At 45.6% G+C, this 63,631-nt stretch overlaps 2 protein-coding genes across 3 annotated transcripts in view; both read right to left on the bottom strand.

Moving 5' to 3' along the window:
• Positions 1-3,344: 3,344 nt before the first annotated feature.
• crip1 (cysteine-rich protein 1) lies at positions 3,345-12,269 on the bottom strand. Its single transcript, XM_059952546.1, has 5 exons — positions 12,111-12,269; positions 7,900-7,994; positions 6,092-6,149; positions 5,426-5,472; positions 3,345-3,672 (listed from the first exon to the last, which is right to left on the bottom strand). Exons 1-4 carry the CDS (start codon positions 12,148-12,150, stop codon positions 5,432-5,434), a joined length of 234 nt encoding a protein of 77 aa, XP_059808529.1. The 5' UTR covers positions 12,151-12,269; the 3' UTR covers positions 3,345-3,672; positions 5,426-5,431.
• Positions 12,270-57,202: 44,933 nt separating this feature from the next.
• The window catches only part of LOC132382342 (cysteine-rich protein 2-like), a 123,284-nt gene continuing 116,855 nt past the window's right edge, over positions 57,203-63,631 (bottom strand). For both annotated transcript variants that reach the window (XM_059952472.1, XM_059952469.1), the window contains 2 exons: positions 59,090-59,147; positions 57,203-57,888 (listed from right to left, as the gene is read on the bottom strand). In XM_059952472.1, the coding sequence (XP_059808455.1) occupies positions 57,824-57,888; positions 59,090-59,147 (123 nt within the window). In that variant the 3' untranslated portion in view covers positions 57,203-57,823. The remainder of the gene's footprint in view (positions 57,889-59,089; positions 59,148-63,631) is intronic.

Here is a 63,631-nt window from a genome sequence, read left to right as displayed (position 1 = left end):
GACAGGAAAGTAGGTGAGACTAGAACTCAGGGACATAGCCTCAAGATACAGGGAGTAGATTTAGGATGAAGATGAGGAGGAACTGCTTTTCCCAGAGAGTGGTGAATCTGTGGAATTCTCTGCCCAATGAAGCAGTGATCTACCTCAGTAAATATATTTAAGACAAGGTTGGACAGATTTCTGCATAGTCGGGGAATTGAGGGTAATGGGGAAAAGGCAGGTAGGTGGAGATGAGTCCATGGTCAGATCAGCCATGATCTTATTGAATGGTGAAGCTGGCTCGACGGGCAGATGGCCGACTCCTGCTCCTATCTCTTGTGTTCTTATGCTGTGTGACCTGTTGAGTTCCTCCAGCATTTTGTATATGTGGCTTGGATTTCCAATATCGGCAGATTTTCTTGTGTTTGCACTAATAAGAGAATATTCCAGTGAACTAAATGGCACCTTCCCAAGAACAAGATGCACAGCCTAGACAGAAGAAAATGGAAAAGGAAGAGGATGATGTCTTAAGTGCTGTGGAATTGGAAGAGGATAAATGAGACCTACCGCAATTTCTTGAGAAATTAGCAAATTCAGAGATACTCACAAGAAACTAGAAGAAATAGGAAGGTGAGAAAGAGAAAGGCATGAAAGAGGGAAAGAACGTGAGAAAGAAAAACAGCAGCAATGGATTGCAAGTGGGATTGGGACTGTGAGCGAGATCGTGATAAGGAACATGAAAGAACCACGAATAAAGTAAAGGTCAAAGGGAGAGAAAGAAAGTGAGACTGGGGGAAAAGCAACGATTGAAGTAGATTCAGAGAGATAAGGCCTCACAAGCTGTTAGAACCACTTCCTGCAGTCTCAGAGTCAACTCCTACAACCACCACGTTGGAGGCCCCAGAACCTGAGATTGTTTCACAGCCGCATGTCTCACCTGCCAAGCAGAGTGACCTCCCTCGCCAGGGGAAGAGTAAGAAAACTTTCACAGCAATTAAATTTCTATGGTCAATTAAAAATAGGTCGATTAAAAAATTTCTATGCTGTGGGTGTCTGTATATAGAAGTTGTATTATATAGTACCCTGTGTATATAGTTGAGATACATTTTATATTGAGTTAGAATTTATAGCTAAGCAGGGAGGAGTGTTGTGTATTTAATATTTGAGTAATATTGTAAATATATTGTTTGATTAAGCATACTTTAATGTTTACATAATGTATTGAGGTTTGTATGTAAATGGCATATGTTATCATATCACCATGTAATACAAAAGAATCCTGCTTAAAATAAAATCAAAGTTAGCCTTACATTTCAGACTCTGCTTGTTCCTTTAAAATAGTTTTTATGTTGTAGAGTTGCAAAACAACCTTGACAGGGAAGAGAATCTGTGTTACTCTGAACCACAATTCCTTAGGTGCAGAGAGTGTAAGGACGAAACTGCAGACATCTCAAAGCTGGCTTCACTGAAATCAAGCCTGTCTGTCCGATCTCTCCACATAACTAATATCTTCCATCCAGGCAAATCTCTGAACGACCACATCATCCCTCCAATATGGTGACCAGAACTGTATGCAATAGCCCCAGTGTGGTCTAATCAATGTGACAAAGCCTCCGAACTCTTATAGGCCATCCCCATCCCATGAAGGTACACATGATTTATGTTTCCTTCACTGCTCTAATGACCCGTGTTGACAATTTCAGAGAACTATAGAGTTGAATCCTCCAAGTCATCATATCCCTCAGTGCCCAACAATTTACTGTACACTTTTTCCACTCTATTTTACATCCCAACATGTATCATCTTGGACCTGTCAGGTTTAAATTTCATCTGCCCTAGTTGCACCTGACTTTCCTGCTAATCTATTTCCTTTGACCACCTTATTCACTCTCCACACCACCATCTTCTGTGCCATCCACATACTCACTAATCACACCTCTTACATTCACATCCAGTCCAACAGTAAATGCATCAAACTTCAGAAATTTGTTTACATTTACATCACTTATTATTATATTGTAATTTGCCCTTTATTGTGCCTATTGTCTTGTTTATTAATTATTGTACTGTTTTGCACTGTTTTGTGCACTTTATGTAGTCCCATGTAGGTCCGAAGTCTAATGTAGTTTTGTGTTGTTTCATGTAGCACCAGGGTCCTGGAGGAACGTTGTCTTGTTTTTACTGTGTACTGTACCAGCAGTTATGGTTGAAATGACAATAAAAAGTGACTTGACTTGAAATCCTAACACCAATCACTGACATCCAATCAGAAACACCGATCCCTGGGGTACACCACTGGTCACTGACATCCAATTAGAGGGTTATGCTCTCTCCAGTACACTCTGCTTCCTATCATCAAGACAATTTCAGATCCAATTAGCTCAATTGCTATGTGGGATCTTGTCAAAACTTTTACTAGCTTTGTCTAGGATAATCCATGTGGACAATTGGTCCAGATGAAGGGTCTTGACTCTAAACACTAACTATCCAGTTCCCTCCACAGGGACTACTTGCCCCACTGAGATTGTCCAGAAATTTGTTTTTGCTCCAGATTCCAGTATCTGAAGGTGTATATCTGTGGAGGACTAGTGTTCTCTGGTCAGGCAATATTATCTGCACTCTAAGGTGGATGGAAGAGAACTAAGTAGACTGTTTTAGATACAGACAGACAACATAGAGCAGAGAGCAAGTCTGTAAGTCTGGCAGGAGCAAATGATGTTGGGAATAGCGAGAATGCATTGCCATGAGAGGGGTGTGGGAGAGGAGGAGTGTTGGGGTGGGTGCAGACACACCCAGCCCTGAGACCACAGGCAAGGCCATTTTATTCCGAACAATTGGTTTATTGATCACCATAGAACGTCTCTCTGGTGCTTCCTGCTCCCTCCACTTTCTCTTTCCCTTTTTCCAACCATAATTCCCCTCTCCTTGCCCCCTTCCCACTCTCAGCCCACAGTAGAGATCCCTATCAGAATTAGGTTTATCATCACTCGTGTGTCATGATTACTCCCTCACATTGTGGGATGGGTGTATGATTTTTAATAAATTCTACAGTGCTACAGTATGTCTTAATCACTTTTGCTATCTATGTGCTTAGACTTTTGCACAACACTAGTTCCTAAACACACTTCAAAACCAATTCCCTGTCAGAGAATCACTTCCAACTGCACTGAGGTTTTGTGAGGCACCGTAGAAACAGAAGTTATTTTCTTTTGATAATCAGTCTGAAACTTTTGACATCTTTAAAAAACACTTTGCAGCTAAGCCCAAGGAGTAGGTAGCAGAAAATAAACTGTACCTCTTAAACCTGCAGCCAGGTTAATAACATCAGGATCTGTTGATTAGAGGAATCACAGGAGTCCACCAGATTTAACCAAGAATTTATTTTTAATTTGGAAACAAAATTACAGGAAGTTTATCCTATGCTTAACATCAAGTGTTTTCAAGCTTCCCAGTTAACTCTTGAAGGGGAAGTGAGGGGTTGGGGGAAGAGGGCCAATTTCTACCAGGGTCCACTACAACTATAGCAAAATTAGCCCTTCTCTCAGGCCCTCATGGAAAGTTAAAGTGAGATTCTTTGACACTAACTGGTGCTCAGTGGGGTTGGGTTGTTGTTTACTCATCGCCAGGCCAGGGACTGGGAGACACTCAAATCACACCTCCTGCCACATCTCGATCTCAGCGAAAACCCAGAACCTGGGAAGGAGAGAACAATGAAGATTATGCAGAGAGAGTAAGGATCTCCTGAATCAGCACTGATTTAGCTGAACTGCCCGGAGAGTTTTCAAAACGGAGTGGGAGCCCCGATTAACGTATCCCCAGAGATGAAGATTGTGGAAAAAGATTCATAGCTCATCCCACTCCTTCAACCTGCCACACCCCCTCCCTGTCTCACGTCTCCCCAATTCATTCACAAACCCACCTCGCCCTCCCAAAACCAAAATCCCACAGCTGTTAGAAATCAGAAAATGCTGGTGACCTGAAATGTTAACTGTCCCTCTCCCCACAAACATTGCCCGGCCTGCTGAGTGTTTCCCACTTTAAGTTACGATCTAACAGTTTGGATTTAGAAGTGTTCCACTGAACCTCTGCACCTCCAAAGCCCCAGAGGGAGCTCTGTGAAGGCAACTGCACTGTGTGACCTGAAATGATCGTGAATCCTCCATCTATGTTGACACTACGATCTTACACAGAGCGGTTTTTCCCATTCACAACACGGGGCGTTTGCTGCCTGCCATGGAATAACCGTTGCAGCCCAAGCAGTGAAGGTACTGTCACCCTGCTGGGAGAGGGCAGAGGCGCTATTCAGCCATCGGGAATCATTGGACAAAGCCTGCACCTCTGTCACTGCGCTGTTGTGTGTTGAAATTTGTTGATAGCAGCAACAAGTCTCGACACTCCTGGAGGGAACTGCACAGACACAGATTCAACTGGACAATGCTGACCAAGATTCCTGTGTGCATACAGTTCCCAGTGGGCAATGCCAGGGCTTCATCTGGAACCTCAAGATTTTGATATTTGAGATAGATGTTTCCCAGGATAACTGATGCCAAGATTAAGGAAGGCATTTTTGTTGGTCCACAAGTCAAACAGGTCATCAGTGACAGGCAATTCGATGAATTTTTAGTGATAATTAAGAAAAATAACATGGAGGCTTTCAAGGATGTTGTTGAAAGTTTTCTTGGCAACTCCAGAGCACCAATCTATGTGCAGCTGGTCGACAACATGCTTCAAGTATACAAAACCATCAAGTGCAACGTGTCACTAAAGATTCACTTTCTGCATTCCCATTTAGACTCCCTCCCTGCAAACCTTGGCACTATCAGTGATGAGCATGGTGAAAGGTTTCACCAGGACACTGCAGTCACGGGGCATTATCGGGGCAACTGGAATCCATCGATGCTGGACGCTTAAGCAAGAAGCCTCAGGCACTGAGTACAAATGAAAATCACCAACAAAACATTTTTATCTTAGTTGAACTATTGCAAAACATCAGCACCATTATGCAATTAAATGCATTATGTTCAATAGAAGTTAATTTCTTGTTTCTCCAAATTCCTATAAGTCAAATTAGTCAAATAGTCAAATTATATTCATGTTCAAAAATTCTGAGGAAACAACACTTTCGAGAAAATTTTTTTTACACACCTCTATGAAATCACCGCTCTCCATAGAATAAAGCTATCTATACCTGCCCAACCTCTCTCTACAACTCAACCCTGGCAGCACCCTGCATTCGTTCCAGCTTAATGACATCTTTCCTGTAACAGTGTGCCCAGTACTTTTCACCGAGGTGCAAAGTCAGGTACATCTCATTTGAGTGACTTCCTCCCCCAACACTCTAATCACCTGCTGGTGACTGAGACAATGGGCCCACACTCTGTCCAGAGGGGCGGTGTGCACACGGTGAGGACTGAGGACTAGATGTGTCGTGGGAGATTCCACATACCTGGCTTTACTTGTAGGTGTGGCTCTCAATGCCACCACGTCCAAACCCTGCAACACAGAATGAGCAATTCAGGATTTGAGGTGTCTGGGATTGATAAACCCTGGGGCATATCCATCCCCCGCCCTCCAAACACAGGCAGAGCCAAGCACCCAATGACCAGGGTTGGCAGACACTTTGGAAGGAGCAAGTTCAAGATTCCTGTGTCAAGACCAGGCCTGAGGCACAGTAAGGGCCTCTTGCTGCACCCACTGGGTGAGATTCCTTCCCAGTACCCTAGAGAATATTTGTGACTTTACCCCTCTCCCCGTTCCCCCAGTGTTGGAGCTGTGCGGAATATGGCCGCTGTGATAGCCCACCTCTTGCTGTGAGGCATCATGGGTACGGAAAGGGCACGATATCAGGATATTGCTTGTTGTTCGGTCTTCACTCTCACTTGGAAGTTCCATGTGGGTCTGGGGTCTCCGGTGAGCACTGAAACTCCTCTTTAGCTAGGGAGGGAGCAATATTCGGTACCCATTCAGTCCTGGACCGAGGGATGGGTGTTCATCCCCTTGGCCATGGCTGCCACAGGTCTGTATCACTGCTATTTCAGGTCAGAACCTGCCCCACCCATTCCTGCAGTCTGGACTAGAGCTCTCCCGGATTAGGATAGAATAGAGGGTTTACCTTTGGGTCCAAAGAGGGCACCATAGCAGGGATTGGTGCAGTAGGGCATTCCGTCGTGCTGTGGAAAGAGGAGGAAAGCCAGCTGTCAGGACAGTAAGCGTGGGGGACGCGAGACTCCACACCTGCCACCGTCAAGGCCAAGATGGTCTCATCTGCACCCGGCCCACGCTTTACACTCAGGACTCGCGTGATCGGTCCAAGTCAAACTCAGGAGGGAATGGGCAATTTCCCCACGCACTCTCCTGGGGGCCTCACAGAAGCAGGCTGCTTCCCCAAGAAGTTGGTAGGGCCAGGCAGTACGGGGGAATGCAGGTGACTTCAGCCCACTGAGTCAATAGCAACAAAAACCACCCTTTAATGCTCACTGCATTCCCCCCAGTTCCTCAGGAGGAATTGGACAAGCTGGATCTGTCTTCCTCAGAGTGAAGGAGGGCCAAGAGGATGCAATAGAGGCTAAAAAAGTACGAGAGGCACAGATAGTGTCTGGTAGGGTCCAAGGTAAAGAGAGAGGGAAGATTTGAAAAGAGATCAAAGAAGTACATTTTCCACTCAAAGCAGGGTCAGTAGCTGGAAGGAGCTGCCAGAGGAGGTGGAAGCAGGAGGGGCAACAACACAAGAAACATCTGAACAGGAATAGTGGGATATGGGCTAACGAGGGGAGTGAGATTAGTACAGACAGGCATGTGAGTCAGCATGGGTAAACTGGGCCGAATGGCCTCTTCCTATGATGTATAATTCTATGACATTCCCACCAACTCCTCCAGTTCCCACCACTCACATAAAGGGGGGGGGGGCAATTTACAGTCGCTCTTTGAGTTGCTAACCCTCAGCACCACCCCCCCAAAGTCAATGGTGAGGGGTTGCTGGTGAGAGGGATCTCGTGACGGGGAAAAGCGTCGAAGCGTTGCCCTCGGCATGAGCTCTGGGCCGTCAGGAGGAAGGGAGGCTGCCCTTGGCCAGCTCTTGCCAGTCCGAAGCCTGCAAACTCCAAGGCTGTGGGTCTCACCAACAGGCCTGGCGCCTGGGTGTGGGTGACCGAGCTGCCAGCCCATCACCTCTGACGATGAGACAGAAAACAGAGTACACAAGGCTGGAACGGTGAAACAGCTGGCTCACTGGAGTCCGGTCCAGAGCTGTGTGTGTGGCGTTCACACCACCCACCCACTTTCCCCAGAAGCTCCAGCATCCTCCCACACCCAAATGTGCACATATTTTGGAGTGTTTGATGCCTGCAATGTGGGTGGAGGGGGTGGGGGTTGAAGATCTGATTGAAATCCAGTGGATACTGAAAGGCCTGAATAGAGGTCACAGAGAGAATGTTTCCATTAGTAGGAGAGTCTAGGACTAGAGGGCACGGCCTCCAAAGGACACTCCTTTAGAACAGAGAAGGGCAGAAATTTCTCTAGTCAGAGGGTGGTGGTGAATCTGCGGAACTTCTTGCCATAGACAAAGTCAAAGGAGGCAAAGTCTTTGGGTGTATTTAAGGCAGAGATTGACAGGTTCTTAATTGCTGAAGGGATTAAGGGTTACAGGGAGAAGGCAAAATGATGGGATTGGAAAAATAAATTCCCCATGCTAGGGCAGTTTCAAGGGCCAAATGGCTTCCCTGCCCTTATGGGTTGGTTGGTTAATTGCCCCTAGTGTGTGGGTGAGGGGAAGAATCAGAGAACAGTTGATGGGATTGTAGGAAGAAAGTTAGTAGTGGAATGGGACTGAAAGGCTAGCACAGATTCAATGGGCTGGATGCCACAGCAAAATATGGAAAGAAAGAAAATACAAAATATGGGAGCTAAATGAAAGCATCTGACCTCAGACATCATTCCGGCTGTCAATACTTTCATGCATTTGGTACACTTCAGACAGGGTCTGTGCCAGTCCTTGCCCAGGGCTGACACCCTCTCGGCTGCAAGAAATAACAACAATAGTTATGAAACACTCCACACAAGACCACGGCTGCCCCCCAGCCCAGCCCAACAAAATCCATACTGAATCACTGATGGCAGTTACCACCTCTCACAGTGCCTGCTACTTCTGACACCTCCCCCGGCACCAGTCTCCACAACAGAGTTCTGGGGCCCCCCAACACTGATGGTCTAGAGGTCACTCCCATTTCCCGCTGCAGGGAAACAAACGGGCATTTTGCCCATTGCCGTCAGGGAGGGTGACATCAATTCCCCCTGCCTTACCACTCGCCTCACACATCAGCTGTCTGTTCCACACTGCTCGGTATCGGTGCAGTAGCACAGTAACTAGCGGAACATCCAGCTCTGACAGAGGGACAGGGGAGCTGGTTAATGAAGTGGGCACTATCAGCAAGTGTGCTGGGGCTGTTCCAGAAAGCACCTAGAACATTTGTATGAGAAATGTTGCAGAGAAACTGACCAACATAAACACAGAGCAGCCTTTACACAGGAGACAGTCTCCGAGTGGTCACATGCAGCCTCAGCTTCCCCATCCCCTCTCACCACAGAGCAGGAGCTCTGCTCTATCACTGGGTCAGTATAGATATTCCTGCGCTTGACTGACCAGCTGAGTCGTTTGTTTAATGTTTCCTTCTCTGCTAATCCTCAGTGGTCAGAAATCACTGCTTCTGCTTCCATTTCTGGACCATGTGGAAGGAGCCACACTGTGCCCAGGCTAGTTCTCAGCAAGTTCTGGATATTGCCCAAAATTCAGGAACTGATTCTCCTCTGCCCCCCCCCCCCCCCCCGTCCATCTCACAACCCCTCTCACATAACAATTTCAGCATCGTCTTTCACAGAACCTTACTGGACACAAGCAATTTATTACGAGCCATTCAGGTTTTAGGGCAGATAAGCGAAAGTGGCAGGAATGCAGAAATGAAAACAAACATAGGAAATGCCGGCACTCGGCAGGTCAGGGAGCATTCAGTCGAGGCACAAACAACTTTGTTTTGCAGTTTGATCTACACTCCAATCTGAGTGAAGGGTCTCTGGTCCGATACAACAACTGTGTCTCCTCGGATGCTGTCCGAGGGGCGAGTCAGCAGAACAAGTGGTCAGGTGGGAGGGTAGAAGGGGCATCTTAAAGGAAAAGGGCAGAGATGCAATACCAGAGCTCAGCACCACAACTACTGAAGGCATTGTCGATGGTAGAGCAGTTAACAAAAATGGGGATAACTAGGAGAACGAGTAAGAAACACTGCCCTTACTGATGAGTTGATGTTGTCTGTACAAAAACAGTCAACAGCTTCCAGACAGCTTCCTGCACTGGGACGTCCCAATGGAGTGTGGTCTAATTTACACAGCAAGACCTCATGATTTCCAGACCCATCACTGGAACCAATTAAGTATTTAGTATTTAAACATTTTAATTTCTGTACTAATGTCTTTCGAACACTATAGTCTATATTTAAAGTTTTGTTGAGGATGCTTTGGGTATAAGCAGGAGAGCTTTAGTGCTTTGTTATTTACAGGAAGTCCTTGCCCCATCCCTTGTGGATAAGCAGGAGTCAGTGGCTGCAGGGCTAAAGAAGATTAGAGAGAAACGGGGCAGGATGAGGAATCTGTAGACAAGGATCGGAGCAGATTTCCTGGATGGTCCCCTTGAAATTCCCACAGGTATTGCTCAGTAGCACCAAGAGCTCATGCAGTCACAGACCTGCACCCAGACCATACCCCCTACCATCCACCTTCTCTTAATCATTGAAATCGAGCTCACATGCACCACTTGTGCTGGCAGTTCGTTCCACACTCTCACAACCCTCTGAGAGAAGACGTTTCCCCTCATGTTCCCTCTAAATTTGTCACCTTTCAACCTTAACCCATGACTTCTGGTTGTAGTCCCGTCCAACCTTAGTGGGGAAAAAACCTGCTTACATTTATCCTACCTATTCCTCGCATAATTCTGTACAGCTCTCTCAGATTGCCTTTCAGTCTTCTATGTTCTAAGGAATACAGTCCTAACCTATTCAATCTTTCCTTACAACTCGGTCCTCCAGACACAGCAATATCCTTGTCAATGTTCTCTGTACTCTTTCGACCTTAGTTACATCTTTGACCCACTCCCGTCAGGAAGGAGGTACAGAAGCATCAGGACAAGGACTGCCAGACTGGTGACAGCTTCTACCCCCAGGCTCTGAGACTAATGAATACCTTGCCACCGCCAAGGTCTCGTCCCTAAGGCAGCGAGCTGTTTCCCTGTGCTGCATTTTTAATTATATCAGCTCATTTACCATAATATTTTGCTTTGTGTGCTGTGTGTGATATGCTTATGGGTGCACCATGGTCCAGAGGAATGTTGTTTTGTTTGTTGTATGTAGGCATGGTCAGATAACAATAAACTAACCAATTAAGGAGTCCAGCACAGTACGGTACCACCAGAGGTCTATGATGGTGTTCCCCCCCCCCAGAAAAGTACAACATTCTGCCGACTTTCTTGACTGCTTGCTGCATCCACAGCCCGCCCTTTGCAAATTACCCAGCAAGCTGCTCACATCTTACAACTCCTGAACATTCAGACAAATTTTCCTGCCTAAATACACAATTACGTTTCCCACCGTATACTCCAGTTGCCCACTCATTTCACCTATCCATATCCCTTTGAGACCCCCTTATCGTCTCCTCACAACTTTCCCTATTACTCTGGAAATCACAATTCCAGTGGCCGCACCCCCAGAGAAATAATTCACTTCATCTCTACTCGGATTCTTTTTAAACAAACTTGCCACTCATTCTAGATCCCATTCTCCCACAAGAGAAACATCCTCCCCACTTGGTCCATTTATACAGCTGGTCAAAAGCTTACAGGCCTCTGCACCAATCCTTGTGACGTACTAGTCATTCCATGTTACCAGCCAGAAAAAGACCCATTCATGCCTGCTGTTTCCCCAAAAGCCACCCCATGATAGTTATCTCCTACACTCCAGTAATCTTTGATGTGACAACTTATCAAATGTCTTCTGGAAGTCCTAGTTCCCAAAGAACCAATAAGTTAGTTAAATACAATTTCCTTTTCACAAACACATATTCATTAAAAACTGCACTGCTAGAATGCCTTTCATTAACACCTTCCGTATGACAGACTCGCCTGTCTCCCTCCAAATCCGAGTAAAGGAGCTACATTTACTATTGTCCATTGTAATGGAATCTTTCCTGAATCTAGGGAATTCTTGGAAATTTAAACGCATAATCCGTGTCACTAGCATTCACTTTTACCATCCTCAGATGAATCGGGGCAGGGCCTGGCCGCTTGTCCACTGGTGCCTCCAGTAGCTTGTTCGGTATCATTGCCCCAGTGTTTGCAGTTCCTTCAGATTTGCCCTTTTCAAATTCAGAGCCAATTCGTAACTTGTTCATTGGTAGACTCATTTTCCGTTATTAATTCGCCAGACTAACTTCTCTACAACCAACAGTGACTTTTATTTATCTCAGTGAGATGCCGCATGGAAATAAGCCTTTCCCGCCCTTGGGGCTGCACCGCCGCTCAGCCCGATTACAACCGACGGTACAGGTTCCAGCGACCGGCCTGCCTGCCTGCCGACCCCTCACGGACAGTGTAAAACGCTGCACCAACCACTACGCGGTTTCAAAAGAAGCTCTAGGAACTGCCTTGCATTCCCTGCTGGTCTTGCGTGTTGGGCTTCACTCGCTCTAATTTTCCGCCATTCCTTCCAGCTGTTCAGTGTCATTACATTTTCAGAGTGTGCTGCCCTGACTGAAAACAGCACCGGTTCTCCCGTTCAAGCCGAAACCACTGTGAGTTGATTTTAATCAGCGGCAGTTTAACCAAAAACACGCCCCGCCGATTGAGAAACAAACTAACCGCTCTCCAAACTAGTGAATGGACGAAATAAAAAGGCAAGACTCTGGAAGTCAAGATCAGAAGCCCAAGCTGGATAAATAAATCAAAGAAGAGTGATTTCTGAAAACACAAGAATGATCGGACCGCCGGAGAGACGCAGCTACACCTGGGGCAGGCGGAGAATGTCAGAAGCTCTGCCAACTAGAGTTTGAATCTCGCCCGCGGCACAGTTGTACAGGAAACGCGGCTTGCTTACCGAAGTACACTTCTTTGTTACACCTGGGGCACTTGGGCATGCTTGGTCCAGTCAGGGCTCTGTCAAACACCAGGAACTCTGACTCGGTGGCTGGGCTCCCGCTTATATAGGAGCTCTGCACACGGCGAACAGGGCTAGTCCCAAGTGCGAGGAGAGCAGGGCCCACGCCCATGAGGCGTTGTCTGGGGGAAGTGAATTGTTCTTCCACGTGCACCTGAGTGTTGGACTTCTTTGGTAAACAAGAGAGGGTGCGGTGAGTGGGGTTGGTCTCTCTTTGAGACTCACCCAGACTTCCATAAATCATACAGGGTTCCAGGGTGGAGGTAGAGCAAGGCCGGGGTGGTCTTTGGGACTGAGATGAGGGGAATCTCCTTCTCACAGGGATGAGTGAAGCTGTGGTGTTAACACAGGCCTTGGTGAGACCTCACTTGGCGTATTGCCCAGCTACAGGAAGGATGTCACTAACCGGAGGGGCAACAGGATGCTACAGGGATTGGAGAGTCTGAAGCTGGCTGGGCTGTTATCATTTTCCTAGCGTGTAGGAGAGTGAGTGGTGACCATTGAGAGGTGTATAGTATCATAAGGGGTGTAAATAAGGTGGGTGGTCACAGTCTTTATCCTAGTCCGGGGGAGCCTAAAATTAGAGGGTGCAGGTTTAAGGTGCAAGGGGAAAGGTTTAAAGGGGATCCAAGGGGCAACTTTTTATATAGAGGTGGAACAGACAGGTACAATCCAACGTGTAAAAGCTATTTATCATTATCATTATGTGCCGTGTCATATGACGTGGGCGACCATGGTCTTTGACAATGATTGTTCTTGGCAAAAGTTTCTACGGAGGTGGTTGCCATTGCCTTCTTGGATAGGCACGTGGGCAGAAAAGGTTTAGACTCTAAAGCTCTAAACTTTATAAGTATATGGGTCAAGCAGATTGGAACTAGTTCAGGTGGGCACCTTGGATAGCATTTGTGATTTGGGCCAAATGGCCTCCTTTGCTTTGTAACATAGAACAGGGGTGCACAGCGGGGTGCTTGATTAATGTTAGGGATCCTTGGCATAAAAAAGGTTAGGACCCCTGACGTAGGATAACCGATAAAGCAATGTCTAGTCTCTGACCTCGTCAGCGACATTGCCCTGTGATATTAACACAGGAAGGTCTGTGTTTGGAGTTCTCTCTGTTTTCCTCTGTTCCGGGTAGTTTTTCCCATTACGTTGTGGTGGGGACACACAATCCATCTGCTCTGACTTGACTTCAATAAACAGTTTGATGTTTGGTAGTGATAAAGTGTTTTAAGTGGCTGGTGTTGAAGCATATTAGCTCCTGTCTGAATAGTGACTTGGATCTGGTCCAATTCACCTGCTGAAGCAACAGATCTGCAGCAGATACTATCTTGTTGGCTCTTCACACAACCTTGGAACATTTGGACAGATAAGATGCATCAACCAGGAAGCTCTTTATGGATTACAGCTCAGCATTTAACACCATCATCCCCTCAAAACTAACAGTAAACTAAAAGACCTGGGTCTCAATACTCCCTTGTGCAATTGGATCCTGGTCAGTTTGGATTGGTAAAAACATTTCCTCCACAATCTCCCATCAGTACAGGAGCACCGCAGGGATGTGTACTTAGCCCCCTGCTCTACTCGTTTTACACCTATGACAGTGTGGTTAAGTACAGCTCCAACACCATATACAAGTTTGCTGATGACAGTACTGTTGTGGGCTGGTGATGAATCAGCATACAGGAGGAAGATTGAAAATTTGGCCAAGTGGTGTAATAACAACCTCTCATTCAATGTCAGTAAGACCAAGGAACTGATAGTAGACAGTAATCATCAGAGAATCAAAGGTAGAAGGTATCAGTAACTTTAAATTCCTGTGTGTCACTCTCCCAGAGGACCCATCATATAAATATAACACAACAGCACGTTTACTACCTCAGAGTCTGCGGAGATTCGGCAGGTTATCGAAAACCTTGGCAAACTTCAGTAGAAGTGTGGTGACTGGCTGTATTACGGCCTGGTACGGGAGTACCAACACCTTAGACAATAAGAGATAGGGGCAGAATTAGGCCATTCAGCCCATCGAGTCTGCTCTGCCATTCCATCAAAGCTGATCCCAGATCCCACTCAAACCCACACATCTGCCTTCTCACCATATCCTTTGATGCCCTGACCAATCAGGAGACTATCAACTTCCACCTTAAATATATCCCGGACTTGGCCTGTGGCTTTGAACCTTTGAATGTAAAATCCTACAAAAGGTAGTGGATTCGACCCAGTACATCACGGGTAAAACACTTCCAACCATTGAACATGTCTACATGAAACGTTGCCATAGAAAAGCAGCATCCATCATCAAAGATCCTCACAAGCCAGGCTATGCTCTCTTCTCACTGCGGCCACCAGTTGGAAGGTACAGGAGTCTCAAGGCTCGCAGCACCAGATTCAAGAAGGGTTACTACCCTTCAGCCGTCAGGCTCTCGAACAAAAGGGATAGTCATTTCAGGTCTCTATTGTTATTTCATGCTCATTATTTATTGCTATTTATTTATATCTGCATTTGTACAGTTTGTTTACAGGTGCTGTTTACAGTTACTGTTCAACAAAATGGCTGAGTATGCCCACAGAAAAAAAGCCTTTCAAGGTGTTATGTGCTGACATAGATGTACTCTGATAATATATTTTCCTTTGAACTTTGAACAGCCACTCGGTAATAAAAGGCAATAACTTCTCTGAGGTCTCTCTGTGCAAGGGTTAGCAACACAATCTGCTTTCTCAATCACTCTTGTTTTCAAGAGGGAGTAGGTGAGATGATGGATTGGAGAGGGTGAAGTCACACTGGGAGAGTTTGAGAAAGAAAGAGTGGGGCATATTTGCTAGCGTGAGCTGGTTGGTGTGAGTGGCCTGTTTCTGGCCTGTTCCTTTGCTTCTAGAAACTGGATGGGGACACTTACTGCACAGTGTGCTCAAGGGCAGCAAAGAAAACTAACTGTAATCTGAAGCTCTCAGAGCCTCTGACAACTTGTTCCATTCTTCAACAACTGTACTCGACAATAAACCGAAGAGCTGGTGATTGACTTCCGGAAGTGGGGCAGTGTTGAGAGCGTCAAGTTCCCAGGAGTAAACATCACCAGGTACTTATCCTGTCCAACCACGTGGATGCATGGCCAATGCCATTGCTTCCTCAGGAGGTTAAAGGTCATTGCTGTTGCCAATTTTTATCGATGCATCCGAACCAGGTGCATGATACAGCAACTGCTATGGCTCTTCATCGGGCACAGTTAGTGCAGAGAGAATGGCTCCAGGGCAGTGTTCTGGACTCTGTGTGAGATGTGGGAAGTCTGGGAGATGTCCACTGTCCCGGATAAACACATCTGCACTAGGTGCATCGAGCAGCAGCTCCTGAGAGAACATATTAAGGAACTGGAGCTGCAGCTTGATGACCTTCGACTCCTACAGGAGACTGAGGAAGTGGTAGGTAGGAGCTACAGGGAGGTAGTCACCCCTAGGTTGAAGGAAGCAGATAACTGGGTGACTGTCAGGAAGAGGAAGGGAAACGGGCATCCAGTGCAGAGTACTGTGGCTGTTTCCTTCAATAGTATGCATAACGCTTTGGGTACTGTTGATGGGGATGACCTGCTGGGGGGAGTCACAGTGGCGCTGAGTCTGCACTGTGGCTCAGAAGAGGCGAAGAGGACTTCAGTGGTGATAGGAGTCTCCATAGTTGGAGGAAAAAAGAGAAGATTCTGTAGGCATGATAGAGACACCTGGATGATATGTTGCCTCCTGGGTGCCAGGGTCAGGAAGGTTTCAGATCAGGTCCACAGTATTCTCAAGGCAGAGGGGAAGCCAGAAGTCTTGGTACACATAGAAACCAACGACATAGGTTGGAAAGGTGAGGAGTTCCTGAAAAAAGACAACAGGATCTCCAGGGTAGTAATCTCTGGATTGCTGCCTGTGCCACGCGACAGTGAGGGCAAGAATAGGATGATTTGGCAGAAGGCTGAGGAACTGGTGCAGGGTGTAGGTCTTCATATTTAAGGATCATTGGAATCTTTTCTGGAGAAGGTATGACCTGCACAAAAGGGACAGTTTACACCTGAACTTAAAGGAGACCAATATCCTTGTGGGCGGGTTTGCCAGAGCTGTTCGGGTGGGTTTGAACTAATTTAGCAGCGGGATGGGAACTGGAACGTTAGGGCTGAGGATGAGGTATTTGGTTTATAAACAAAGGCAGCCTGTAGAGAGACTCCTTGCAAGGAGAGGCTGATGACAGGGCAAAATCGCAGTCAATAGAATGAATTACAATGTAAAAGGTGGACAAAATTGAAAAGGGTGAATACAGGACTGAATGTGTTATATTTGAATGCCTGCCGTGTATGGAATATGATAGATAAACTTGTAGCACAGTTACAGATTGGCAGGTATCGTGTTGTAGGCATCACTGAATCATGGCTGAACGAAAATTATAGCTGGAAGCTTAACGTCCAAGGATTCATATTGTATTGAAAAGCCAGAGGGAGTGGCATGGCTCTGTTGGTAAAAATTAAATCAAATCATTAGGAAGAGTTGACATAGGGTTGGAAGGTGTTGAATCATGTGCGTAGAGCTGAGGAACAACAAGGGTTATAAGACCCTGGTGGGAGTTGTATACAGACCCCCAAACAGTGGTAAGGATGTGGTCTACAAATTACAATTGAAGATGGAAAAAGCCAAAAGGGCAATGGTACAATTGTCACGGGGGATTTCAATATGCAGGCAGATTGGGAAAATCAGGTTTCTGCTGGATTACAAAAGGGGGAATTTCTAGAGTGCCTACAAGATGGCTTTTTAGAACAGCCCATGGTTGAGCTACTAGGTCAATTGGATGGGACATCATTCTTTGGAGCATTGGAGGCTGAGAGATGACCTTACAGAGATCTGTAAAATCATAAGGGGCATGACAACTCTAATGCGCAGGAGCAGTAGACTCAGCCAGCACTCCCCACCATTGAGGACACCTACAGGAGGCGATGTCTCAGGAGGGCAAAACCCTTAAGGAACTGCTCCATCCAAGCCAAGCTCTCTTCTCAATGCTGCCATCAAACAGGAGATACAGGAACTTGAAGACTGACACTTCCAGGTTCAACAACAGCTGCTTCTTCACTGCCATTGGATTCCTGAATACACCTGAAAACCCTAACCCTACTATACCTTGGATGATATTTTGCTCAACTTGCACTGATGTAGTTTTGTTAGTTTTTATTTATGTATATTATATATAATTTATGTTAATTTAAGTTTGTAATGAACTGCAATACTGCTGCAAAAAGCTAATTTTCATGGTATTTATACCATATATATCAGAGATGCTGATTATTGCTAGTCTGATTAGTTGGAAAGAATAACAGATGATCTTAATGCATTTGAGGAGGTAAATTTGTTTATTATTTTCACAGTGAAAAGCCATCATTGTATTACATCAGGACATTGAGATAGTACAAGGGAAAACTTAGTGAGAATAATGTTATAATTACAGAGAATATGCAGTGCAGACCAGACATTACGATGCAAGCTCATAAGATTGTGAAGTTAAGAGTCCATCTTATCATACTAGGTGACTGTTCAATAGGATGGCAGGTGTTCTTGAACCTTGTAATATGCACGTTCAGGATTTTGTTTCTTCTGCCCAGTGGGATAACGTCCAAAAACATTAGATTCCACAGACGTGGAAATCCAGTGCAACATACACAAAAATGCTGGAGGAACTCCGCGGGTCAGGCAGCATCTATAGAATGGAATTAATTGTTGACATTTTGGGACGAGACCCTTCATTCCGCCTGAGAGATCTGTGTGTCCAGGGTAGGTGGGGACTTTGATTATGCTGGCTCCTTTACCGACGCAGCTAGAAGGGAGGACAGAGTCCATAAAGGACAAATTGGTTTAAGAAGGCGATAAAATGTACAATAACAGTTAAGCTACTGAGAGGCAGGGGAAATTGGAACTGTATGTTAGACTGGTTAGACTGCAGTTTGAGGACTGGTCAAAGATGTGATTTCACTGGAAGGGGTGCAGGCATTCCAGGTGTTATGGGAGGGAAGGAGTTGAGTTCCTAGAAGACCACCTGTACCATGATGTTCTGTAGCACAAAACCATATTATTTGCATATGTGGAATGAAATAATTAATGAATTGAAAAAAATATCTGTGTTTATCTATTTGCTGTTTTTTACATACATTTTGTGAGTGAATTTTGTTCTATCTTAGATGTTTTGGGTTGTAATTTTTGAATTATTTAAGGGCAAATTTCTATTATCCAAATGGCCATAACACAGGGGTCACCTGTACAGAAGAGATTTATGAGGGTTTTGTAAGTTGTAGGTACAAGGAAGGAGTCAGAAATAGGGGGGCAGTGGGAGGAGGATTCCAAAGCAATGGGTGGAAGCCTGGGAGAACCCAGAGACTGCTGGAATGGATGCTGTTTGTAGGTGAAAGGATCAAGCACACTGGGCTGATACTCTTTAGAGATACAGTGATCTGCAGATAAAATGATTGAACAGCAGATATAAGGATGACAATGCTAGGTGACTGGGCTGTTCAGAAACAGGCATCACTACCTCACAACAAGGGACTGTTACGAAGTTAGGTGGTGGATTTTCTACCCAAGACGGCTCTGAGGCCAAGGCAATGAATATGTTCGAAACAGATCTCAGAAAGCCCCCGAGTTACACCAGGATCCCGCTCCTGACAACTGTTTGCATCTCAGACTGTTTGTAAGTTGGAAATGGATGGAAACTGTGGGAGGGAATCACAGGAGCAGCTGCCAGTCAGCCTCACTGACTCGGTGAGAGAGGGAGTGAGTTTGTTCTGCAATCCCAGCTCTGCTTGGCTCCCCAGCTGTCGTGGTTCAGTGTAGGAGAGAAGGCATGTGGAAATGCCCCATTCCCACACGGCAGCTGGCAAACGCATCCATTCTGCGGATCTCTCAAGCACAATCGTATGCACGTGGTGTCCTTAGGTAAGGCACTTGTAACCTGCAGAGGACTTCCCTGTAGTGAATCAAAAGATGAGGAGTTAGTGCAGGAAAATAGTGTTGAGCTGTAGGGCAGAGGAGATACAGGGAGTTTGTGCTTGCTCCAGTGATCGACAGACTGGGAGGTTAGATTACAGCAATAGCTGCTGGTCATTAACTTTGTTCACAATGCTTCCTTTATTTAAACAGGTAACACCATACTTTAGTGCATGGGGAGTCAATTTGAATGAAAAAATAGATGCAAAGGAAATGGAAATTGAAATCCACAGACAGATTTAATAGGAAGGTTAGAGGATGTGCTGAAAATATCAGAAGGACTTTACTACCTGACAAGAGACAGGATGAGGAGGCCACTCAACCCTTCAAGTCTGTCCTGACATGTTCTGCCTTACCCTGTCCCATCCCTTCCTCATTGAGTCTACTCCGCCATTCTGCCATGACTGATTTACTATCCCTCTCAACCCATTCTCCTACCTTCTCCCCTTTAATCTTACTGATTAAGAAACTTTCGAGCACGACTTTAAATGTACCCAATGACTTGCTGTCTGTGGAAATTAATTTTAAAGATTCATAACCTTCTGGCTAAAGAAATTTTGCCTCATCTCTGTTCTGTTGGGGCTTTTACTCTGAGGCTGTGCCCTCTGGTCCTCAATTCCCCCTCTGTTGGATCATCTTCCCCACATCCACTCTACCTTGCCTTTCAATATTTGGTATGTTTCAATGAGATCCGCCCTCGTTCCTCCAAACTCCAGCGAGTACAGGCCCAGAGTGATAAATGCTTCTCATACATTAACCCTTTCATAACTGGGATAATTTTCATAAGCCTCCTAGGATCCTCTTCAATGCCAACACCTCCTTCCTCAGTTTCAGGTTTCAAGACTGTTCAATGTAATTTTCATGACTCAAATGTAAAAGAGAACAAAATAATTCTTACCTCTGGATCTAATGCAGCACAAAAAAAGACAATAAGGCAGAGAACACAGTGATAAAAAACATAATAATTAGAAACATATGAACAGCTGATATACACAGATTGACTGAATGCCCATGAAGTGACACCAGACACAGGAGTGTCTGTAGACAAGGGTATTCTGACAGGAAATGTCAAAGTAGTGGTGGTGCGGAGTTTGGAGGGGGGGGGGGGGTTAGTGAGTGGAGGTGCCTCACTGCTTGGGGAAAGTAACTGTTATAAGTCTTGTGGTCCTGGTATGGATGCTATTGTATGTAGCTTCCTCCCTGATGAAAGTGGGACAAACAGTCTGTGAGCAGGGTGGGTGGGAACCTTCATGATATTGCTGGCCTTTTCCTGGCACCTTTCTGTATATAGTTGACTATCTGTTGTTGAGCCTTCTTGTCCTCTGCAGAACAGTTTCTGCACCATGCAGTGATACAGTATGTTAGGATGCTCTCTACTGTGCATCCGTAGAAGGATGTGTGCAAAGTCCAGCTCTCTTCAGCCTCCTCAGAAAGTAGAGGCATTGGTGAGTCTGTAGAATGAGAGTTTGTGTGAGCTGTGCACTCTCTGGAACTACTCACAGTTTCCACTGCTGTGTAAAGAGGGGTCTGAGCAGTGTGAGTTCTCCTGAAGTTGATAACCATCTCTTTTGACTTGTTGACATTGAGGTCTGCCTGGCACCAGACCTCCAGCTCTTCCACCTCTGTCTTTGCAGTTCCATCTTTGTATCACCATCTGCGAACTTGGCCCCAAACCCATCCGTTCCATCATCCGAATCATAGATGTGAAAAGTAGTAGCTCCAACACCAAACTCTGTGGACCACTAGTCTCTGGCAGCCAAGCAGAGAAGGTCCACTTTATACCCAATCCTTGCCTTCTGAAAATCCAAGTAAACAACATTCACTGACTCTTCTTTATCTATCCTATCTGTTATTTCCTCAGAGAACTGCAACAGGTTTGCCAGGCAAGATTTCCCGTCATGATTGACTTTGGCCTATTTTACCCTGTGCCTCCAAGTAGACCGAGACCCCGTCCTCAATCATGGACTCTAACATCTTGTCAACCCCTGAAATCAGGCTAACTGAACTGGCCTATAATCTCCTGTCATTTGCTCCACCCCCTTAAAAAGCAAAATGACATTTGCAATTTTCTAGTCCTCAGGAACCATTCTAGAATCTAGAGATTCTACTAATGACTCCACAGTTTCCTCAGGTGACTCCTGCAGAGTCCTGCAGTGTGGTCCATCTGCTTCAGGTGACCTCCAGAACTTCCACCTTCACCTTAGTGACTACCTTCACTTCTGCCCCCGACACTGTCAAGTTTCTGGCTTAGAACCATAGAACATTACAGCACAGAAACAGGCCTTTTGGCCCTTCTTGGCTGTGCCAAACCATTTTTCTGCCTAATCCCTCTGACCTGCACCTGGGCCATATCCCTCCAAATCCCTCTCATCCATGTACCTGTCCAAGTTTTTCTTAAATGTTAAAAGTGAGCCTGTATCTTCATCTGGCAGCTCATTCTATACTCCCACCACTCTCTGCGTGAAAAGCCCCCCCCCAATGTTCCCTTTAAACTTGTCCCCCTTCACCATGTCCTCTGTTTTTTTTTCTCGCCTGGCCTCAGTAGAAAAAGCCTGCTTGCATTCACTCTATCTATACCCATCATAATTTTATACACCTCTATCAAATCTCCCCTCGTTCTCCTATGCTCCAGGGAATAAAGTCCTAACCTATCCAACCTTCCTCTGTAACTCAGTTTCTCAAGTCCCAGCAACATCCTTGTAAACCTTCTCTGCACTCTTTCAACCTTATTAATATCCTTCCTGTAATTCGGTGACCAAAACTGAACAGAATACTCCAAATACGGTCTCACCGATGTTTTATACAACCTCACCATTACATTCCAACTCTTATACTCAATACTTATTTATAAAGGCTAATGTAAAGCTCTCTTTACAACCCTATCTACTTGTGATGCCACTTTTGGGGAATTATGTATCTGTACTCCCAGATCCCTCTGTTCTACTGCACTCCTCAGTGTCCTACCATTTACCTTGAATGTTTTACCTTGGTTTGACCTTCTGAAGTGCAATACCTCACACTTGTCCGCATTAAACTCCCATCTGCCAGATTTTAGCCGATTCCTCCAACTGGTCCAAATCCCTCTGCAAGCTTTGAAAACCTTCCTCACTGTCCACTACATCTCCAGTCTTTGTATCATCAGCAAATTTGCTGATCCAATTTGCCATATTATCATCCAAATCATTGATACAGATGACAAATAACAATGGACCCAACACTGATCCTTGTGGCACACCACTAGTCACAGGCCTCCACTCAGAGAAGCAATCCTCCACTACCACTCTCTGACTTCTCCCATTGAGCCAATGTCTAATCCAATTTACTACCTCTCCATGTGCACCTAGCGACTGAATCTTCCTAACTAGCCTCCCATGTGGGACCTTATCAAAGGCCTTACTGAAGTCCATGTATACAACATCCACTGCCTTCCCTTCATTCACTTTCCTGGTAACTTCCTCGAAAAACTCTAATAGATTGGTTTAGCATGACCTACCATGCTGACTGTTTCTAATAAGTCCCTGTCTATCCAAATACTTGTAGATCCTATCTCTTAGTATTCCTTCCAATAATTTACCTACTACCGATGTCAAACTTACCGGCCTATAATTTCCCAGCTTACTTTTAGAGCCTTTTTTAAACAACAGAACTACATGAGCTATCCTTCAATCCTCCGGCACCTGACCCGTGGATATCGACATTTTAAATATTTTTGCCAAGGCCCCTGCAATTTCAACACTAGTCTCCTTCAAGGTCCGAGGGAATACCCTGTCAGGTCCTGGGGATTTATCTACTCTGATTTGCCTCAAGACAACAAGCACCTCCTCCTCTTTAATCTGTATAAGTTCCATGACCTGGCTACTTGTTTGCCTTATTTCCATAGACTCCATTCCAGTTTACTTAGTAAATACAGATGCAAAAAACCCATTTGATATCTCTCCCATTTCTTTTGGTTCCATACATAGCCGACCACTCTGATCTTCAAGAGGACCAATTTTATCCCTTACTATCTTTTTGCTCTTAATATACCTGTAGAAGCTCTTAGGATTATCCTTCACCCTGACAAAGCAACCTCATGTCTTCTTTTAGCCCTCCTGATTTCTTTCTTAAGTATTTTCTTACTCTTTTTATACTCCTCAAGCATCTCATTTCCTCCCTGTTGCCTACACATGTCATACATCTCTCTCTCCTTTTTTTATCAGAGTTCCAATATCCCTCAAGAACCAAGGTTCCTTATTCTTATTCATTTTTCCTCTAACCCTGACAGGAACATACAAACTCTGCACTCTCAAAATTTCTCCTTTGAAGGCCTCCCACTTACCAATCACATCCTTGCCAGAGAACAACCTGTCCCAATCTACGCTTTTTAGATCCTTTCTCATTTCTTCAAATTTGTCCTTTTTCCAGTTTAGAACTTCAACCCGAGGACCAGATCTATCTTTATCCATGATCAAGTTGAAACTAATGACATTATGATCACTGGAACCAAAGTGTTCCCCTACACACACTTCAGTCACCTGCCCTAACTCATTTCCCAATAGGAGATTTAATATTGCATCCTCCCTTGTTGGTACATCTATATATTGATTTAGAAAACTTTCCTGAACACATTTCACAAACTCTAACCCATCTAGACCTTTAACAGTATGGGAGTCCCAATCAATGTGTGGGAAATTAAAATCCCCTACAATCACAACTTTCTGTCTCCTGCAGTTGTCTCTTATCTCTCTGCAGATTTGCTTCTCCAATTCTTGCTGACTATTGGGTGGTCTATAATACAACCCTATTAATGTGGTCATACCTTTCCTGTTTCTCAGCTCCACCCATATGGCCTCAGTAGACAAGCCCTCTAATCTTTCCTGCCGAAGCACTGCTGTAATATTTTCCCTGACTAGCAAAGCCACCCCCCACCCTTCATCCCTCTGCCTTTATCACGTCTGAAACATCGGAACCCTGGAACATTAAGCTGCCAGTCCTGCCCCTCCTGTAGCCAAGTTTCAGTAATGGCTATGATGTCATAATTCCATGTGTCAATCCAGGCCCTCAGTTCATCAGTCTTGCCCACAATACTCCTCACATTGAAATATACACACCTCAGAAGATTATTACCACCACACACAACCTTACTATTTGCCACTTTGCATGAACTACTAACATCGTTTATTTTTACCCCCATTCCACTATCTACTCTGGCACTCTGGTTCCCATCCCCCTGCAAATCTAGTTTAAACCCTCCCCAATAACACTATGTAACCCCCTGGGTCGCCTCAGGCTGGCTCAGCTCGTTCTTGTCTAGGGGGAGCAGCCTTCGGCCCCGCCAAACTGGGTTATCAGCTGGTGTGGATGCTGTGTGATGTCCCCGCCTCGCCCAAAAACAGACAGTACACCATATGCGATTAAATGAGTACGATTTATAAAGGTTACTATTACTAAGTGATTAATAACGATACAGTATATATGAAGAGAAAATTAAAGAAAAGGCGCCAAACTTATCAAAGTCCAAACCACTTCGTGCACAGCCGTTGGAGCTCAATTACTGAAGTCTTCTGGCCACCATTCGATCCCCTCCGAACTCCTCGACTCGCAGCTCAGGACCCTCCGAACTCCTCGACTCTCCAAACAGCTCAGGACCCTCCGAGTGGTCAACCAAGCACATCTAGCTTCATCCCCCCCCCCTCCTCGGAGAATCTCCCGGCCTCGGACCCCCCTTTGGGGTCCGATCCTCGCCCAGTTTAGAGCATTACGTCCTCTCTCTCGACCCCCTCGCGCCGATCTGCCCAAAAGCCCGTCAACAAAAGCTTACAGACTCAGAAGAAAGAACATTAATCCCCATTTGGTTTACAAAGGAATACCATTCTTGTTATCAGTAAATTAGCATTCCTGCTAGTTAACAAAAAAGAAGAAACCCTCTTTACAACTAGGAAACCTCCCTGCAAGTATATTAGTCCCCTTGTAGTTCAGGTGTAACCTGTCTCTCTTGTACAGGTCCCACCTGCCCCAGAAGAGGTCCCAATGATCTATAAATCTGAAGCCCTGCCCCCTGCACCAGTTTCTCAGTCACGTGTTCATCTGCCAGAGCATCCTACTCTTGCCCTCACTGGCACGTGGCACAGGCAGCAATCCGGAGATTACTACCCTCGAGGTCCTGTTTTTCCAACTTCCTACCAAGCTCTCTGTACTCACTCTTCAGGACCTCCTGACTCTTTCTACCTATGTCATTGGTACCGATGTGTACTACGACATTCAGTTTGTCTGCCACTTCTTTCTTCCCCTATTACTACCTCTCCACTGTCACTTTCCAGCAATCTGATGTCTACTCTTCACTCTCTTTATAAATTTGAAAAATATTTTGGTATCCTCTTTTATATTACCTTACCCTGTCTTTCCAACTGCTCCTGTCACTAGTCACATGTGAGCAAATCCTGCCTCTTTTGGAACCCAGCCCTGGGTAACCATGTGGAAGTGCACGCATACCGAGATTTGGTGAGCGAGGCGGGTCATTTAAACATCAACAATCCCTTTCCTCACACGGATGCCACTAAATTCCAGCAGAGTGTTTGTTGCTCCTTCTGGCCGGTGCTGCCCAGAACAATGTGGTGACTTGGGCCAGAATCCCAGCCAGCCAGCCTGCTGTCACCAGAAACACTGCCTTAGCATGGGAGACCATAACGTACAGGAGCCCACACTGACCCTTAAACTAATCCCACGCCCCAACACCCCAGATTCTACCTCTTACCCACACGTCTGGGGCAATTTACAGTGGTCACTTAAGCCAATGACCTGCACAGCTGTGGGACGTGGGAGAAGACGAGAGCACCCAGAGGTACTCAGGGAGAATGAACAGACTCTACACCTGCAGCACAAGAGAGCAGGACCAAGCTCCGGTACCCAGCATTGTGAGACAGCGGCTTATCCTGCTGTCACAGTGCTGCCCTTCCTTCCTGCTACTTGTTAACAGGAGAGTTATTAAACAGAAAAACAAAAACTGGAAGCTAGGGCTTTTCTCTTTGGAGGCAGAGATCACGTGGAGAGCCAGGGTGACAGGGCCTGCGCTGTGCTGTGACGTTCTATATTTTGAATGAAACCTTGGCCATATTCACTTTGACCATTTGGCCTTGATATGGATGGTGGGGTAGAGGCTTTTCAGCCCCTCAATACTGTTCACCACTCAAAATCATAAACCTGAGTGTATAAGATACACTGTAAATGGTATATATTGTTTAACAATACTTAACCAATCTGGTGATAAATTCCATCTCTCTGTGCATTCACACGAAGAACTTTGAGCTCCACTCTACTATCTGCTCTTGCATCAGTGAACTCCAACAGTTCTATGTGATCAAACCATCTCTGGCACACCTCCAGTAATGTAAGGCTGTGGTTTTGCATTTGACTGCGGGGAATCTTAAATATGGATATCGACCAATGCCTCCCTGAACTCATTTGCAAATATTTCTTTCTTCTGCTTTGTTTTGAATTTTATTATGATTTGCTTTTCTGGACTACTATCTTTTAATTATTAGACATGCCTTTCATATATCTTCTCTGGTTCTGGTGACTTTTCCATCTTGATGCTTTCCAAAAGTTCCAGCACATCCTCTTTCTTAATGTCTATGTGCTCAAGCTTTTCAGTCCGCTGTAAGTCATCCCTACGATCGCCAAGATCCTTTTCTGTAGTAAATACAGAAGCAAAGTATTCATTAAGTACCTCTGCTATTTCCTCTGGTTCCATACACTCTTTCCCACAGTCACACTTGATTGGTCCTATTCTTTCACATCTTATCCTCTTGCTCTTCACATACTTGTAGAATGCCTTGGGGTTTTCCTTAATCCTGTCTGCCAAGGCCTTCTCATGGCCCCTTCTGGCTCCTAATTTCATTCTTAAGCTCCTTCCTGCTAGCCTTATAATTTTCTAGACCTCTATCATTTTTTAACCTTTCATAAGCTTTTCTTCATGACTAGATTTTCAACAGCCTTTGTACACCACAGTTCCTGTACCCTACCATCCTTTCCCTGTCTCATTGGAACAAACCTATACAGAACTCCATGCAAATATCCCCTGAATATCTGCCACATTTCTGCCATACATTTCCCTGAGAACATCTGCTCCCAATTTATACTTCCAAGTTCCTGCCTGATAGCCTCATATTTCCCCTTACTCCAATTAAATGTTTCCCTAACTTGTCTGTTCCTTTCCCTCTCCAATGCTATGGTAAAGGAGATAGAATTGTGATCACTTTCTCCAAAATGCCCTCCCACTGAGAGACCTGACACCTGACCAGGTTCATTCCCCAATAGCAGATCAAGTACAGCCTCTCCTCTTGTAGGCTTATCTACATATTGTGTCAGGAAACCTTCCTGAACACACCTAACAAACCCCACCTCAGCTAAGCCCCTCACTCTAGGGAGATGCCAATCAATATTGGGGAAATTAAAATCTCCCGTAATGACAACCCTGTTATTATTCTCCCTGTGAACCCGCCGTTTCGCCTGGGTGTTCCGGTTTCCCTCCAGTCCCAAAGTTGTATGGGTCAGTGGGTAGGTAAATTATCCGGTGGGTTGGGAGGAGGAGGAACCTTGGTGGGAGCGGGGGGAATTGATGGAAATGTGAGAGAGAATGGGTTACTCAGAAATGGAGAGCATGAACGACAGACTGTTCTGAGAGCTCCAGTGTTTTTTGTTGAGGATTGATTGTAGATAGATTTATGCAGAGGTGGAACGGAGAATGGAATTCAGACTGTGGAGTGTTGGTCATGCCTCAGCTGGATCCTGGATTGGGAATATGTCAGGAGGGCAAAAGAACACTGTACGTAAAACAGCAGGAGTGGACCATCAACACCTGTACTGGTCATGATGCCAATTTTTAAAAATCCCATTCATCTGCACACAATCTGTTTCTTTCGCCCTATTCCCTGCCTGTCAAAATGCCTCTTAAATGTCCCTCTATTGTATATGCCTCTGCTATCATCATGACAGGTGCCCACCACACTCTGTAAAAAAAAAACCTACACCACACATCTCCTTGAAACTTTCCCCCTCACCTTAAAGCTATGCCCTGTTAGGATTTCACATTCCTGCTCTGGGGAAAGGTCCCTACAATGCATGTTCCAACTGTCTAACTGATAACCTCATCAACATATCCCCATAGCAACCCCGGCCTCACCCTATCACAGATATTCCCTTTGTCCTATCCATCCCTCCCACCTACTTTGCAACTAGACTTCCCTCTTGCCCAGTTCTGATGAATGGTCTGAAACATTGACTGCTCCTTTCATCACAGATGCCACTGGCCTGCTCAGTGTCCCTGGCATTTCCTAGTGCTATTATTGGTTTGGTAAGTGCATAGGAATATCAATTAATTTTTATTGCTAAGGAGATGGATTTACAATTGTAACATTTTGCTACAAATGGAAAAGCTCACCCCTATAATGGTCCCCATTAGAAATGGTGCAGAATCAGACATTTATGTCGTTAGATAGATTCGCTCAACTGATGTTGGAAGTGTTGCCTGTTGATTAGGATGGGTGGGATTGAGAAGCGTTAAAGGTGACCTCATTGAAGGATAAGTTTCAGAGAGGAAAAGGCAGGACAGATGTTGAGCAGCGGTTTCTGTTCAAGTTCCTCTTTCATAGTACTGAGATTTATTACAAAGAGGAATCAGCTTTTATTTCAAGTAATGACATAACACTCAGAAAGACAACATCTTACCGACACCCTGCTTGCTGCTTTAGTAGAAATGCACTTCAGGGCCTTCTGAGAAATGCAAGCCAACAAGCCGTCCCTCACTGCCCATTACCGTAGGTGGCCTTATGGAGCTCTTTCTGGCTTCCGGACTGGGTCAGAATATGGGATTGGCAACTGAGATGACAACTGTTTCTTTCCTCCTTGTGCTGTATGATTCTTTACATATGGCACTGTAAAGAACAGGGTTGGGAGATCTTGAGGGAGGGAGAGTCTCCTTCCGTAGGATGAACTCCTGGACTTCTGGGCTCTGATCCACACGCTGGGCTGGCCATGTCGCATGGCTGTCCTCCCGAGGGTCTCGTCACCCGGTCTCAAACTCAAATTGTGGCTCCGTGCTGGGCCGGGAGCACCACCCAGTGGAGCTGGAAGCTCAAATCCCACCAAGCCACTTGCAGAATTTAAATTCCTGGCCTCTCTTGGGGAGAGAAAAATAGTGACTCAGCTATTCCAATATCCTCTCAGGTCTTCTGTTTAAAAGTTCCTTTCAGGGTTAAAAGATTAGTTCATTAAAGACTTTGTGCCCCAAGGCTGCCACCCAAAGTAAATATCTAAAGAAAGTTGTTTGTGCCTTGCTTGGTTACCACAGTAACAAAACACTGGACATTTAGAGAGAAACGGTTTGGGATTGGTCAGCTCTGAGATGTAAAGAGCATGAGTTTTGACTCACCCTAATTGAAGACAGATGCCTGTCAAATATGCTGGCTGCTGCACCCTACCCTTTCCTCACTGGAGCGGGAGCAGTCTGCTCATTGTTACGGGATCAGTGGAGCTGCATTTAATGGACATTGCTAACTGTTTTGCATGGAGCTATCGGCCGGGCCACTGCACTGATAAGTTTGTTAACTTTCTAATGATGGCAAATCGCCTTGGCTCAGACCCAATATACTCTACCGTCATGCAGACATTCACTCATGCTAATTGTTATTTCTTGACAATCTGAGATCATGCCTGACCACAGGCTGTAGAGGCAGAGGGAACAGCTTCTGCCTCACAGTGCAGGAGATCGGCATTCAATCCTGACTCTCTGCTGCTATCTGTGTGGAGTTTGCACGTTCTCTCTGTGACTGTTGGGTTTTCCCTAGGTGTTCCAAATTCCTCCCACATAAAATAAATGTGTGGGTGCTGGGTTGACTGGTCAGTGGAAGTGCCCCTAGTGGGAGGCAGAATCTTTGGAGGGGGTGTTGAATTGAGGGAAGAATACAATGTAATTGGTGAGGGATTAGTGTCAGGGGGCGTTTGATGGTTGGCATGGACCCAGCTTGGTGTCAATGCCACGTCTTTCGATGACTCCCCGAATATGGTGGTCACTGTAGTCACTCTTCTGCTGAGCTCCTTGTGTCCCACTGTGGGCTCAGGGCATCACCCAGGAGCAGGCGCCCATATACAGTGACATGAGATAGTGCTCCTGAGAAACCAAAGCCAGTCACCAATAAGTGCAGTAGGGTGCTCAGGGGAACCGGAACCCAGAGAGTGGTAGGGGGGAATATCCCACCTTGGGAAATGGTTGGACCAGGGGTACCCAACATTTATTTTATGCTATGGACACCTACCATTAACCAAAGGGTCCATGGACCCCAGGTTTAGAACCCCCGATTTAAACTCGTGGTCTGGAATCTGTAGCAAAGAAATTGGGCAAGTCAATGATGGAATGGGAAATAAAAATAATATTGGGCAGGTCTCCATGAGCCAGGAAGAGTTTAATATATGGAATAACCTTCAGAACTGTAAAGGTCTTGACATCCTTGTGTTGCCACCAAGTTCAGGAACAAACACAATCCTATAACCACCAGGTCCTTGAACAGAGCTACAGAACCCTAACCCTAACCCTGCTCCATCGATGGAGCAATACCTTATCTCCCGCCTAGGTAGCCTCCTTCCTGCCAGCATGAACATCCAACTCACTGACCTCCATTGATACCCCTGCCCCCCACCCTTACCCCCATCCCTATCTATTATTTTAGTCTGGTTCTCTTTCTCTCTCCTTTTCTCTCCCCCCAGCACTACCTTTCTTTCTCTTTTATTTCCCATAATTCTCCACCTTCCCGCTAGCCCATTTCCCTCCAGCCTATCACTTCCCAGCTCTCTACTTTATCCCTCCCCCCACTTCTTATCCCCCTCTCGACCATCCCACGTTACTTCACTCCTGATGAAGGGTTTCGGCCCGAAACATTGTCACTACCTCCTCCCATAGATGCTGTCTGGCCTGCTGAGATCTGCCAGCATTTCGTGTTTTTTTATTTATTTCCAGCATTTGCAGATTCACTTGTGTTGCCTTTTATTTCACACTTATCTAGGTTGAACTCCATCTGCCACTTCTCAGCTCAGTTTTGCATCCTATCACACTATCCACAAAATCTCCAACCTTTGTGTCATCAGCAAATTTACTAACCTATCCCTCCACTTCCTCATCCAGGTCATTTATAAAAATTACAAAGAGTAGGGGTCCCAGAACAGATCCCTGAGGCACACCACTGTTGATCGACCTCCATGCAGAATATGACCCTTCTACAACCACACTTTGCCTTCTGTGGGCAAGCCAGTTCTGGAATATATTTATGTATTGCATCGAACTGCTGCTGCTAAGTTAACAAATTTCACATCACATGCCAGTGATAATAAACCTGATTCTGATTCCTGTCACCCTCTCGGCCACTGGTGATAAGTAAACTGCGGTCAGGATTATGGAGAACTCTCTAAGTAAGTAGAATGAATGGCATTTGACTGTTAGGTGTTCAAAGTCAGGGGAACATCGTTGAAAATGGATTAATTAGAACAAAAAATCAAAGAGGGTCCATACAGTGTAGGAATTGATTCAAGACCAAGCAACTGATTGTGGAATTCAGGAAGGGGAAGTCAGAACCTGCCCTCTCCTCACTGAGGGGACAGCAATGGAAAGGGTGAGCAGTCTCAGGTTCCCGGACGTCAGCATCTCTGCATCAGTCTCCTTCGGCTGCAGGAGTGGTGGCTGAAGACTGGAGCACTGCTGGCATTGTACAGTTGTTTAAAAGGTAGGTATACGTGATGGATCAGTTGTTGGACTCTGCACCCTTGGGATGGCATCTTCACGGGTGAATTAGGGGCCAGACATTCTTCTTGTCTATGGATAGAGATCTGGGTATTGGCAGCATCCACACAGCAAGATGGAAACATCTGAGGAACAGCACATGCTGCAGTAATTTTAATTACATCAAGCTCACAAACACTCTGCCAGATGTTCGCTGGGTACCAACAACTTCCTGACAGCTTCTGGAAGCAGTTCTCAGAACATTGACTGATGAAGAGCAAGATAATCTTGTAAAGCATTGCGAAGCCTTTCAGTTCCATATCAGTCAGACTGGGAACACAAATCTGTTAAACAGTATTCAATTATTGGGTGATACTCTTAGGAAACTGAATCTGATCCAAATCAAATGAAAATAAGTAACAGAAACCTTTGAACTTCCCCAGCAGCAGCTCAAGGGGATCAAGTGACTGAAGAGAGAGAGAGAGAGAGAGAGTGTGTGTGTGTCTCTTTATCCCTCTGCATGTGCATTTGTGTTAGTGTATGTTCATGTATATCTGTGTCTGTTTGTGCATGAGTATGTCAGTGATAACAGAATTATGATCTCATTTGGTTTGGGATCAACAGGCCCTTCCTAGCAACCAACTGAGCAACATGGTGACATAGAGAAAACAAGCCCCAAGATACAAGAAAAGGACAATCAGGAAGGCACAGTAAAATAGGTTCCTATTGATGGAGAGAGAGCAGGGATCATGGTGGGGTCACCAGGGGCGTCATTGGAGATTGGTGGGCTGGGTGGGGAAGGAGGAAGGGTGCAGAAGGGTTTGGGTCTCCCCTCTGTTTCCCTAACTACACTGAGTGCCTGCCTTCTGTGAATCCCGTACACTGGGAGCCTCGAGGTTGGTAAGTCAGCAGTGTACAGTGACTTCAGTATCCCTGTCCCTCTGGCAGAGCCCTGACCTTCTCATTCCTTACTCCCTGTCCTCTCTGCACTCAGAGTTAAACTGCTGTATTTACTGGTAGCTTTTTAGATTTACTTGTTAATTATACATCAAAACATACAGTTAAATATAACGTTTGTGTTAACTACCAACAGAAGCTGAGGATGTGCTGGAAAGCCTGCAAAGGTCATCATAGGTCATTCGGTGTCAGCCCAGCATGCCCATAAAGTTCAGAACAACATGTAGCCATCATGCAACAAGCAACAACAACAAAACAAACCCCTTTCCCACCCACACACAGAGACAGGGCTCCAACCCCAGAACGTGGCCTCCAGTCCTCCGATGCCCGACTTGTAAACATCGGACCTCTGACCTCTGCCCTCACTGACCTGGGAGCTTCAACCCCTATACTTGCTGACCATGAGACCATAACACATAAAAGTAGAATTAGGCCACTCAGCCCATCGAATCTGCTCCACCATTCCATCATGGTTGATTTATTATCCCTCTCAAATCCATTCTAATGTCTTTGACATCTTGACTAATCAAAAAAGTATCAACATCTGCTTTAAATATACCCAGTAACTTGGCACTCCATAGCCATCTGTGGTAATGAACTCCACAGATTCACCACCTTAAGAAAGAATTATCCTTTCTCATCTCCATTCTAAATTGTCATCCCTTTAGTCTGAGGCTGTGCCCTCTGGTCTTAGACTCTCAGATATAGGAAACATCCTCTCCACATCCACTCCATCTGGAATTTCAACATTTGGTAAGTTTTAATGAGATCACACCTCACTCTTCTAAATTCCGGGGAGGACAGGCGCAGAGGCATTAAACGCTCCTTATATGTTAACCCTTTCCTTCCTGGAATAATTCTTGTAAACCTCCTTTAGATAAGGGGTCCAAATTGTCACAATGCTCCAAGTACAGGTTGAACAGTGCTTTGCAAAGCCTAAGCATCGCATCCTATATTCTAGCCCTCTCGAAATGAATGCTAACGTTGCATTTGCCTTCCTCGCCAACAACCCATCCTGCAAGTTAACCTTTAGGGAATTGTACATAAGCACTCCCAAGTCCTTTTGCACCTGTGATTTTTGAATTTTCTCCATTTAGAAAATAGGCTACCCTTTATTCCTTCCACCTAAGTGTATGATGTACACTTCCCTACACTGTATCCACCTGCCACTTCTTTGCTTATTCTCCCAATCTAAGTCCTTTTGCAGACTCCCTGCTTCCTCAACACTACCTGTCCCTCCACCTATCCTTGTATCATCAGCAAACTCGGCCACAAAGCCATCAATTCTGTCATCTAAATCACTGACATATAATGCAAAAAGGATTGGTCCCAACACTGACCTCTGCGGTCACTGGCAGCCAATTAGAATAGGTCCCTTTATTCCCACAGTGCATCCTGCCAGTCAGCCAATCTTCTATCCATACTATTATCGTATCTGAAAGATTATGGGCTCTTATCTTGCTAAGAAGCCTTCTGTGCAGCTCCTTGTGAAAGGCCTCCTGAAAATACAAGTAAGTAACATCCACTGACTCTCCTTTGTCTATCCTACTTGTTATTTCCTCAAAATATTCAAACAGATTTGTCAGGCGATATTTCCCTTGAAGGAAGCCATGTTGACTTTGGCCTACTTTGTCATGCACCTTCAAGTACTCTGAAACATCATTCTTAATGAAGGAATCCAACACCTTCCCAACCACTGAGGTCAGGCTAACTGGTCTATAACTTCCGTTCTTCTGCCTACCCTCCTTCTTAAAGACTGGAGTGACATTTGCGATTTTCTAGTCCTCTGGAACCATTTCAGAATGCAGTGATTCTTGAAAGATCATTACTGATGGCTTCACAATCTCTTCAGTTACCTTTTCAAAACCCTGGGTGTAGTCTATCTGCTCCAAGTGACCTATCTACCTTCAGACCTTTCAGCTTCCCAAGCACCTTCTACTGAATAAACCCATTTCTGCCCCTGACGTTCTTGAATTTCTGGCATACTGCTACCATCTTCCTCAGACAAGGCTGAGCAAAATATTTATTAAGTCTGTTTGTCATTTCTTTGTCCTCATTCCTACCTTTCCAGCTGTCCGACATCCATGCTCACCTCTCTTTCACTGTACATCTGAAAAATCTTTTGGTATTCTCTTATTATTGGCTAGCTTACCATCTTTTCTTTCCTTTTTTATTTTAGTTGCCTTCCGTTGGTCTTTTAATTCCCAATCCTCTAACTTCCTACTAATTTTTGCTATATTAAGTGCCCTTACGTACTTTTATGCTGTTTTTGACTTCCTACCTTAGCCACCTTTGCCAGGGCATCAAAAAGAGGGCCTAAGTTTATGAAAAGAGGAAGCAGTTATAAAGCAGATAAGAAAGGTAGTTTCTTGTTACACACAGAGTGGTTGATTGAGGGAGAGGAGGTAGTGGGATTAGATATTACTACCACAAGTATGAGGTAATGTACAGTTGTATTTAGACAAATATATATAGAAGTTTAGAAGGATGTGGTCTGAATGCAGGCAAATGAGATTAGAGCAGATTGGCATGAATGAGTCAGACTGGAGGGCTAGTTTCTGTATCATACAATCTGATGTGGGTAGGATACTTTCTGTGGAGAACAAGGCAGTGGTAATGTTTATCACAGAAAAAACAATGGCCTCTTGTCTGAACAGTCTGGAAGAAATCAAAAATTTGAGACCTTGGGGATGGGAAAGGCACTGTTTAAATAGAAGTCCACATCTTCAGTCTCAGCTCAGCTGAGTTTCCTCTTCCTAGGGTTAGGGTTGAAGAGCCAGGGATCATATCCTTTGGGATCTGTCCTTTTTCTTGGTGGTGCAGTTGTAGTCAAACTGGCGCAGATGGCCTCACACATTAATTAGCAAGAGGAAATAAAAATAAGGAAGGAACAAGCCATTGTGTGAGTGGACTGGTGTTAGAGTGGAGAGACTTCGGTTCATCAGGCTTGGGTGAGATATGTATCTGGAAGGTTTCTTCTCATTCATTCTTCATTCTTTGTCTGTTAGGCCACAATTAGTGCAGCAAGAATGGCTCCAGCTTCTGTGTTGTGAACCTTTCGAGAGATGGGTGAACTCTGGGAGACCTCCAGCCCCTGGGATAACCACATCTGCACCAGGTACACCGGACCGCATCTCCTCACAGAACGTGTCCAGCAACTCCAGTGTCACGGAACTGGAGTTGCATCTCAATGACCTTTGACTTATATGGGAGACTGAAGAAGGAATATATAAGACCTACGGGGAGGTATTCACCCCTAAGTTGCAGGAGGCAGAAAAATAGGTGACTATCAGGAGGGGCAAGGGAAGTGGGTGGCCAGTACAGAGTATCCCTGTAATAAGTATACAATTTGAATACTGTTGAGGGAGACGACCTACTGGTGAGGGTGGGGGTGTGAAGATCTGCAGTGACCAGATCTCTGGCACTGAGTCTGATGCTGTGGCTCGGTAGGGAAGGGGAAGAAGAGGACTGCGGTATTGATAGGGATAGGGGATAGAGGAACAGACATGAGTTCTGTGTATGTGATGGAGACACCCGGATGGTATGCTGCCTCCCACGTGCCAGGGTCAAGGATGACTCGGATCAGGGCCACGACATTCTAAAGAGGGAGGCTAAGCAGCCAGAAGTCTTGGTACATATTGACACCGATGACATAGGTCCTGAAGAGAGAATTTAGGGAGTTAGGTAGAAAGCTGAAAAGTAAGACCTCCGGGGTAGTAACCTCTTGATTACTGGCTGTGCCAGTGAGGATCAGAGTAGGATGATTTGGCAGATGAATACGTGGCCAATAAACTGCTGCAGGGGGCAAGATTTCAGATTTCTGAAATCTCTTCTGGGGAAAGTACAACCTGTAGAAAAGGGATGGGTTACACCTGTCCCTAAGGGGGACCAATATCCCTGCAGGCAGGTTTGCTAGAGCTGTTGGGGAAGGTTTAAACTAATTTCACAGGGGGATATGTACCAGAATGATATGGGTGAGGATAGGGCTGTCAGTTTACAGGCAGAGGTAGTGTGTAGTGAGACGAGCAGGAAGGGCAGGCAGAAGATATGGAAAAAGTACAGTCAGTGGAATAAGTTGCAGTGTAAAAATGGGACAAAATCAAAAAGGGTGATGGATACAGGACTGAGGGTGTTATATTTGAATGCTCACAGTATATGGAATAAGGTCGATGAACATGTCCCACAGTTAGACATTGGCATGTATGATGGTATTGGCATCACTGAGCCATGGCTGAAAGAAGGCAAAGGGGGTAGGGTGCTCTGTTTATAGAAAAATGCATGTCAAAAAGGCAAGGTTATGATAGTCACGAAGATTTCAACATGCAAGTAAATTACAAAAAAAATCAGCTTGGTGCTGGATCTTCAGAGAGTGAATTTCTAGAGTGCCTACAAGATGGCTTTCTAGAGCAGCTGGTGATTGAGCCAACTAAGAGATCAGCTATTCTGGATTGGGTGTGGTACAATGTACTGGAATTGAACAAAGAACAATACAACACAGTATAGGCCCTTCAGCCCACAATGTTGTGCCGACCCTTAAACCCTGCCTCCCATATAACCCTCCACCTTAAATTCCTACATATATCTGTCTAGTAGTCTCTTAAACTTCACTAGTGCAGGGGTCAGCAACCCGCGGCTCCAGAGCCGCATGCAATCTCTTTGATCTCTGTGCTGCGGCTCCCTGTGGCTTTGGAAAATAAATGATGAGTATTTAATTAAAATGTATTTTATGTTAGTTTGTTAGTTTTTGAAATGTAATTCTAAATTTGAAGATTATGGTGATCTTGTACAATCTAAATAAAACGTTGTGGCGACCCATTTCCTGGCACATCCAAACCGGCTCACAATTTGCCAGTGTTCCGGCTAAGGGAGATAGCCTACGGGGGTTTGTGAGTACGTGTCATTTGGAACATCCGCGCCCATGGGAGGCAGGTTGAGAGAGGCTTAAAAGCAAGGCTGTGTAGTTCGAATAAAGTTATCTTTGACTGCAGTTTACCCACTCCGTGTCGTTATTTTAGCGCTGTGTGTAGCACACCGCTACAACGTGTTTTTATCGCTATTAATATACGTCACCACTGCCAATGCCTGACACCCGCCAGTGCGCGATTTCTTTTAATTTTTCGATCCAAGGTAGGCTAACTATGGAGTAACCTTCAACCCAACGTCTTTTTTTCGGAGTTCAAAATGTTTTTGTTGCATGCAGAAATGTAATTTCGTTTGCTCTGCAGGAGTTCATTGATTTCATAAATGCAACACATTATAGTTTGTTTATACATAGCATAAAGGCAAAAAAAATGTTGTATGCAGTGTTATTTCATTTTAAATGTCAAACGGGTTTTGTGGCTCCCAGTGTTTTCTTTTCTGTGGGAAGCGGGTCCATATGGCTCTTTCAGTGGTAATGGTTGCTGACCCCTGCACTAGTGTATCTGCCTCCACCACTGACTCAGGCAGTGCATTCCATGCACCAACCACTCTCTGAGTAAAAAACTTTCCTCTAATATCCCCCTTGAACTTTTCACCCCTTACCTTAAAGCCATGTCCTCTTGTATTGAGCAGTTGTGCCCTGGGGAAGAGGCGCTGGCTGTCCACTCTATCTATTCCTCTTAATATCTTGTATATCTCTATCAAGTCTCCTCTCATCCTCCTTCTCTCCAGAGAGTAAAGCCCCAGCTCCCTTAATCTCTGATCATAATGCATACTCTCTAAACCAGGCAGCATCCTGGTAAATCTCCTCTGTACCCTTTCCAATGCTTCCACATCCTTCCTATAGTGAGGCGACCAGAACTGGACACAGTACTCCAAGTGTAGCCTAACCAGAGTTTTACAGAGCTGCATCATTACATCGCGTCTCTTAAACTCTGTCCCTCAACTTATGAAAGCTAACACACCCTATCTACCTGTGAGGCAACTTTCAGGGATCTGTGGACATGTACCCCCAGATCACTCTGCTCTTCCCACTCCCAAGTATCCTGCCATTTACTTTGTACTCCGCCTTGGAGTTTGTCCTTCCAAAGTGTACCACCTCACACTTCTCTGGGCTGAACTCCATCTGCCGCTTCTCAGCCCACTTCTGCATCCTATCAATGTCTCTCTGCAATCTTCGACAATCCTCTAAACTATCCACAACACCACCAACCTTTGTGTTGTCTGCAAACTTGCCAACCCACCCTTCTAGGCCCACATTCAGGTCATTAATAAAAATCACAAAAAGTAGAGGTCCCAGAACCGATCCTTGTGGGACACCACTAGTCACAACCCTTGAATCTGAATGTACTCCCTCCACCACGATCCTCTGTTTTATGCAGGCAAGCCAATTCTGAATCCACCTGGCCAAACTTTCCTGGATCCCATGCCTTCTGACTTTCTGAATGTGTGGTACCTTGTCCAATGCCTTACTAAAATCCATGTAGATCACATCCACTGCACTACCCTCATCTATATGCCTGGTCACCTCCTCAAAGAACTCTATCAGGCTTGTTAAACACGATCTGCCCTTTACAGAGCCATGCTGACTGTCCCTGACCAGACCATGATTCTCTAAATGTCCATAGATTCTATCTCTAAAAATCTTTTCCAACAGCTTTCCCACCAAACGCAAGGCTCACTGGTCTATAATTACCCGGACTATCCCAACTACCTTTTTTGAACAAGGGGACAACATTCGCCTCCCTCCAATCCTCCGGTACCATTCCCGTGGACAACGAGGACATAAAGATCCTAGCCAGAGGCTCAGCAATCTCTTCCCTCACCTCGTGGAGCAGCCTGGGGAATATTCCATCAGGCCCCAGGGACTTATCCATCCTAATGTATTTTAACAACTCCAACACCTCTTCTCCCTTAATTCTCCCTCACTCACATTGTCCTCATCGTCATCAAGTTCCCTCTCAGTGGTGAATACCGAAGAGAAGTACTCATTAACTTGCTCACTTCCACAGCCTCCAGGCACATCTTACCACCTTTATCTCTAATTGGTCCTATCTTCACTCCTGTCATCCTTTTGTTCTTCACATAATTGAAGAAAGCCTTGGGGTTTTCCTTTACCCTACTCACCAAGGCCTTCTCATGCCCCTTTCTTGCCCTCCTCAGCCCCTTCTTAAGCTCCTTTCTTGCTACCCTGTATTCCTCAATAGACCCACCTGATCCTTGCTTCCTAAACCTTACATATGCTGCCTTTTTCCACCTGACTAGATTCTCCACCTCACTTGTCACCCATGGTTCCTTCACCCTACCATTCTTTAACTTCCTCACTGGGACAAATTTATCCCTAACATCCTGCAAGAGATCCTTAAACATCAATCACATTACCATAGTACATTTCCCTGCAAAAACATCATCCCAATTCACACCTGCAAGTTCTAGCCTTATAGCCTCATAATTTGCCCTTCTGATGCACCATCAATAACTCTAGGAGACTGGAAATGAACGATAGGCTTTTATTAACAGCGAAAAGGGAGCACAACATGTCGAAGACTGAGGGGGGGAGCAGTGCCCCAATCGTCTTTATACAGGGGTCTGTGAGAGGAGCCACAGGAGCAGTCAGCAGAGGGGCGTGTCCAGACAGGTATACATAGTTTACTACACCTTCCCCAATTAAAAATTTTCCTGTCCTCTCTGATTCTATCCTTTCCCATGATAATGCTAAAGGGAGCGGTGGTCACTGTCCCCCAGATGCTCACCCACTGAGAGATCTGTGACCTGACCCAGTTTGTTACCTTATACTAGATCCAGTATGGCATTCACCCTAGTCGGCCTGTCAACATACTGTGACAAGAATCTATCCTGGACACATGTAACCATCTCTGCCCTGTCTAAACCATTGGAACTAATCAGCTTCCAATCAATATTAGGGAAGTTAAACTCACCCATGATAACAACCCTGTTATTTTTGCACCTTTCCAAAATCTGCCTCCCAATCTGCTCCTCGGTATCTCTGCTACTACCTGGGTGCCTATAGAATACCTCCAGTAGAGTAACTGCTCCCTTCCTGTTCCTGACTTCCACCCATACTGACTCAAAAAAGGATCCTGCTACACTACCCACCCTTTCTGTAGCTGTAATAGTATCCTTGACCAGTAATGCCACCCCTCCTTCCCCTTTCCCCCTCTCTATCCCTTTTAAAGCACTGAAATCCAGGATTTGATTAGAGAATTTAAAGCTAAGGAACCCTTAGGGGAAAGTGATCTGATAGAATTCACCCTGAAATTTGAGAAGGAGAAGCTGTATCAGTACTACAGTGGAGTAAAGGGAATCACAGAAGCACGAGAGAGGATTGGAAGGGGACATGAGCATGAATGATGGCAGAGCAGCAGTGGCTGAAATTTCTGGGAGCAATTTGGGACGTGTCAGATATATACATCCCAATCAAGAAGAAGTATTCTGAAGGCAGGATTATGCAACCGTGAGTGCCAAGGGAAGTCAAAGCCAACATAAAAGCCAAAGAGAGGGCATATAATAGAGCAAAAATCAGTGGGAAGTTAGAGGATTGGGAAGCTTTTAAAAACCAGAAGAAAGCAACTAAAAAAGGCATTAGAAGGAATACGAAGGTAAGTTAGCCAATAATATTAAAGAGGATTCCAAAAGTTTCTTCAGGTATATAAAGAATAAAAGAGGCGACAATAGATATCGGGCCATTACAAGATGATGCTGGAGAGTTAGTAATGGGGCCAAGGAAATAGCGGACAAACTGAATAAGTATTTTGCAACAGTCTTCACTATGGAAGACACTAGCAGTATGACAGAGGTTCGAGAGTGCCGGGGGAAGAAAGATTGCAGGTGCCATTACTGGGGAGAAGGTGCTTGGGAAGCTGAAAGGTCTGAAGGTAGATAGGTCACATGGACCAGATGGACTACAACCCAGGGTTCTGAAAAGGTAACTGAAGTGATTGTGAGGGCATTAGTAATGATCGTTCAAGAATCACTAGATTCTGGAATGGTTCTGGAGGACTGACAAATGGGAAATGTTACTCCACTCTTCAAAAAGGGAGACAGAATGAAGGAGCTTATAGGCCAGTATGCCTGACTTTAATGGCTGGAAAGATGTTGGAGTTGATTTTTAAGGAAGTGGGTTCGAGGTAGTTAGAGGCACATGATAAACTATGCATGATTTCCTTACGGAAAAATCTTGTCTGACAAATCAGTTGGAATTCTTTGAGGAGATAACAAGCAGGATAGACCAAGGAGAATCGGTAGATACTGTGTACTTGGATTGTCAGAAGGCCTTTGTCAAGTTGCTGCTCGTGAACCCATAGTATTACAGGAAAGATGCTAACATGGACAGAGCATTAGCTGATTGGTAGAATGGGAATAAAGGGAGCCTTTTCTGATTGGCTGCCAGTGACTAGTGGTGTTCCACAGGGGTCTATTTTGGAACTGCTTCTTTTTCCATTGTACGTCAATGATTTGGATGACACAATTGATGACTTTCTGGCCAAGTCTGCAGATGATACAACGTTAGGTGGAGGGGCAGGTAGTGTTGAGGAAGCAGAGAGGCTGCAGAAGGACTAGAATAGATTAGGAGAATGAGTAAATAAGTGCCAGATGGAATGCAGTGTTGGGATGTGTATGGCCATGTACTTTGGTAGAAGGAATAAAAGCATAAGACTATTTTCTAAACAGGGAGAAAACTCAAAAATCTGAGGTGCAGAGGGTCTTGTGAGCAGTTTTGGGCCTCTTATTTAAGAAATGATATGTTGAAATTCAAGAGGAAGTTCACAAGAATGATTCTGGGATTGAAAGGCTCACCGTATGAGGAGCAATTGATGGCTCTGGACCTGTACTCACTGGAATTTAGAAGAATGTTGGTGGGGGGGGGGGGGAATCTCATTGAAGCTTATGAAATGTTGAAAGGCCTAGATAGAGTGGCTGTTGAAAGGATAGTGGGGGTGTCAAATACCATAGGGCATAACCTCAGAATAGAGGAGCATCTTTTTTAGAACAGATGAGGAGGAGTTTCACTAGCCAGAGGGTAATGAATCTGTGGAATTCATTGCCACAGGCCACTATGGAGGCCAGGTCACTCAGTGGAGGTTGATAGGTTCTTGATTAGCCAGGGTGTTAAAAGTTGTGGAGAGAAAGCAGGAGAACGGGGGTTGAGAAGGAATGGATCACCCATCAGACTTGATGAACCAAATGATACAATTCTGTTCCTGTCTTATGATCTTATGGATGATAAATGTTGGAGTTTCCAGAGGGCATTCAAACTCTCCTGGGAGATATGCTGTTTGTACAAAATTGGGTGGGGAGGCTGAGAGATGTATACTAAAATTGTAGACAGCGTGGAAGGTTTTGTAAAATTACACATGGATCTTGATCAGCTAGGTATGTGGGCTGAGGATTGGCGAATTACTTTCAATCCAGATAAATGTGAGATTTACACTTTAGGCTAGGGTCTGTACAGTGAATGGTAGGCCCTAGGATGTGTTATTTACCTTGCATAGTTTGCTGAAATTTCATAAGATGACTCTGACATTTTCTATAAATACTCCTGCACCTAACATTGCTTTATGTACTTTCAGTCTATGCATTTAAACTAATTTTATGTCCTCAGTCAAACAGTTACTTGTACAATTGTATTTCATAGGATTGCTTTTATACTTATATTTTTTTATTGCATTCTTCATGCTTATTGTGTTTTTTTTATGCTTCATCAGATCCTGAGTACAATCATTTCATTCTCCTTTACACTGGTTTTCTGACAAACGACGATAAACAATCTTGAGTCTCGAAAGCAGCATCACAGGCAGATAGCATGGCGAAGAAGGCATTTGGCATGCTGGCCTTCATCAGGCTGGGAATCAAGCATGGGAGGTTATGCTGCAGTTCTATAAGACACTGTGAGGACACACCGAGTATTGTGTATAGTTTAGAGCATCAGGTTATAGGAAAGATGTTGCTAAACTAGAAAGAGTGCAGAAAAGGTTCACCAGGATGTTGCCTAGGCGTGAGGGTCTGAGTTACAAGGAGAGGTTGTGTCAACTAGGGCTTCATTCCCTGAGGGGTGACCTGATAAAAGCCTATGACATCGTGAAGTGTAGAGACAGGGTGAAAAGCACGTTGTCTTTTTCGCAGGTAGAGTCTGCTAAAAATAAGAGGGCATAGGTTTAAGACAGAGGTGAGACATTTAAAAGGGACATCAGTGGCAGCTTCTTCATGCAGCATGGTGAGTCTATGGAAGACACTGCCAACAATAGCAGCTGAGGCCGGCAGATCAGTAACCTTTAAAAGACAGCTAGATAAATACAGACAGAAGCAATATCAAGGGCTGTGGGCAGATGGGACAGGCTCACTGGGCAACACAGTTGGCATGGATGAGTTGGACCGAAGGATCTGTTTCCATGCTGTATAACTTACTGACTCTTTAACAGGCTAGCTGGAAGGGAAACATCTACAATTAGTGTCAACTTGCACAAAGGTTTAAACCTAGGTCCTTGTGCACCATATCTGCTCCCAAACTCGATGAAACATGCTGAGGTCAGAGGATTGCAATGTGTGCTAACATTCAGACTCAGTTCAGATTCAGTGCTCAGGTATTCTCTGAGCTGCTGATTTGAGTTCCATTAGATTAGAGATACTCTCACAAAATAAAAAGAATTCTGAAGTTGGCAAAAGGCCTGGAAATGTTTGAAGGCAGGAACAGAGATGTCTTGCACTCAAATCCGTACAACAAACCAGGTACCGATTGTGAGGTGTGCTTGGCTAGTTCTGTTTAAACCTGGTAAACATAGCTGGTTCATTTTCTGCACAGGTACAACCTTCTGAAGATTAAACAAGAATCAGAGTGGCACTGTGGTGCAGTTCCAAAGGCCTGCATCCATTGCGCATTCTCCCTGTGACAGCTAGGCTTCCCCTTGCTGGTCCAGTTTACTCTCACATCCCAGTGATGTGCATTGGCTGATAGAGGCACCGAATCATATAGGCCCTTTGACCTAAAAGGTTTGTACCAAGGCTCCCATTTGCTGATACGCCTCTATCCATGTACCTGTTCAACTATGCTCTAAATATTGTACCCGACTCATCCACTTCCTCTGGCAGCTTATTCCTTATAATGGCCACTCTGTGTGAAAGATTTATCCTTCAAGTTCATATTAAATTTCTCCCCCTTCACCTTAAACCTTTGCCCTCTAGTTGTTGAATCCACAACCCCAGGAACAAGACATATTTGCCCTATCTCTGCCCCCCCTGATTTAATCAAACGATAGGTTAATTGCCCCCAGAGCATTGCTGAATGACTCAGTTTGTTAGAAGCTGATGGGAATGTGAGAGATGAGTGCAATGGATGGTTGATGGCCAGCATGTACTCGGTGGGCCAAAGGGCCTGTTTATATGCTGAATTTCTCCATGAACCAGCCTGCCTCCATCCATGAACCCTGCTCATCCGTACTGCTGCCTGGGATCCCAGCCGCCGGGGCAGCACACACAAAATGCTGAAGGAACTGAGCTTCCATGGAAATGAATAAATGGTTAATATTTCAGGCTGGAACCCTTCAGCAGGACTGGAAAGAAAGGGGGAAAATGCCAGAATAAATCCTGGGGGGGGGGGGAGGGAGGGAAGGGAAGATGATTAGCTAGAAGGTGATAGATGAAACCAGGTGGGTGGGAAAGGTAAAAAGGATGTAGAGAAAGGAATCTGATAGGAGAGGAGAGTGGACCATAGGAGAAAGGGAAGGAGGATTGACACCAGGGAGAGGTAATAGGCCCAGAATAAGAAGTAAGAGGCCAGAGGAGGAAATAGACAAGGGAAGGGGAAAGGAAGAAAAGTACTGGTTAGGAGAAATCGATGTTCATGCCATCAGGTTGGAATATGAGGTGTTGCTCCTGCACCCTGAGAGTGGCCTCATTGTGGCAAAAGATAAGGCAATGGACTGACATTTTGGAACAGCAATGGGGATAGGAATTGGCCATGCGGATATTCTGCTTTTGAGGGATGGAGTGCTCAACAAAGCCACCCCCCATCTACATCGGGTCTCACCAATGTCAAGGAGGCTGCATTGGGAGCACCAGATACAACAGATTCGCAGGCAAAGTGCTGCCTCACTGGAAGGACTGCTTGGGGTCCTAAATGGAGGTAAGGGAGGAGGTGAATGAGCAGGGGTAGAATTTCTATTGCTTGTGTGTTATGTGCCTGGAGGGAGATTAGTGGGGAGGGGCGAATGGACCCGGGAATCACAGAGGGAGCAATCCCTGTGGAAAGCTGGGGGGGAGGGGGAATGTGAGGAGAAATGTGTTTGGTGGTGGGATCCTGTTGAAGATGGCGGAAGTTGCTGAGAAAGATGTGCTGGATGTGGAGGGCAATGGGGTGGCAGGTGAGAACAAGAGGAACTCTATCCCCATTAAGGTGCAAGCAGGAAGATGGGATGAGTACAGATCCCTATCCCCAGGAGGTTGACGTTCCCTGAAGCAGGGAGAACCTTGTTCTATTCCTGGTGTAAGTTCTCCCGAGAGTCTAAGTATCTGTCTTATTTATATATTGTGTTTCTAGGCAGCGGTGGTAATAGATGACTTATAAATACAATGTTTTACTAACAACTCCCTGAGAATGCAGCAGTCTCCAAACTTTTCCCATATAAGGCCAAATGCAAATGACGTGGTTAACTGTGGCCTCTCCAGGAGTTAGAGCTCAGTAACAATCTTCCATTAACAATGATGTTTACGTAAACACTGTCCCCATTACTACGCTAGTCTAGAAGGTGCCGTTCAGTCTCACTAATCTGTATCCCTTAATAACCCCCTCCTCTTGCTACAAACAAGATGCAGAAGGACCTCAGCACGATAGGCAGCACCTGTGGAGGGAAATGTTGGATAGGTTCATGTACGGGAGGGGTCCAGATGTGGTTCAATGGGACTAGGCAGGATGACTGTTTGGCAATGTCTTATGGCACAGACCAGGTGGGCTGTAGGACCTATTTCTGTGCTGATTTGCTCTTTGATTCTATTTTTCCAAACTGATAGTTGGTGTTACAGTCCAGGTGAAGGAACTTGAGGGGCAACCTTTTTACACAAAGGTTTGTATCTATGAAGAAGTTGCCAGAGGCACAGATACAATAACACTTAAAAGTCTCTTGAAAAGGTATATGGATAGGAAAGGTTTAGGTTATGAGCCAAATGGGACTAGCTTAGATGGGCATCTTCGTTGGTATGGATCATTTGGTCTGAACAGCCTGTTTCTATGATGTATGCCTCTATAAAAGGGTTCGACCTGAAATGCCGATGGTCCATTTTCCTCTAAAGACGTTGCCTGACCTGCTGAGTTCCTCCAGCACCTCTCTCTCTGGCTTCCCCTCTGTATCCCACAGTCTACCCTTTCTATCATCTGTCAGTATCTTCTGGCCTTTTCTCATTCATTCCCAGAACTCCAGGTCTCACTGCTAAACATGCTAGGGCCTGCCATTCCCCTTCGACCTCCAGCAGATCCACTCTTTCAGACAATGCCTTTCTACGTTCTGGACTTGTATGAAGCCTATCTGCCTCCAGGACCCCAATGCTGTGCTGGGATCACACTGCACTCCCATGTGCCCTCAGGCTGAGGCCCCCAACATCTAAATGTAGTCCCAAATGATGCATCTCGATATGAAACATTTACTGCCCATTTCCCTCACCAGTAATTATTTCTTATAAAGTGACTGGTTGCATCATGGTCTGATGTAGGAATGAGAGAGGCTGCAGACAGCGTGGATCAGCCAATACTTCAGAGGCACGTTGCTCCTCACCACTGCTAGTTTCTACAGGAGATGCTGCTTCAAGAAGGTAACATTCATCATCAAAGATACTTATTATCTGAGGCATGCTGTCTTCTTGCAGATGCCATTAGGCAGGAGGTAGAGAAGCCTAAAGTCCCACACCACCAGGTTCAAGAACAGCTACTTCACTTCAACCATTCTGTCCTTAAACAAACTGACACAACCCTAATCACCACCTCTGTTTAGGAACACTTTGCAATACATTTTATTTTGTTTTGTGTTTTGTTGTGTACTCTATATTTGTGAATGCTATGCATCTGCTGCTGTGTGCTTGTGATACTGTAGATAGCTCCTTCATTGCACAATGCATACACGTACTGTACCTGTGCATATGGCAATGACCTTGACTTTAACATTGCTGAGCTCCTCGGCCGATTGTTGTTCCAGATTTCAGCATCTGTAGTCTCTCGTCTCTCCAATCGCTTCCTTCCCTGCAGTGTTTGCCCAGGCCTCCCTTCCACCCATCTCCTTCACCACCTGCTCTCCCAGAGTGTGGGAAACCTACCGTATGTACTTCCTGGTGTTGGAGTTACTCACGGGCAGAGAACTTCCTCCACGACCTCATCACCTGGCTGATCTCCCTGGAGGTGGAGTTGGTGGAACTCGGTGCCTGACAGAAACCTCTCATTGATGATATGACTTGAAGTGCAGGATGATGGACCCAGTGCGGGGGGAGGGGGGCGTGGGATGTGGCTGAGGAACTAGTTCAGCCAGTGCAGATAAAATGGGCCAGATTTTCCAGGAGTCACTGAATTTTGGGGTTCTACTATAACCCCCGTACAAAAATCTCAAAATATAACAAGGTCTTCTGTCAGATTTGTGTCAGGCAGTGTGAACACTGATTGGATTATTCTCCACATAAAGCAGGGTTATTTCTGTCTGAAAGAAGCTGCAGAGGGTCGTAAATTTAGTCTTGGGTACTAGCCTACAAAGTACCCAGGACATCTTCAAGGAGCGGTGTCTCAGAAAGGCAGCTTCTATTATTAAGGGCCTCCAGCACCCAGGGCCTGCCCTTTACTCACTGTTACCATCGGGTAGGAGGTACAGAAACCTGAAGGCACACACTCAGTGATTCAGGAACAGCTTCTTCCCCTCTGCCATCTGATTTGTAAATGGAAATTGAACCCTTGAACACTACCTCACTTTTTAATATATATTATTTCTGTTTTTGCATGAGTTTTAATCTATTTAATATACATATACTATAATGGACCCATTTATTTACTTATTTATTTGTTTGTTTTTTTCTTCTATATTATGTATTGCATTGAACAGATTTCACAACACATGCTGGTTGTTGGTGAATAAACCTGATTCTGATTCGGATTCTACACAGGAGGGAGCTCTAACAAATGTTTCACCACTGGTTTCTCAACACACACCTCCACATGTTGGAATAAGCAGACCAGGCCTGCACTCTTGTGACTTTCAAAGAACAAGGGGCTATCCTCATTGGAAGATCCAAAATTCCAGACAGATTATGCACAGGAGGGATGGGTGTAGGTCACAGTCTCAGGATGAGGAGTCTGCCATTCAGGAGTGAGAGGAGGAGAGACTTCTTCTTCCAGAGGCATTTTGGATGTTTGAATTTTTCAACTTTCGAGGACTGTGAAAGATCAACTGTTCAGTTACACTCATAAGGTCATACAACACAGAGAAGGGGCTTTGGCCCTAAATGTCCACACCAACATTGCTGACAGTACCTTCACACCAGATAGATATTACTATGTTTAAAAGACATTGGGGAAGGAACATGGATATGAAAGGTTCAGAGGGTTATGGGCCAAATGTAGGGAAATGTAACTCAGATAGGGACCTTGCTTGGCATGGACAAGAGGATAAGAAGTGCAGGAAAGCACTGTGGGGGAAGATCAGCCACAATCATATTGAATAGGGGAGCCACAATGGTCTACACCAATTCAATAATCCACACATATACAGGTGACCAAAAGCTTGTTCAAGGTGGTGGAGAGCAATAGGAATTTCCGAGATTGGCAGATCAACAGGAGTCCATTTACAAAGTCTGTAATGTTGTATCAGGTTACAGAGGTAGAAATGAAGGATCAGAATCCTTACTGTATAACAATGGTCAGGCCAGTAAACAATATTAGGAACATTATTAAAGGAGAAGCCCAACTTCCTTTGACATTTGTGTAGCTATACAGGGTTTGTTTGATGCAGCACAGGGGGCAGGAAGGCCTGTTTGTTGCAGACTAACACTGTGACGAGAGGAGCCTTCGAGACAATCAGTAAGGATAGGCAGCCACACCTTCACAATGATTATCCTTAACATTGGTGTTCCACAAGCCTGCATCCTCAATCTCCTACTCTACTCCCTGTATATGCATGACGTGACCAGATTCTGCTCCATCTTCACCTACAAGTTTGCAGATGAGATGGCCTGTTTCCGTGCTGTCATTGTTATATGGCTATGATACCACTGTAGGCAGCTGCACCTCATTATGAGTCTGAATTCAGGAAGGAGACAGAGAGCCCAGTGCCATGATGTCACGACAACAGCCTTTCCCTCAATGTCAGTAAAAGAGCTGGTCATTAACTTCAGGAAAGAAGTTGGTGCACATTCTCCTGTGGTGATGAGAGCTTCGATCTCCTAGGAGTGAACTTCACCAGCAGCCTGTCTAGCTCTAACTCTGTAGATGCCATTGCCAAGAATGCTCATGAGTAGCTCTACTTTCTCAGGAGGCTTAAGTAATTCAACACGACCCTGTTTGACCTTCGCCAATTTTTATCGAAGCACCATACAAAGCGTCCTATCCAGATATGTCATGGCTTGGTATGGCAACAGTTCTGCTTGAGACTGGAAGGACCTGCAGCCAGTTGTGGACGTCATGGGCGTCAGTTTGTCATGGGAACCAGCCTGCCCTCCACCTTCTCCATCTACACTTCTCACTGTCTCATAAAGCAGCCAACAACATCAAAGATATCAGCCAACCCAGCCATTCCCCCTTCTGTTGGGTGAAAGTTTCAGAAGCCTGTTGGCACATATCACCTGGGTCAAGGACAGCCTCTTCCCTGCAGTTATAAAACTACTGAATGATTCCCAAGTACAAGGAGATGGACTTGACCTCACAAACTACCTCGTAATGGCACTGTATTTTCTCTAAGTGTAACACTCTGATATTGTTTTCCTCTGTACTAACTCAATGTACTGATGTGATGAAATGGTCTGTATGGATAGCGTACAGAACAAAGTTTTTCACTGTACCTGGATACTTGTGACAATAATAAACCAAGGCACTGAGCCGCACATCTGCCTTTGGCAGCTGGAAAAACGAGGATCTCTGGGGTGCAACCACCACTGATGTGCATCAAGGAATCCATGCACACCAAAGGGAGAGAGGGAATTGGGACATCATTCCTCCCACTGCAGACTAAATTCTGTGACAAGAAAGATTACAAAAGATCCTCATGCCCTGATATCACTCACAGAAAATCTCCACTTCCTACAAACCTTCCCACACATCTATTTTGAGAACTATTTTGATGGTTTCCATGAGCAACATAACAGTGGCTCACATTCCTCTTTCAGCACATCAGTTCCAAACACGAATGCTTTTGGCCGCACATTCCTGTGTCAGATTATTACTTCATTGCCTATTGTGAGGGCCTCACCCTTGGAGCTGATAGGGAGTGTCCGTCCACTCCCTCACACATTGGCCGGTTGCTGACCTAGGAAGCCAGCGCTGTCCCACAGCAGGTGAAGTGGTGTTGAAGTGCAGTGATTCAGGAAAGCAGCATTACTGGCAATAGAGACGAAAGACATGAAACTATGGTGCACACCAACCCACACGACTCCTCCCACCCCCACTCCCAACAGAGCCTCCCTAAAACTCCCCTTTAATTGCCCCACACCCCAACCTCACATAGCATCCTGCCTCTGAACCCCAATCAGTTGATGTCAGTGGAATGAGTTGCTGACCTGGCGCTACACTGGAATCTGGAGTAAGAGGCAAAACATCTGGAACAGCTTCTCCTCCTCCTCTGCCATCGGGTTTCTGAATAGACATCAAACACTACCTCTACCCTTTTCCTCTTTTTGCACTATTTAGTTTATTTCTATTTATACATTCACACTGCGATTTAGTTTTTAATTAGTATGCATTGCAATGTACTGCTGCTGCGTAGCAATGATTTCACGACAGATGCCAGTGGTTCTGATTCTAGACTCACCATCAGCCACCTGCCCCCTCCCCCATTCCACTCAGAGATCAGCAGAGTTGGGGTAATCTTCCTTGGGACAAAAAGATTTCTTAAGCAATGGGCAAGGGTCCCAGAGGAGCATCACATCTCTGCCATTACAGAGCATCTCCGTCACCTCCCAGTTGCCCGTATCATTCCCCAATTGCCCCTGCCCCCACACCACTCAAAGTTCCCAGACCAGCTTCTGTCGTCACAAAGGCACCAAAAACTCTGCTCTAATCTGACCCTCCTCTCGTCACAGCTACCAGCTTCCTTCAAGCTTAAACTCCAGCTTGTTCACAGCCCTCTCCTCCAGGATTCATCTCCCCTCCCACCTCCCAGCCCCTCTAAACAGCCGGTGTCATAGAATCATCACAGAAAGAGGCCCTTCAGCCCAACCTGTCCATACTGACCCTTCAGCCCATCTACCATTTGCTGCATTAGAATACCCTGCCAAACCTATCTATGTAAGTGTTGATCTGAAAGCCCCTTAAACAAGAAATTGTAGCTGATTCCACCATTTCCTCAGGCCCAGTTATCAAACACTCTCTGTGTGAAAGAAACATTCCCCCTCAGATCCATTTTGAAACTCCTTCCTCTCATCTTCCACCTCTTGCTTCCGTTCAGAAGATGATTTTGACCATTTACACCTCTCCTGATGTTACATACATTTACCAGGTCACCCTTCCTCAGCACCAGGGAAAGGAAGCCCAGCCTCTCTAATTTCTCATCTGACTAAACTCCCACAACTTCAGGCAGCTTTATGGCAAATCTCCTCTACAGTCTCTCCCGCTCTTCCAATTAGAAGCAAGAAAGAATAAAAACAAGTTAGAATGATAAAGAATAGGTTACCTCGGACAGTCTTACAGGAGGGAGTCATCACTTCCCCGGCTATAGGGCGACTCGTTATAGAGCCTAATGGTCGAGGGTAGGAATGACCTGATATAGCGCTCTGAAGCAGCGCAGTTGTCTTGGTCTATTACTAAAAGTTCTCCTCTGTTCAGCCAAGGTGGCATGCAGAAGGTGAGAAACATTGTCCAGAATTGCCAGCGTTTTCTGTAGGGTCCTTTGTTCTACCACAGTCTCCAGTGTGTCCGGTTTGACTCTGGTAACAGGGCCAGCCTTTCTAATCAGTTTATTGAGCCTGTGGACATCATCCGTGTTAATGCCATTTCACACCACCGCATAGAAGATTGTACTGGTGACAACAGACTAGTAGAACATGTGAAGGAAAGGCCTGTGTACTCCAAAGGAACTCAGTCTCCTCAGGAAGTAGAGGCGACTCTGGCCCTTCTTGTACACAGCCTCTGTCACTCAACTCTGTCATCCAGGTGCACCCCCAGGTACTTGTGGGTCCTCACCACCAATAGTAATAGGGAGCTGTGCAGGCTCCATCTTCTTGAAGTTCATCACCATCTCCTTTGTCTTACTGATGTTGAGCTGCAGATGACTCAGCTTGTACCATTTAACAAAGTCCTCCACCAGAGGCCCATATTCATCCTCCCGTCCTCCCTTTATACATCCAACTATTGCTGAGTTATCAGAGAATTTCTGCAGATGACATGACTCAGTGTTGTATCTAAAGTCTGAAACAAAACAAACAAGCTGGTCATTGACTTCAGCGGGAAGGAGTACAGACCCAGTGGAACTGAGGTGGATACGGTTGATCAAATGCTCAGCTGTAAATATCACCAACAATCTGACCTGGTCTAGCTATGTGTATGCTGTGGCTCAGTGCCTCTATTTCCTCAGAAATTTGGCACACTCACTCATCATAGGCAGCATCCTACTGGGATGCATCATAGCTTCAGAAGACAACTGCTTCGCCCATGGCTGCAACAAACTGCAGAGTCTTGTGGGCCCAGCTCAGCACTTCAGCAGAAAGCAGCCTCCCCTCCATGGGCTCTTGCTGCTATGGTAAAGCAGCCAGTGTGATGAAAGCCCCCATCCAACCCCGCCATTCTCTCCTCTTCTCACCCATCACGCAGAGGATACAAAAGCTCGAGGACACATACTACTGGACCCAGGCTCATCTTCTGTCTCACTGCTGTAAAAGAATTAAAGATGAACTCTTGATATTCCAGTCTACCCAATGAACTACAGTTGTCAACCTTTTCACCGTATCACTATATTCAGCCTGTGTTTTCCATTTTATACTATACTTATGTATGGAATGATTTGTTTGGTTGGCATGCAAACTAAAGCTTCTCACCCTATCTCTGTACTTGTGACAATAAAAAACCGATTCCAATTTTGTACTGTCTGGGAGATTTCACCTGATTACAAATAGAAGAAATGCAAACCCTTGCCGTTTAATTAATGAACAAGCTACCAGAGGGTAAGGAGGGCAGGAAACGCCTCCTCCTAGCTATCAATCAAGATACAATCAAATTCCACGCAGCCTTGAGCTGCAGCCAGATGTGCATGCAAATGTGTTGTGGTGAACTATGTGCCTGTCGGGACACGCCCCCCTGCTCCTTCCACAGGCCCCTGTATAAAGGAGGTCTGAGGCCTGACGCTCGGCCTCAGTCTCCAGGACATTGTATGATAGACACTCACTCCTGGTTCCTTCTTCCAGTCAATAAAAGCCGATATCTCGCCTTATGTCTCAGTGTGAGTTATTGATGGTGCATCATGTGTACAGTGTCAGGGTTTGGGAATCCAGTTGACATGGTGCCAGGTCTACAAGGCCTGCTGGGGAAATCAGGCTCCTCCTCCACTTTAGATTAATTTATTCTTGGATGGTCACATTAGGAAATGAAGATTGCCACTGTTTATAATCGCTTCACTGAGATTAATGTCGCCACACGGCAGGGCAGTCAGAGGTTTGATTCCCAGGCTCTGCTGAAATTAACTGCAGCATGTGTCAAATTTAAATAAAGTGTTTTCTTTAAAAACAACCTGATATTGCAATAGAATAAACTGGAAACAACTGTTCCGTTGCAGGAGTGATCCAGGATCGACAAGAAGCCAGGGTCAGCCTTGACCCTGTCTTGTGCAGTTGGACTCAGGACTTCCTGTCAGATTGCCAGCAGGTTCTAAGAGTGGACTCCCTCACCTCCAACCCTCTGAGCCGTTGCAGCCCCTCAAGACCATGTACTGAGTCCCCTACCTTTACTCCCTGTATACCCATGACTGTATTGCCACCCACAGCTCCAATCTGCTAACTAAATTTGCTGACAACACTATATTGATTGGCCTTACCTCAAACAATAATGAGGTGGTTTACAGGGAAGAAGTCATCTCTCTAACACAGTGGTGTCAAGGAAACAACCGCTCCCTCGATGTCGCAAAAACAAAGGAGCTGGTTGTGGATTACAGGAGGAATGGAGACAGTCTAACCCCTATTGACATCAATGGATCTGGGGTTAAGAGGGTAAATAATTTCAAGTTCCTTGGCACTCACGTCACTGAGGGCCTTACGTGGTCTGTACACACCAGCTGTGTGGTGAAAAAGGCACAACAGCACCTCTTTCACCTCAGACAGTTGAGGAAGTTTGGTATGGGCTCCCAGATCCTAAGAACTTTCTACAGGGGCACAATTGAGAGCATCCTGACTTGCTGCATCACTGCCTGGTATGGGAACTGTAAATCCCTCAATCACAAGACTCTGCAGAGAGTGGTATGTACAGCCCAGCACATCTATAGTAGTGAACTTCCTGTGATTCAGGACATTTACAAGGACAGGTGTGTAAAAAGGGCTCGTAGGATCATTGGGGACCCGAGTCATTCTTCCACCAAGCCATCAGACTGATGAACTCACGCTGATTTGAGTGTACTCTATATTACATTGGCTGTTCAATTTATTATAAATTACTATGATTGCACATTGCACATTTAGATGGAGATGTAACAAAAGTATGTGAGTGGCTGGGAGTATCTGGAATGGACATGTGTATGATGGGAACATCCAGAGAATAATATGAGATTAGTGCAGCATTAGTCTAAGCGGTTGGCAGATGGTCAGCACAGACTCAATGGTTGATGGATCTATTTTTGTGTTGAATGAACATCTGACCCTGGTATTGATACTGGCACTGAATTCAGACAGGGTAATTTCAATTCCACGCCAGTCGACACACAAACACTTCAGTACTGGTGTCTAAACTGGAGCAGTTGTACCACAGGGCTCTGAAGCAATAAGCGACAGCCGCAGTTTCACAATGTGCTGGACTTATCTAGCGCAATCACTGTCCCTGTAGGAACAGGGGAAGGCACGTGGTTAGCAAGTGGGAGGGAGTAGTCCATGGGATCATTTCCAGACACCATGCTATTTCATGGTATCAGTATCAGACACAGACAATACCACCCCAGTTTATTATACCTCATCGTTCCATGGAGCAAAGTGATGGAAGCTGAAATAACAGCATAATCCATGGCACGTACTTCTCACTGATGCCCCGCAAGTCCTCATCACAGCCCTGGTTCAGCAGAGTTGAATTCCAGAGGCAAGCTGAGGGCAACTGCCCTCAACGTTGAATATTACACCAAAGAGCCGTGGTAAATCTTAAGTCAGTGGGCATCAAAATGGAACGAGCTCCACTGGTGGAGTCAGATATCCCTCAATGGAAGATGGTTGTGGTGGTTGGAGGCCATTCATCATCCCAGTGCCAGGACATTAGTGCAGGAATTCTCAGGACAGAGTCCCAGTCCCAATCGGTACATCTGCTTCATCTTTCCATTCCATTGTAAGATGAGAAGTGGCATCGTTTACTGATGTGGGGTCCAGTTCACATCTCCTCAGCGCACTGTAAGGTCGGGACAATGTCCAGACACGGGTTAACAGATGGCCAGTAACACAAGCCATGGAAGTAGCAATGACCACTGTGGTTGACCACCTACCCTTCTCATCACTGAACACTTCATCCGTCCCCCAACACTCCACAGTCAACATCCCGGGGGGTTGACCAGAAACATATGTGGATCAGCCACATAAATACCGTGACAAGACCAGGCCAGAGATTGTGTCCAGAGACAAGTGACTCACCTCCTGACTTCCCACCATCCACAAGGCAGTAGTGATGGGACAGGAGGTAGAATGCTTGAAAGAGATGTATGGTGCAATGTTTGCTTGCAGACTGGTAGGTGCCTGTAATGTACTGCCAGTGGAGGTGGGGAAGCAGGCACAATAGTGTCCAGGAGGCATTTAGACAGGCAGGGAATGGAGAAATATGCATCATGGTCAGCAGAGATGATGGGCTGAAAGGCCTGTTCCTGTGCTATAACCGCTCTGTACTCCACTCTCTCCTCACTGCAGTGACCCGGATCAGGATGTGATCTGGGCCAGTCCAACACACCTTCTGCAGTCACCCGTGGAAGTGCTGCAGATCGCAATAGCGCCCTCAGGAGGCATGAGAGGAAAGTACACAGTTAGCTGCTGGAGGAAAGGAAATGAGTGTAACAGAGATATCTCCAGAAAAATTTGGCATTGTTTATTCTCAGTAAAAGATAACTTCAATTAACTCTCATTAACGCACATGAACAGGATGCTTCTCATTGCTGGTACATTAAAAATGCATTCTTTAAGCAGTACTTTGCTCAATATAATACTGTAAGTAAAGGCCCAAAGTTTCAGGCGGGAAAGTGGTGTGGCAGTTTAAACAACTCTGCATGAGGAGCAGAGGAGAGTGTCAGAGCCTGGGAGGGGCAGTACACACAGATCAATAAAGGCTACTGCAGTGCTGGTGGTCCTGCCCACTAATCCATGGTCCTCACAAGCTGCTGCCTCAGTCCAATTGTTCAATCTTGGCTTCGAGAACTTTGGGAAGGCCCTTAGGCAGCTTTTGCCTCACCTGCTCTGACACCATGAAAGATTGAGGGTCAGTGACAGAAAGCCACGACCACACCAAGATACAGCCCACATAAATTAAATACTAGTTCAGTCAACAGCACACAAACTACAGTTAATACCTGGGGTAGGCCTAATTCAGGGTTTCTAAGCTACTGTGACGGTGTGTTGTGAGTAGTGTCCGTGCACCTTGCGTTACAATTGGGAAGTCAGCGCTATCCACTGGATTCAGCTGGGGTTGGAATCACTGCTCTCCGGGGGTGTCCATCTTCTCATAGATGTAGCTGCCAACAACTCCAGTGTTAACCCCTGTAACAACAGCAAGGGGGTGAAGTTGGGAGGAGATATCACACCGAGTTGCCAAAAATCACCTCTCCTCCAACCCTCCCAGATTTTCCTCCTCTTCACCGAATATCGTGTGCAGTTCCAGTCATCAGATTACCAGAGGTTCTGGAGAGGGTTCAACACCAAGATGCTACCTGGATTAGAGGGCAAGAGGTACAAGTAGAAGTTGGACAAACTGGGATTTTGCTTTCTCTGGAGCATCAGAGGCCAAGGGTAGATACAACAGGAGTTTATAAAATTATGACAGGCAAAGATAGGATAGATAGAGTCTTCAGAAAAGAGTCAACGTTTCAGGCTGAGACCCTTCATTATGACTGGAGAACAAACGATGAGGAAAAAGGAAGAAACACGGGGTGATAGGTGAAACCAGGAGGGAGGGAGGGAGGGAGGAAGTTGGTGAAGCGGATACAGGGCTGGAGAAGGGTTGGGGGCGGGGGGAGTCTGATGGGAGAGGTCCGAGGCCATGGAAGAAAGAAAAGGGGGAGGAGCACCAGAGGGAGACGATGGGTGGGTAAGGAGATAAGGAGAATGTGGAATGGTGAAAGATGGGGGAGGGGGGTGCATCACAGGAAGTTCCAGAAATCGAAGTTCACGCCATCAGGTTGGAGGCTACCCAGATGGAATACAAGGTGTTGCTTCTCCAACCTGAATGTGGCCTCATCGTGACGGTAGAGGGGGCCATGGACTGGCATGTCGGAATAGGAATGGGAAGTGGAATTAAAACGGGTGGCCCCGGGAGATCCCACCTTTTCTGGCAGACGGAGTGTAGGTGCGTGGCAAATAGGAAGGGTTCAAAGAGAAATGGACAGGTTGAGCCACAGGGCCTGTTTCCATGCTGTGTAACTCTGACAAAGAGGGTGAGGGGGAACTTGATCTCAATTTTCAAAGCTGCAAAATGAACAAAGAGAAACAGTTTCCACTGGCGAAGGGGGAGAATCACAAGGTACGGGGTTCAATAAGGAGCTGGGTGCCTCTGCGTGCAGTTGAGCTGCCTGCCTGAAACAGAGGCATAAGCAAGTTGAAAGGGGATGGATAGCATTTGAGTGATGGGAAAAGAGCAATGAGATTAACTGAACTATGAGGGGTCAATGGGGCAAATGCTGCAATGAATGGAAAAGGAAGTGCGTTAAATCCTGCCTGATACCTGCAAGGTGATTGTGCTTACCTTTTGGTCCAAACAGGATTCCGTAGCAGGGCTTGTGGCAGTAGGGCTGTCCATCATGCTGAATGGGGGGAGAGAGAAAACCGGCTTTAATGCATTGCAACCTTCAGCAGACAGCTCTGTTACATTCACCCAGCATCAGCACAGCCCCAGACACACGAGCTCAAACCAGATCTCCCTGCTATGCGGAGTTTCAATGCTCTGTTTTCCTTCCACATCCCAAAGATGTGCAGGTTTGCCGAGGTAACTGACTGTTGTAAAAAGCTCCTACAGTCTGCGTCCAGGTTACAAACACCCAACTCACAGATACCCTACAAATGAGCCCCCATAATATTCGCAGATACGATAGAGTCTTTTAAGAGACTCCTGGATAAGGTATGTGGAGCTTAGAAAAATAGAGGGCTATGGGTAACTCTTAGTTCTAAGGTAAGGAGATGTTTGGCACAGCTTTGTGGGCTGAAGGGCCTGTATTGTGCTGTAGGTTTTCTATGTTTTACTATGAAATTTGACATCTATACATACACACAGTCTGCAAACATCAGAACTAACTTCTTCTCACTCCAAATGTAGTAGTTGTTCATTCTTCAGTGCTCTTGATGCCATTCCTTACAATACTGGACGCACAATTGCCACATCGTGATTTCTGGGCACCTTCTGACTTATGGCCAACATCAACCTATGGGCTTTTGTAAAAAGTTGACCTGATATGAAAGAGGCTTTTAGATCGGCACATGAATATGCACTGAATGGTGGGGTGTGGATCACAGGCAGGCAGAAGGGGTTAGTTTAATTTGACATCATGTTCAGCACAGACTCCGTAGGCTGAAGGGTTTGTTCTTGTGCTGTGTTGGTTCGTTACGCAGGGACAGCCTGAGTGATGGAGCTGATAGGTTCATGAGGAGCTAAACCTCATTTTCCCTCTCCTGTTCTGACCAGCCACTGACGTTGCCACTTCGAACACTCTGTAATACTTCTCTGTTGGTACATGCTGGTGACCTGAGGAGGGTGAAGATTGCCTTTTGAAGCTGTGCTAGTGAGATGGGTGCACACTCTGTAACACATTGCTGTCTTCCACACACAGGAAGGCAGAGAGCTCCTCCCAGTGGCAACATGTATAACACAGGCAAAACCCAGCAGCGAAGGGGCCCACAACAACATTCCTGCCCCTTTGTGGGGGGAAGTTGCAGACATGCTCAGGTAAGAGGGGTTTGTGGAGCCGGGCAGTTCCATGATTAAAGAGGGCCAGTGGCAGCGAAGAGTGTAGCAAGCTCGGATAGTGCCTCAGCAGCACTGTCTAACATTGCCCTAATCTGGATTCTCATTCAAAAGGAACAGAAACACAACTGGGGTCTTCAATGCTGCCTGCTCTTCAATGGTGGATCTGGCCCAGTTATCAACTCCTGTTCCAGGTGGTTCTCAATTCCTCCATCTTTCAGAAATTCATCTACCCCCTTTTTAGGCTTCAATACCAGATTGAAATTTGATGACGACACCACTGTTGTTGGCTGAATTAAAGGTGGTGACGAATCAGCATATAGGAGGGAGTTTGAAAATCTGGTTGAGTGGTGTCATAACAATCACCTTTTACTCAATGTCAACAAGACCAAGGAGCTAGTTATTGACTACAGGAGGAAACCAGGGGTCAATGAGCCTCGTAGGAGGATCAGATGTGCAGAGGGTCAGCAACTTTAAATTCCTCGGTATTAACATTTCAGAGAAGCTGTCTTGGGCTCAGGACCTAAGAAAAATTATGAAGAAAGCACAACAGTGCCTCTACTTCCTTGGGAGTTGCATGACATCTATACTTTTAACAAACTTGTATAGATGTTTGGTAGAGAGTATATTGATGGGTTGCATCATGACCTGTAATGGAAACACCACTGCGCTTGAACAAAAAAATACCACAAACAGGAGTAGATACAGCCTAGTCCATCATGGGTAGAGCTGTCCCCACCACTGGGCAGATAAGACTCCAAGGGCCTGATGGGATATATCCCAGGGATACTGAGAGAGAGGCAAAAGATGAGATTGCTAGGGCCTTGACCAATATCTTCGTGTCCTCTCTAGCCACAGGCAAGGTCCCAGAGAACTGGTGAGAAGCGACCATTATTCAGGGGAACAAAGGATAATCTGGGAGCTATAGACTGGCGAGGCTCACGTCAGTGGCAGGGAAATTACTGGAGAAAATTCTTAAGGATAGGATATATAGACATTTGGAAAACCATGGTTTAATTAGAGGGAGCCAACATGGTTTTGTGCAGGGCAAGTCATGTCTTACTAACTTGACTGGACCTCTTTGACAATATGTCGAGGGTGATCAATGAAGGTAGAGCTGTGGATGTTGTCTACGTGGAATTTAGTAAGGCATTTGCCAAGGACTTTCATGGGAGGCTCATCCAGAAGATTAAGAAGCATGGAATCCATGGTGAATTGGCTGTTTGGATTCAGAACTGCTTGCACATAGAAGACAGAGGGTTGAAGGGACTTATTCTAACTGGAGGTCAGCGATTAGGGGTGTTCTGCAGAGATCTGTACTAGGCCCCGTGCTGTCTGTGGAGTATGTAAATAAAACTGGATGAAAATGTAGATAGGTGGGTTAGTAAGTTTGCAGGTTGGTGGAGTTGTGGATAGTACAGAAGACTGGCAAAGAATACAGCTTGATGTAGATCAGCTGCAGATAGGGGCTGAGAAATGACATGAAGTTTGTAGGGCAAATGCAAGGAAACAGATAACTATTATGGGGAAGAAGATCCTTAAGAGTGTTGCTGAGCAGAGATATCATTGGATCCAAGTTCACAGCTCCTTGAAAGAGGCCACACAGGTCGATGAAGTGGTTAAGAAGACTTATGGAATACTTGCTTTTATTAACTGAGACACTGAGTTCAAAAGTCAGGAAGTTGTATTGTAACTTTATAAAGGTCTATTTAGGCTCCCGATGGAGTACTGCATATATTAGTGGTTGGCTGATTATAGGAAAGACGTCGAGGTTTTGGTGAGGGTGAAGAAGTGCTTTACCCGCGTGGATTAGAGAGGGCATGAGCTATATAACTAGAGGTTGGATAAACTGGGCTGTTTTCTTTGGAGCAGCGAAGGCTGAGGGGAGATCTGATAGAGTTTATCAGATTATGGGAGACGTACAAAAAGCAGACAGCATCTATTCTCCCAAGGTTCAAAAGGAATAACACCTACATTGAAGGTGAAGTGGGGTAGGTCAAAAGAAGATGTGAAGGATAAGTAATTTTTTAAAAACACACAAACTGATAGTGCCTGGAATGTGCTGCCTGAGTGGCGGTGGAGGCAGATACATTAGGACCTTTAAAGAGACATTTAGATAGAGACATGCATGTGAGGGAAATGGAAGGATATGAACGTTGTGTAGGCAGAAGAGATAGCTTAGATGGCCATTTGATTACTAATTAACTTCGTTTAGTACAAGATGGTGGGTTGAAGAGCCAGTTCCTGTGCTGTACTCTTCTATGTTCCACTCACTTTATCAACTTATGATCCTATACAGGTTACTTCTCATTCTTCTTCAAACAAGGAATAGAGACCCAAACAATGCAGCATTGCTTGACAGGCAAACCCTCCATTATACTGTCTTCGATGACACTGTGTGCCAAAGCATGCAATACAGTAACAGGTGTATGCAGATTACGGGTACCACTGACCATTCACGCAGTACGGGGAGAAGTGGATGGGGATGTGCAGTTACCACTGACCATTCACACAGTACGGGGAGAGGTGGATGGGGATTACAGTTACCACTGACCATTCACACAGTACGGGGAGAAGTGGATGGGGATTACAGTTACCACTGACCATTCACACAGTACGGGGAGAGGTGGATGGGGATTACAGTTACCACTGACCATTCACACAGTATGGGGAGGGGTGGATGGGGATTACAGTTACCACTGACCATTCACACAGTACGGGGAGAGGTGGATGGGGATTACAGTTACCACTGACCATTCACACAGAATGGGGAGAGGTGGATGGGGATGTGCAGTTCCCACTCACCATTCACACAGTACGGGGAGAGGTGGATGGGGATTACAGTTACCACTGACCATTCAAACAGTATGGGGAGTGGCGGATGGGGATTACAGTTACCACTGACCATTCAGACAGTACGGGGAGAGGTGGAAGGGGATTACAGTTACCACTGAACAGTCACAGAGTACGGGGAGAGGTGGATGCGGATTACAGTTACCACTGACCATTCACACAGTACGGGGAGAGGTGGATGGGAATATGCAGTTTCCACTGACCATTCACACATTACGGGGAGAGGTGGAAGGGGATTACAGTTACCACTGACCATTCACACAGTACGGGGAGAGGTGGATGGGGATTACAGTTACCACTGACCATTCACACAGTATGGGGAGAGGTGGATGGGGATTACAGTTATCACTGACCATTCACACAGAACGGGGAGAGGTGGATGGGGATTAACGTTACCACTGACCATTCACACAGTACGGGGAGAGGTGGATGGGGATTACAGTTACCACTGACCATTCACACAGTATGGGGAGAGGT

This window comes from Hypanus sabinus, chromosome 2 (genome assembly GCF_030144855.1).
Source record: "Hypanus sabinus isolate sHypSab1 chromosome 2, sHypSab1.hap1, whole genome shotgun sequence".
Classification (NCBI taxonomy): Eukaryota; Metazoa; Chordata; class Chondrichthyes; order Myliobatiformes; family Dasyatidae; genus Hypanus; species Hypanus sabinus.
Note: the sequence above shows the minus strand (reverse complement) of the source record. Positions and strands in the feature narration are given on the sequence as shown.

Excerpts from the sequence above, each read along its gene's own strand:
- crip1 (XM_059952546.1), bottom strand. The coding sequence starts at position 12,150 with ATGCCCAAGTGCCCCAGGTGTAACAAAGAAGTGTACTTCG. Across the intron at positions 7,995-12,110 it reads TAACAAAGAAGTGTACTTCG|CCGAGAGGGTGTCAGCCCTG; the intron begins GTAAGCAAGCCG and ends TATTTCTTGCAG. Across the intron at positions 6,150-7,899 it reads CAGCCGGAATGATGTCTGAG|CACGACGGAATGCCCTACTG; the intron begins GTCAGATGCTTT and ends CTCTTTCCACAG.